We start from the raw sequence: 72,089 nt of genomic DNA, 5'->3' as shown, positions 1-72,089 counted from the left end.
CTTCTGCATAAGCCGATGAGGCTAACATAAAAGACAGAGTCACAAAATCGTACGCACCTACCTGAACAGATGTAACCCGTAACCCACATATATATCTACAGGCCTCTAACAGACATACAGAGTCATATGACGGGACAGGGCCCCGCCGTACCCGGAGTTACCATACATACAGAATATACAGATGTTAGAAGATATATACCAAAAGTATTCGCTCTGGATCAAAGGAGCTATTCAAAATAGCAGAATCTGAGTCCTAGACTGGCGGTGTATCTCCAGGTGCGTCTGTACCTGCGGGCATGTAACGCAGCCCCCGAAGAACCGGGGGTCAGTACGAAAAATTTACCGAGTATGTAAAGCGGAAATGTATCGAACATAATCATAATCTGGACCAGAAACACAGAAATATAATAGACAGAATCATAAGCCGAACAGACAGACGGAAGTATACCGGACAGAATTATACATGCAGAGTCATACAGAATCATACAGAGTCATGTGCTTATATAAATGCTGATAGCACATACATACATACATACAGATCCCGGCCCTGTCATGGGGGCGCGGTAAACAGAACCCGGCCCTCTTAGTACGGGACGCGGTGGACAGACAGAATCAGATAATGTGCCATCCTGGCCGCCATCCCCATACACAGATCATAATATCATACCGATATAAACAGATCCCGTCCCGCACACCGAGGGACGCGGTGAACAATGCAGAGGAATATGCATGGTAACAGAACCTGGCCCGGGACGCAGTGAAGGAAGCATTGATACATCCACGAACAGATTAATGAGAAACCACACACATACAGACTAAATCAAACTGAAGTATGCCAAGCGGCGAGTCAAATCAGAGTATTCAGATGGTATTCATAATACGCGCCTATATCCTACTTGGGAAGGCACGACAGATTATTACCAGAATCAGATTTCCAGATGTCAAAACCATTTTGTAAGATTTATATAAAAAGTAGTCATATCGTGATCATAATAATAGTCCAGATGTTACTTGTGAAAATCGGACAGAAATGAGACAATTTAGATCATACGATAGGTATCGGGTCTCCGTGGGCCCACCTCGAACCAACTCGAGGCGACATACGTAAATTACTGATAATAGACCTTATGAGGTCATCCATAATCATATGGAAGTATTCCGACTCCGTTTAGGAAAGTTTTATACAAGAGTTCACTTTAGGGACAAGTTATAAGAAAAATGATTCAATCTTACTGAAGGAATTGGAAAGGATTTCCATCTCGAATTCCGAGGAACGGAGTCGTACTTAAGGCTCGCGGCTGAGCCTATGACATTCAGAACATGCCTAAGAATGAAGGGGTAGGATTTACATACCTCGATTGTGTCTTACGCTCGCTTGGCTTCGATTCAAATTTCGTTCAGAATCTACAAATGGTCAAGTTTACCAATTGTTAAATTCAAACCTTAAGACTCCAAGTTTATTATATATTTGCCTACCGAAATTTTGGCAGCACTTCCCCTATATCTATAACATCCCCGAGACTTAGCTCGGCTTAATATATCAACACAGCAACCCAACAATTCAACAACAACATCGATAACAACATCAAATATCACAAAACACATAATATGGCATAACTAGCCATCTTTCCGACTTAACATAACATCTTTCATTCCGACCTTACACTTCCAAACCAATCTTACCATTTTCATATTCATCACTTATCAAGATCACTACAACATAATTCGGAGGCATATCATATCGTTTTCACCAAATATACATAAAGTATACACAATATACAAGTCTCCTTCCAAAGACATAATTCACCCACAACTTACAATCTTTTAGCAAACATGTTCATGACATATTCATATCTTCCAACTTCATCAATGACAATCCTAATTTGCCTCTTACTACTTTCATTTCCATATTTACATAAGTTACAATAAATTTGCATAATTTCTTATAACAACATAGCAACCATTTTTCCATGACAACAAGAACTATTATCTTTTCATTTACTTCACCATAACACACTTAACATACTAACAAAACTTAATTCACTTCCATTTCACTCCTTACATCTCACGGCCACATACTATTTTTTCCAACTTTCACTAATTCATTCAACTTTCACTTCCAATACACTTTCTACTATAACTACAACAAGATTCCAACATGAATTCAAGTCATCATAGGCATGCAATATATATGCATACTCACGGCCAACATGCATACAATCCCAACACACAAAATTTTCATGCTTTTCATTCATTCCCACACACTACAACATATATACATATATTCCATGGTATAAAAATAGTAAAATTCTTACCTTTTCTCAACTCCTTCACTTGTCACCCAAGCCACTTTCTTGCCAAAATAGTTATGCCACCTTGAAGAGGACCTTGCACCTAGTAAGAATCCCACAAGAAATGGATTTTTGAACCCAAGATTAGGCTCCAAGAATTTTTCTTTCTTTTCTTTCTCTCTTTCTCCTCTAGCCGAATTGCCCTCTTCTTTTTCCTCTTGTTTGTTCTTTGTTTTTCTTGAATGTTCTTAGGATAAAGATGAATATATATATCACATGGAAATTAATTCCATGGACTTGGTCCATACAATGGCCGGTTGGGCCTTCCCTTTGTTGGGCCTTATTCTCTTATTATTTTTTTGAGCCCAATTGGCTAAATTTTGTAATTCATGAAGCAAGTTTCCAAAATTCCAATTTTGTCCTCGGCCTCCTTTCGTAATTCCACACCAATGCATTCACAGCTGACACATTCATACCAAGTAAGGTCCAAATATGGCCTTAATTATTACAAGTCAATTTATCTCAAAATTTTCGAATACGCAAAAATACCGGATGTAACATCCTCTCCCCCTTTAAAACATTCATCCTCGAATGTTAAATTGACCTCATGGGGCGTCATACTACTTCGGGGGTTCTTTTTATATTTGTCCTTTGTTGATTTTCCGATATGGATTCTTTACCCATATGATGGAGTAATTTTTCACATTGCTGACTCATATGTTTTCATAACGCATTTTCTCATACCCCACACAGCCGCGGGGCCATGAACTATATTTTAGTAACAGATAAATGCTTTTCGCTCTTTCACGGACATAGTGTCCCTTCTTCCTTTCCTTCAAAGCTTTTCAGACATCATAATCAATATCATTTCTTGTTGTACTCCTCGGTTCCTTACCATATTATCGTGATTCCACGTCATACCAAACAGATTCAGAACTGGGATCGGACTCACAGGAGCATATCGGACTGATTCGTAATCGGAGGCAAACGTACTAAACTATGGCGGACGGATTCATAGTCAAAGTCAGATGTATGGGAGGGTATCAGACAGATCCGAGATCAGAGTCAGACGTACAGAGATGTATCAGAAGGGTTCGTAATCAGAATCAGACATACAGAGATGTATCGAACAGATTCGTAATCAGAGTCAGACATACAGAGTTATATCAGACATATTCATGTCCAGAGTCAATCGGACAGAGGTGTATCAGACAGAAACGTAATCGGATTCAGAAGTACAGAGGCGTGATAGACAGAGCCTTATCAGAATTAGAGGTGCAGAAGTACAACAAACAGAGTTTTGATTAGAATCAGACCACTCCTATTAAGGCTCCAGTGATTTATGAAAATTTCCCTTTGTCGGCATCTCGTTATTCACTCCGACCATTGTGTCACAGATTATCTCATCGGAACCTGTTCACTCATTCATAAACTTGTTCGTCAAATTGTCATACAAATCTTCTTACGCGTCGCTTGTCAACTCTTTCAAGGATTCTGTTTATTCACATTTCTTATTCTTCATCTTTCCTACTATCCATACTCATTTTCTTTTTCGGATATCGTCGTACTAGACTAAGTGGTAACGTAACCGGAGTTTATCTATTATATATATTTTTGACAACATTCGTATCCTCGTCTTTGCTTCGTTTCATGTATTCGGTTTAGTAAAACCTTTCGTCTATCACAACATTAGTTGCCGGGACTCGGCTCTTGATCCACATGGTGTTATATCCCACGTTTTTGCGCATTTGAGAAAGCTGGGATAATCCTTCCTTGTAGGAAATAAGGCTATGTTTCTACTTTATTTACCATAAGTGTGATATTCCTGAAGAATATTGTTGCGGAAATGCGAAAGAAGGCCAAGGGAAAAAATTGGAATTTCGAAAATTAGTTTCGGAAATTACAAAACGGGATTCATAACCAATTGGGCTCAAAGAAAATGGATGAAAAACTAAGGCCCAATTCAAGGGCTTGACCGGCCATGGTCCAAAAGTGAATGGACCAAGCCCATGATTTTATTTAATTAAAGGCTAGCAAATAAATATAAGGGACCATTTATCACTTCTTCAAGAAGTTTCAAGAACACCAAGTGAGAGAAAAAAAAAAGAGGGGTTTCGGCTAGGAGAGGAGAGGAGAAGATCAATAAATCTTGTTCAAAAAAATTTTGTTCTTTATGTATTTCTACCAATTCAAGTGTTCTCTTCAACATGGTATAATTATTGAGGTATGAAAACCGTTCATTCTTGCAAACTCACAATTGTAGTCAAGTGGAAAAGTTTGAAGAAAAATTAAGAATTTCTCTTCCTTTATATGCTATGAATGGTTTAGTATGTTGTAGTATGTGGGAAAGAATGAAATTCAAAAGAAAGTTGGGTGTGTGTTGTAGCCGTGCATGGTGTGTGCATGTGTGGCCGTGTATGTGTTGTAGAATGTAAGGGGTGATGGATTAATTTTGTGTAGTAGGTTGCTTGCTATTGTAATGCATGGAAAATGGAAGAAAATATATGAAACTATGGATGTAGTGTTGTGGCCGTAGGGCATGGTAAATTGGAGAGGAGTTGAATACATTTTTAGTTAGCACGTTAATTGTGTTCTTGTGATGCTTGCTATGTGAATATAGATAAAATGAAGCAAGTTTGTATTGGAATGGAGTGTAGGAGTTTATGCCGTTTTAGTACGATTTTATGTAAATATGGAAATGGAAGTCGTTAAGGTGTAAATGATTATGATTGTTAATGAAGTTGGAAGGTAGAAACATGTTATGAATATGTATGTTAAAGATTAGAAGTTTTGGATGATTTATGATTTTGGTGGAAAGATGGTATATTTTGTATATCTTAGGAATATATTGTATAAATGATAAGAAATGCTTCCAAATTTCATTGTAATGATCTTGATTGATGATGAGCATGAAAACGTTGATATTGATTGGGAATATAAAGTCGGAATGAAGGTTAAGACATTAGGTTGGAAAAAAGGGTTAGTGTGCCATGTTGTGTGTTTTGTAGCGATTGATGTTGATGTTGTTGTTGGGTTGTGTTGATTGTTTTGACCATGTTGAACTTTTGGGGATGTCATATGTATAAAGGAAATGCTGCCGAAATTTCGGTAAGCAATATGTGTTTAAGTTTGGAGTCTTAAGGTTTGAAATTAACAATTGGTAAACTTGACCATTTCTAGATTTTGGACGAAATTGGGATTGAAGCCAAGCGAGCGTAAGGCGCAATCGAGGTATGTAAAGCCTTCCCCTTTATTCTTAGGCATGTTCTGGAGGCGATAGGCTCGGCCGCGAGCCTTAAGTACGACTCCGTCCCTCGGAATTCGAGATGGAAATCCGCTCCAATTCCTTCAGTACAATTGAAACCCTTTTCTTATAAAATGCCTTCAAAGTGAACTTTTGCACGAAACCTTCCCAAACGGAGTCGGAACACTTCCAAATGGGTATGGATGACCTCATAAGGTCTATTATCGATAATTTACGTATGTCGCCTCGAGTTGGTCCGAGGCGGGCCCACAAGGCCCGATACCTTCTGTATGATCTTAATTACTTTAGTTCTGTCCGATTTTCTCAGAAAACATCTGGACTACTATTCTGATTATGATATGACTGTTTTTATACAAATCTTACAAAATAACTTTTGATATCTGGAAATCTGGTTCTGGTTATAATCTGTCGTGCCTCCCCAAGTGACGTGTAGGCGCGTAGTTTGAAAACTATCCGAATACTTTGGTTCGATCGGCCAGTTGGCCTACTTCTGTTCTGTTGAGTCTGTATGGCGATCTGTAAGTATGTGGTTTCTCATTAATCAGTTCGTGCACATGCTATGATTCCTTTCACCGGATCCCGGGCCGGTACGTATATCGTGCGGTGGGCCGCCGAGCCCCATATGTGAATTCCGAAGTATGATGTGTCCGATTCTAGGGTACTGTGTTATATGTCCGTCCCCGGTTACCGAGGATATATTACGAAGTATGATGTGTCCGGGTTCGGGGTGCTGTGTTATCTGTCCGCCCCCGGGTACCGTGGTTATGTTATGATGTGTGACGGAGATCGGAGAAGAATTTCTGATATCTGACGTGTTGTGGTGCCAATGGCAGGAGTGGCGACCACGTTCCTGTACCCTATGTGTGATTCTGTCTGTTTGTATGACTTATGCTTTTGTCTGTCCGTCTGGATTATCTGACCGACGGGTTACGCTTCTGTCTATCCGTCTAGATTATCTGTCCGACTGGTTACGATTCTGCATGTCCGTCCGGATTATCTGTCCGACTGGTTATGGTTCTGTCTATCCGTCTGGATTATCTGGCCGACGGGTTCTGATTCTGTATGTCCGTAGGGATTCCGATTCTGTATGTCCGTATGGATTCTGATTCTGTCTGTCTGAACCATGATTATGTCCGTCTGTCGGGACTATGTCTCTGTCTGTCCAGCCTATGAGCCTGTCTATTATATCTCCGTGCTTCCGGTCCAGATCATGATTATGTTTGTTATGTTTCTGCTTTACATACTCGGTACATTTTTCGTACTGACCCCCGGTTCTTCGGGGGCTGCGCTACATGCCCGCAGGTACAGACGCACCAGGTGATACGCCGCCAGCGTAGGGTTCTGATTCTGCTGTTCTGAAGAGCTCCTTTGATCCGGAGCGTACACTTTTGGTATATATCTTCTGTTTTCCGTATATTTTGTATGTATGGAAATTCTGGGTACGGCGGGGCCCTGTCCCGTCATATGATTCTGTATGTCTGTAGAGGCCTGTAGATATGTATGTGGGTTACGGGTTTCATCTGTTCGGTAAGTGTGAACGATTTTGTGTCTCCGTATGTATGTTAGCCTCATCGGCTTACCTGTAGATTTCTGTATGTTCAGTTATGTATATGTTCGCGCGCATGCCGTATCTGTATCGGCCTAATTCTGTAAACATCTGCTTAAGAGAAAAATAAATCTGTATGATACGTATTTCTGTCAGGTAGGTATGTACGGGTACCCAGTTAGGGTACTAGTCGCGGCCCACGGGGTTGGGTCGTGACACATGGGCACCAGACGAAGGTCATACATATACAAATACACACATACATATACTTTTACTAATATCTTACTTGTGAACGTCTCCGACCGTTATTCAAATTCGCTCAATTTCTCGAGCGGTATTGCGCTCCTTCTTTTCGCCCATTTAGTCCGCACCGGTCTGCGCGACTCCTGTAAGGGCACTAGTTACTCCACACATTCACTCTTTCTTTAGGTTACCCCAAATTTCCATTTATATCTATCATACTTAGACTTGTGAAAAATTTTGCATTACTTCCCAGGGGGGTCACGCATCCCAGAATTGCTCTGGCCTTAGCACGCTTAACCTCAAAACTTTTATGCATTTTGGCGCGTTACGGCTAATATAATTTCATCGATTGCCCCGCACGACCTTTGTCACGTAATCTAGGGCAGATCGGGGTCTTAATAAATTTTCGGGAAATTCTAATAGTGGGTCCCACCCCGGGCTAAACCATACAATTTCCATATCGCCCTTCCGAATTCTCAATGTCTATCAGGTTAACAATTACCTTGCTCTTATTAATACCCAGAAGAAGACAATCACATAATATGATAAAGTATAGACCCATTCATACACATATCCCTCAAGAAAAGATCACTAACATACCTGGGTGTGCGCTTGAAGACGCTCCTGGGTCCTGCCGGCCGGTCAAAGCAAATACGCGGTTCGAAGGACCGCTGTAACCAGAAGCTGCACCACGACCTCTGCCACGACTCGCTGGCGCTGGTGCTGGTGCTGGTGCTCCTCGCCCCGTGGGGCGTATGGCTGCCGAAGGAGAAGATGAGCCAGCAACTGACCCAGTAGGCTGGACTGAACCTGAACCACCCTTATGCGGGCACTCTCTGACACGATGATCTGGGCTGCCACAAAAATAACAAGCGCCTGTAGCGCGATAACACTCCCCCGGGTGGGGTCTCCCACAGTAAGAACAAGGGGGCATAGGTGGCCTCGACTGACCGGGAACTCTGCTCACCTGTGAGCCTGGAACTCTGGAGCTCTGTCCCGAGAACTGTGAGGGCGTACTGTGTGCTGGCTGGGACGAATACCTGTTACCCTGCCGCTGAGAAAACTCACTCTGAAATCCCCCTGAATACCCGGCCGATCTGGCCCTCTTAGGCCGGCTCCTGTCGTGACCCCTATCAGACCGACGTTCCCTACGTCGGTCCTCCATGCCCTGGGCGTGCGCCTGCACCCGGGCAATATGCATCCCTGGCTGAGAAGCCACCGCCAGGCAGCTATCGATCAGATAGTCATCCAGCCCCATCACATATCGGTGCACCCTATCGGCCATATCCGCTACTATAGCGGGTGCATACCTAGCCAGTGAGTCAAACTCTAGGCTATACTCTCGAACACTCCTACCGTTCTGTCTCAGGTGCAAGAATCGATCAACCCTAGCTCTCCGTAGCTCTGGAGGTAGAAAATGATCCAGAAAGGCCTTAGTAAACTTGGCCCATACTGCTGGGGCAGCACCGTCACCCCTGGATAACTGCCAGGGCTCATACCAATTCGCCGCTACCTCATATAACCGATACGAGGCCAACTCAACGGAATCAGTCGGCGAAGCCTTAATCAACCGTATCGTGCTCTCCATCTTTCTAATAAACTCCTGGGGGTCCTCTTCGGGTTTTGTCCCGGAGAATTCTGGAGGATTACACGTCAAAAACTCACGAGCCCTGGAGCTTTCATATCTGTCCGCACGACCACCCCCAAATCCTTGCCTGCGAACCTGCTCCGCCATCAATGTGGTCAATAACTGAACCGCATCTCGCATAGCCCTGTCCTCCGCCCCTGGCTGTGGAGCTGGAGGCTCCGGTACTGGAACCCTGGGAGCTCGCGGTGGAGCCGCCCTCTGATCAGCAGCTGCTGCTGTTCCAATCTCCTCTGATAAGGGCGGTGTAACAGAGCCGGCTGACAGGGGCTCATCCTCAATCGCTAACCGCGCACTGGCCCTGGTAACTCTCTGGGCCCTGTGGGTTTCTCCTACCTCCACCCCCGCTTTGCCCTTCTGGGCAGCTGTTGCCTTCTTCGGAGGCATCGCTGAAAACATAACAAATCGTCAGGAGGGGATCATCCTACTAATACAGTTCTATCGCACGATCTAAGATTCAAAGAAGGGTAACATCCTAGATGCCCTGTAGCCTCCTGTTTATAGATGTGGTGCACAACACACCGATAAACAAGACTCTACTAGACACGGCCTGTAGACATACCGAGGACTAACCGCTCTGATACCACTTCTGTCACGACCCAACCCCGTGGGCCGCGACTGGTATCCTAACTGGATACCCATACGTACCTACCTGACAGAATCGGCGTACCAGACAGAATATTTCAAATAGGAGTTTACAGATTCAATCCAATACAGATACGGCGTGCGCGAAAATATATATATATATATATATATATACATACTGAAACTTTTGCATAAGCCGATGAGGCTAACATAAAAGACAGAGTCACAAAATCGTACGCACCTACCTGAATAGATGTAACCCGTAACCCACATACATATCTACAGGCCTCTAACAGACATACAGAGTCATATGACGGGATAGGGCCCGCCGTACCCGGAGTTACCATACATACAGAATATACAGATGTCAGAAGATATATACCAAAAGTATTCGCTTCGGATCAAAGGAGCTCTTCAAAATAGCAGAATCTGAGTCCTAGACTAGCGGTGTATCTCCAGGTGCGTCTGTACCTGCGGGCATGTAACGCAGCCCCCGAAGAACCGGGGGTCAGTACGAAAAATGTACCGAGTATGTAAAGCGGAAATGTATCGAACATAATCATAATCTGGACCAGAAACACAGAAATATAATAGACAGAATCATAAGCCGAACAGACAGACGAAAGTATACCGGACAGAATTATACATGCAGAGTCATACAGAATCATACAGAGTCATGTGCTTATATAAATGCTGATAGCACATACATACATACATACAGATCCCGGCCCTGTCATGGGGGCGCGGTAAACAGAACCCGGCCCTCTTAGTACGGGACGCGGTGGACAGACAGAATCAGATAATGTGCCATCCTAGCCGCCATCCCCATACACAGATCATAATATCATACTGATATAAACAGATCCCGACCCGCACACCGAGGGACGCGGTGAACAATGCAGAGGAATATGCACGATAATAGAACTTGGCCCGGGACGCAATGAAGGAAGCATTGAGACATCCACGAACAGATTAATGAGAAACCACACACAAACAGACTCAATCAAACTGAAGTATGCCAAGCGGCAAGTCAAATCAGAGTATTCAGATGGTATTCATAATACGCGCCTATATCCTACTTGGGAAGGCACGACAGATTATTACCAGAATCAGATTTCCAGATGTCAAAACCATTTTGTAAGATTTATATAAAAAGTAGTCATATCGTGATCAGAATAATAGTCCAGATGTTACTTGTGAAAATCGGACAGAAATGAGACAATTTAGATCATACGATAGGTATCGGGTCTCCGTGGGCCCACCTCGGACCAACTCGAGGCGACATACGTAAATTACTGATAATAGACCTTATGAGGTCATCCATAATCATATGGAAGTATTCCGACTCCATTTAGGAAAGTTTTATACAAGAGTTCACTTTAGGGACAAGTTATGAGAAAAATGATTCAATCTTACTGAAGGAATTGGAGAGGATTTCCATCTCGAATTCCGAGGAACGGAGTCGTACTTAAGGCTCGCGGCTGAGTCTATGACATTCAGAACATGCCTAAGAATGAAGGGGTAGGCTTTACATACCTCGACTGTGTCTTACGCTCGCTTGGCTTCGATTCAAATTTCGTCCAGAATCTACAAATGGTCAAGTTTACCAATTGTTAAATTCAAACCTTAAGACTCCAAGTTTATTATATATTTGCCTACCGAAATTTCGGCAGCACTTCCCCTATATCTATAACATCCCCGAGACTTAGCTCGGCTTAATATATCAACACACCAACCCAACAATTCAACAACAACATCGATAACAACATCAAATATCACAAAACACATAATATGGCATAACTAGCCATCTTTCCGACTTAACATAACATCTTTCATTCCGACCTTACACTTCCAAACCAATCTTACCATTTTCATATTCATCACTTATCAAGATCACTACAACATAATTCGGAGGCATATCATATCGTTTTCACCAAATATACATAAAGTATACACAATATACAAGTCTCCTTCCAAAGACATAATTCACCCACAACTTACAATCTTTTAGCAAACATGTTCATGACATATTCATATCTTCCAACTTCATCAATGACAATCCTAATTTGCCTCTTACTACTTTCATTTCCATATTTACATAAGTTACAATAAATTTGCATAATTTCTTATAACAACATAGCAACCATTTTTCCATGACAACAAGAACTATTATCTTTTCATTTACTTCACCATAACACACTTAACATACTAACAAAACTTAATTCACTTCCATTTCACTCCTTACATCTCACGGCCACATACTATTTTTTCCAACTTTCACTAATTCATTCAACTTTCACTTCCAATACACTTTCTACTATAACTACAACAAGATTCCAACATGAATTCAAGTCATCATAGGCATGCAATATATATGCATACTCACGGCCAACATGCATACAATCCCAACACACAAAATTTTCATGCTTTTCATTCATTCCCACACACTACAACATATATACATATATTCCATGGTATAAAAATGGTAAAATTCTTACCTTTTCTCAACGCCTTCACTTGTCACCCAAACCACTTTCTTGCCAAAATAGTTTTGCCACCTTGAAGAGGACCTTGCACCTAGTAAGAATCCCACAAGAAATGGATTTTTGAACCTAAGATTAGGCTCCAAGAATTTTTCTTTCTTTTCTTTCTCTCTTTCTCCACTAGCCGAATTGCCCTCTTCTTTTTCCTCTTGTTTGTTCTTTGTTTTTCTTGAATGTTCTTAGGATAAAGATGAATATATATATCACATGGAAATTAATTCCATGGACTTGGTCCATGCAATGTCCGGTTGGGCCTTCCCTTTGTTGGGCCTTATTCTCTTATTAATATTTTGAGCCCAATTGGCTAAATTTTGTAATTCATGAAGCAAGTTTCCAAAATTCCAATTTTGTCCTCGGCCTCCTTTCGTAATTCCACACCAATGCATTCACAGCCGACACATTCATACCAATTAAGGTCCAAATATGGCCTTAATTATTACAAGTCAATTTATCTCAAAATTTTCGAATACGCAAAAATGCCGAATGTAACAGTAAATACTTACAGATACTCGTTCATACAAATGCATGCAGAGTTGCATAGATGATCAGATATTTAGTAATACATATGTAGTCAGATAGTCATTTCAGCTTATGAGTTTCAGATTTCATTATGATTCTTATACTTATGCTACACTTATGCCTGACATACTCAGTACATTATCCGTACTGACTCCCCTATTGCTCGGGGGGCTGCGTTCATGCCCGCAGGTTCAGGTAGACAGACTGGTGGTCCATCTTAGTAGGACCTCTATCCAGCGATGGTCAGTGCGCTCCATTTGATTCGGAGCTGCAGTCTATTTTGGGTATGCTATTCTTTTGGGAGATGTCTATGTATTTGGGTATGATGAGGACTTGTCCCATCCTTTCTACAACTTTTATTCCAGTAGAGGTCTGTACACAGTTGTATGTATATGTCAGATGATGTAGCCTTGTCGGCTTCCATTCTTTTGTGTATAGTATATGTAGTAGCCTAGTTGGCTTGCACTGTTATTTCAGTATATATCATCTCTTAGAGAATGCGAGAGTTAGAAGCTAAGTGAACCAAGAAAGAATATGCTACATTTCTCATTTGGTTATATCGAATTATATGGGACATTGGTTGTCTTGGTATTCGAGGTTATGAGATATTGGACATGTTATCCCTTGTTTATGAAGGTTCAAGTTCATACTAACAATTATCAAAGGGCTTGGAGGTTAAACAAATCAAGGGAATTTAGTTTGTCGAGACCTTGGGAGAACCTGACAGATCTTCGGACGGGATTTTTGAGTCAACTTGAGTGGGGTATATCTCCTAGAATACGAGGAGTTAAGGAATCTATAACCTATGTAAATTCAAGTTCAGAGAGTTTTTCTTCCAATGCAACTGACAGTTTGCAAATCCGAGAAGTACGGTGCCGTTTACGGCACGTACAAAAATGTACGATCTGTAGAAGTTGGACGTGAAACCCATGGTGGTGGCTGACCTTCTTGTATTTTAAATACTTTTTAAAGGCCATTTTAAGTCATTTTTACTTGAAACTTAGTACATAAGCTCCTAAGACCCTCCCAAGAAAGTTCATAAAGACCCTAAGTCAAACCTAAGTGATTTCACCTAAGTTCTACACCAAAAGTTCAAGGAGGAAAAGGAAATACACTTGCATGGTGTTGTTGATGGATGAAAGCTTGGGGTGAGCTAGGAGAAGTTAGGGTTTCGACTTGAAGTTGCTGTTTGAGGTAAGTGCTTCACCTTCTTGGTTATGTTTAAGATTATTTTGGTATTGGTTGTGTGAATTAAGTCAACAAAGGTAAGGCAAACTTGAAAGAAAGATAAGATGTTCCTCTTGTGTTGTTGGATTGTTTTGAATGGTATGTACTTGTTGTTGTGGCTAGAATTAGTGGTAAGTAATATGAATATGATGTACTTGCTGCTTTGATTCATTCTTATATGTTTATATGAGGATTTACTGAAAAGATTGGAAGTAAACTTGAAATAGAACATGAAGAAACAAGATGTTGTGCATATGGGCTGTTTTGGAAGAATCTATGAGATGGCTTTTGATTTAATTATATGCATTATGATTGATGTGGTGTTGTTGTATTAGAGTGAGTTGAGTTGGTTGGAAGTGAATGTTACAGGGGAGATGTCGTCCAAATTCTCGTAGACAAGATACTAGTCTAATATGAGAGTTAAACTTACTTAGCCTTGATTAGAAGCCTCTTTATGTTGTGTAGATTGGATTGAATGGTTTGATAGATTGCACGAGAAGTATTAAGGACGCAGAAAGGTTAAGGTATGTTAAGGCTATCCCTTCTTTCTCTTGGCATGACCCATATGAGAAAAAATGATATGTAATTGAACGTTACTCGATAACGACTCTACTCTTAGAGCATTAGAGTTGTCTATTTTTTATCATTCATATAGTTGGGCTTTAAAGTATGTTGTTCCTTGAGTTCCTAAGTCCTGAAGGGACATACTGTCACGACCCAACCCCGTGGGCCGTGACTGGTGCCCGAGCTGGGCACCCGTACTTACCTGTTTACCAATCAACATAGTCATATCTCATTCTTATTTAACCTATAACAATTAACACAGATTTTTTTTTCTTTTTCCGGAACAGTCGCATATATCATACACATCAGACCAAAGCATAAATACATACAAGCCGTTGAGGCTGTCGGAGCAAACCGCATACGTAACCGGACAACAGCGACCCACGACCCACATATATGTCTACAGGCCTCTAACAGACATAACATAATCATATGACGGGACAGGGCCCCGCCGTACCCCTGAATATACACATACATGTACATGGCAGAAAGGTATGTACCAAAGATGGGCTCCGGGACAAGGGAGCACTCCGGAATAGCAGAACAGGTAACCTAGACCGCCGGATCTCTTACACGAGCGTCTGTACCTGCGGGTATGAAATGCAGCCCCCGAAGAGAGGGGGTCAGTACGGAATATGTACTGAGTATGTAAGGCATAAAATACGGAAAATAGAAACGTAACCGGAACAACGGTGCAAGAGAGTAAGTGCAATAGTCAGAATACCAGGATGCTTATCTTCCGAACGTACATCATACTTACCGGTGCCATATGTTGGAAAAGTACCAAAAATGAATAAATCATCTAGAATACCGAAATGATTACTTCCCAAACACAAACCTTACGTGCTGGCGTCCTATGTCTCCATATACATATTCATACAACCAATCCATATATATATATACATATTATATACTGCCGTGGAACGTACGGCCCGATCCATAAATACATACCATATTGCCGTGGAACGTACGGCCTGATCCATAATATAGAATACTCTGTCGAGAAACGTTCGGCCCGATCCATAATATAACATTTACTGTCGTGGAACGTACGGCCCGATCAATAATACCACGTACACTGCCGAGGAACGTTCGACCCGATCCATAAGTAAAATAACGTATTGCTGCGGAACGTGCAGCCTGATCCATACATATTATATACATACCGTCATATCATCTCATATCATATCTTATCATATCATATCATATCTTCAAACGTGCTATCATACTTACAGACTCCTTTTAGAACATTTTCCATGAAGGTTAAGGACATTAAGACTTACCAAATTCTTTTAGAAACACAATTTTCTTACTCGTCTCGTTACTTAATCATGAAACGTTTACAAGGTTCGATGAAATGATCGGACATACTATTACCTGAAAAGCAAGACATCGAAGAGTTCAAAGGATACTCCTAACGGATTATCTGTATCTGGATGTTCAACTCAGAATATTCGTATCAGAGTTTCTAGATACTTATTTCAGAGGATATATATATGCGAATCACAACAACTAGGAATAGTAACCAAACGTTTTCCTTAATTATTGTATGGAAATGAGTCAACTAGAACAACACAAATAAGTCTCGAGGATTGTGGGCCCACCTCGGGTCAAGTCGAGGTGGCGTACACAAATCACGTACATTAAGCTTTATGGAGTCACTTATGGAAGTCTTAGTGTCATTTGGTTCCATTTGGGCAAGTTATAGAGGTTTACACACTTGTTTCAACAAGGCATACAAAACTTAATTCAATTCTATTGAATAAAGAGGGGTCGAATTCAAACTCGGATTTCTAGGAATAGAATCGCCCCCGAGGCCCGTATCCAAGCCTAATAGGTCTAAGACATGCCAAAAGAAGGAGAAGTAAAGCCTTACATACCTTTTCCGCTTCTTACGCTACTCCAAATTCAAATCCCAAACTCTCCAAAATCTACAAATGGTCACAATTACCAAGTATTAATTATAAGCCCTTAGGAATTGAATCTTAAGTTAACACCTTTCTACAGAAATTTGGGCAGCATCTCCCCTGTTTATATGCCTAGCCCGAACTTTTAATTCAGCAGCCAACAACACAACAACACTACTAACATCAATAATATCCTTTTCCATATCAACATATTCCATAAAACAGCCCACACACTGTTTTCCAACTTTTATAAGTAATTAACTCAGTATACAATTATTTAATCGCGCCTTCTTCGTAAATAAACTAGTATTAACACAAATAGGAAGAGATTCATACCTTTCTCCTTATAATATTGTTGTATTTTCCCTTTTTCACCTTAGTTTTATGCCACAACGCACTGCCATACGATTCTGCAGTGAAAACTATACGCTATCCGGACTGAAATTGGGAAATTATACCTGGTTTCGGCTAAAATTTGGTGGTGGAAAGTTGGGAAATTTTCTGGGATTTTTGGGGTGTTTTTCGTGGGTTTTGGCTGAAAATGAGGGGGTCTCCCCCTCTTTATAATTGTTTTGGAAGCTGCCAGAAGCAGCTGGAAAAGTGTTCAGCGCGTTCGCGCTGGCACTGTTTTTCTGCCTGGACCTTCGTTCGGTAAAACGGTCATAACTCTTAATCCCGATATCATATGAGGGCCCACGACCTATGGTTGGAAAGCTAATTCAATTATCTACATCTTGTATTTCTGGGGGTTTACCCAAATGCAAAACGTATAATGCCGGTTTTGCCCCTAGAAGTCAGATCATCCGAAAATGTTTCCTTAAATTGTCCTTTTGGATGGCTTATGCCGATTTTTGGCTTATGGGTCCTTTTTATGACTTGCTCAACTTTTCATATGCTACGCGTATGTATCTTCATATGTCCTTTTTTTTAAAACTCCGACATGTGAGCCCCACTTAGCTTGCAGCCACGAGGTCTTTTCGTCAATTAACATATGAACTAATTTACACCATATGGTCTCCAAATGTCATATATATGCTATTATTACCTTCTTATAACACAACCTTCATTCCGAACTTGATTTTCAATTTTTTGTTCAGCACGGTCGCGCCACGTGGGCGCGCGTTCGCGCTGTATTGGCCCTTTGGCCTTCTGCGTGTTCGCGCCACTTGTTGGCGCGTTCGCGCAGACCATTTTCCTGGCTCGCCCATCCAACTTGTAATGTCCATATCTCCTTACCCCGATGTCCGATTGAGGAGCGGTTTGTTGCGTTGGAAACTAGACTTCCCGAAATTCACTTTAAAATTTTGTTTTACTTCAAAATTATTAATATACTAGAACATATCATTTCTTCCAGTTAGACCAGAATATTTGTATCAGACTTTGCCTAACTTTCTTCCAAAGCCTCGGAAGCTTAACCTCATTGATCCTGGCGTAACTTTACTCTTCATTTGGCCCATACTAGGCCATCTACATCTTTGGTAACGCAAAATTTTCCGGGGTGTAACACATACATAAAGTTATTATCTTTTAGATACACTTTCATGATTAGTTTTAACGTCCCGAAGGGGGCACCTGTTAATAATAGTGATGCTCATAATGTAACTCGAAGGAGTTCAGCTTGAATGTTCCTCCGAAGGGAGTTCCAGGTCTTGTAAGTTCTGTCATGCATTGCATACATCATATATATATATATATGTGTGTGTGTGTGTGTGTGTGTGTGTGTGTGTGTACATACTTATATATCATGATTTTATGGGGAAGGGGAAGGGTTACAGCGTTATATATGCAAACCACCGGATCAGCTGGTATATGAGGATGATGCCCGAAGGGGCTGATAGGACATGATGCCCGACGGGGCGAAGCTTGATGGAGCATATGGTTAAAGGTGTATCAAGCATATTCATGGCCCCTGGTGGCAGTCACAGGTACAGGTTGATTTTGACGCCCTTTCTTGTCATTGAGGTCTTACTATGTTGTTTCATTTCTGCCTTAGATACTCGGTACATTATTCGTACTGACGTCCCTTTGCCTTGGGGCGATGTGTTTCATGCCACGCAGGTGTAGACAGATGAGTAGAGGGCCCTTGCTGTAGGATGTCCCCGAGCTATCAACGGGATTAGTGAGCTCCATTTCTATTCAGAGCATTGCCGAGTCAGAGTACATATGTGCATACATGTGTCATATGCATTATGGGTATGCCGGAGCTCTGTCCCGACTTATGTTATGGTAGCTTGGTTCATGTTAGAGACTTTGCAGATAGTGTCTTATGTATAGTTGTTGAAACCTAATTTTCACCTCATAAGACGAGTATTTTAATTTTCAAAATTCCCGAGTCAAAGATGAACCAAGGATGCACCCTCAATAAATTAAAATTTCAAAAATCCCGAGAAAATTACAAAAATTAACATTTAATTATTAATTGACAATTGCAAGAAAGTTACGAGTCATTTACTTTGATAAATATAATTAAAAAATAAAAAATGTATCCCGCTCCGTCTAACTCAGGTAAATTGTTAATTAAGACGATGTATGAATTACAACTCATTTTGACTACATTTTTCACATTTTTAAATATTGCTCGGAACTATGTCAATATTGGGCTTATATTAAAGCTCGTATTTTGAAATGACGTATTATGAAGTTTGTTTTCATAAAAGATAATTTTACGAGAGGGTTTAAGGAAAGTACGACTTTTTATGAAATTGAGTACAAAGTTTTAAAAGTTTGTATTTTTAAAAGTTGGGGTCATTTTTAAAGTACATAAAAATGTTGGGGGGGGGGGGGGTATTATGTTTTAAAGAGGGGTTGAAGTTTAACAAATAAACTTCACCCCCCCCCCCCTCTTGATTGTTATCATTTCCAACCCCGACGTTATGTTTTCTCCGTCTCAGGCGATATAGAGGCGATTAGGGTTCCGTCAATGACCAGCCATTTCACGACGATTCAGGGCCAACTTCCACCAAATTTTTGAGAGATTTTCCTCTCTGACCTATGTTCTCACTGTTCCCAGGTTTAATTTTGTGTTTTTCATGTTATTTGGGGTCGAATTTATCGTTAAATTGGGATGTTGCTCAGATTCTCTGAGTACATGGTTGTCATGGGCGGAACAAAGAGTTCCAAGACAACTTGTGCACCACGTACTAAAAACAGGGGACCTAGGGTAATTTCCCAAAAACCTTGTACAATTCGAGTACTATTTTGGGGATTTCTATCTTATTTGTAAATGATATACGTTGGATGTACTGGTTTTTTGTCCTATTGATAACTAGGTGTACTATCCTAGTATTTTTTTGATTTGTTAGATTTTTATTCGTATTTTTATGATACAAATTCGTTATATTGCGTGATATGTGTGATTTCCTGATTGGTAGTTGTACAATCAGTGGGAATTTGTTGAGAAATTTGTTGTTTGTACTGAAAATTTGAATATTTTGAATTAAGGTTTCAAATTTAGGGAGAAAATCTGTTATGGACTTGTTCCCTTTCCATTTTTGTCCCTAAGGCCTACTTTTACACCTATAAATAGAGTGAAAATGGTCATTAGGAAGGGGGCTGGATCTCTCTCTCTCTCTCTCACTCTCTTTTTGTCCAGAAAAAATTATACATATAAGAAAGCTTTACTAAGTTCTTACAGTCATATATACCACTATATAGTACAATATACAACCAATATACACAAAATATAGTACTATACTACTATAAATACTACAAAATATAACATACTAGTCTAAAGTATACTTATGCTATATAAGTTTAAGAAAACAAGAGGCTATTTTAAAGGATTTTGAGGTGTTGGTGTTGAAATTGTGGTCCTAATCCCTCCTTTTGATTTATTGGTTGCCCCTAAAAAAGGGAATACCCCTATTTCCATCCACCTATTTACTTCATTTTTAGTTCTTTTAATATATTTTAGTCTGTGTATTATACTCTGAGCTATGTTTGAGGTTTCGTCAGTGTTATTTACTGTTAAATAACTTATTTTTGTGTTGAATTGATGATATTATTGTAGTTTAGTGGTTGTTAAGTTAATAATGATTTTTAAAAATGGTTGAAAATGAGAAGAAAAGCATGTCATATCTTGTAGTTACTGTTACATTGGATTATTTGTTAATTTTAAGATGTTTAGGTTGATTCTAAGTCTTAAATTATGTGTTGGCTGTATCTGGATGTTTTTCCTGAAGTATGGTGTCTTGAAATGGTTTAAAATGAAAGAGAAAGTCTTGCTTGTTTAATGTTAAGTTATAATGATAGTGCAATAGGTTTTAGTGTCAAAAATTGAATGATAAAGCTAAAAAAATGAGGTTTAAAAGAGATAGAATGGTTATTTGTTGCATTTCTTTGCTGTTTCATGCAATCTTTTTCAAAATATTGTTTTGATATGGTAATGAAGTGTAATGAGGCCTGAAAGAGTTTTTAGGGGGTTCATTAGCAGAGTTTGGAATAAGGTTAGGTGTTAGTCAATCCTACTGCTTCTTTTGCTTGTTTTAAAGGAGGTTGAGCTAATATTTGGTAATCTTATGACTATTTGACTACTGGTTCTGAGTTTTTTATGCATTTGTGTTCCTATATGATGACATTAAGTCTATATTTATGCTTGTTTGGTTAGTTTGAGTAGACTTTGGTTCATTTTGGTTTAATTTATAGTAGTTGTCTTTGATTATTACTCTAAAACTGTGTATAAGTTTAGACAAATGAACCTGCAATCCCTATGTCTACTGGAAAACGGATATACCTAGTCTAAATGATCCTCGTAATGTTGTAGAATCTGTTTGAAATTATCTTTGGTGATCTTTGACCGAAAACTGGCTCCCCTCCCCTCTGAGAATGAGTCTAAGCCTTTACTATTGTTTAAAATGATCTTGCTTGAGCATACTCTTGATATTCTGAGGTTTGCTGCACATTTGTTACCTTGTATGAGCCTTAAGCTAAGTCTGGACCTTGCAAACCCTTTGAAAACTTTGATGTGTACTGATTTGTCTTGTATGGTTGGCATATACTTGAATTAAGAGAATTGGAATTCCTTGCTTGCTTAACTGGGTTTAAACTAGACCCCTCTTCTCTTAAAGTCCGAACCCTGTTAGTATGATTGTGAAAGATAAGCTTGTAACTACCTTTTCTTGTAAAACAAATGACTAATTGAAACTGTGTATGAACCTCTATGTGCATTTGACTGTTCCGTGTTGACTTACCTGCATTGATCAACTTTGTATTATGTCAAGTATTTGAAGAAGTAAAATATGACATTGTCTACTTGATTATGAGCTCTGAAACTATTAGTGAGGATTAGAGGCTTTGAAGTAAAAGATAAGGCTAAAAATGGAACTCTGATGGATCTGCACTTACCTAGTTGACTCATTAGAATGGCTTAAGCCTTAAATGACCCTGATCATGTCTAAAACTTGCATAAAACTGAATTTGTGATTCGATCTTCTTGTCTGAGACTAATTATGAGAAATCTGGATATAAATGAACTTAGTATCATGCTATATTGAAGCTAAATGATTTTTCACACCTATGTCTATCCTGAGGCCTGTTGTTTGTAAGCTTTGGAGTTCCTATGCATAATCTCTTGCCATTACTTGTTGTGTAAGTGAAAGTATGTCTAATGTCTTCCTTGTTTGGCTCATAATGAGTGACATGAATTCTTTAGGACTTACATTGGGACCCCTTTACTGTATTGTAACATTGCTATAACTTGTCTTCATATATGCTAATTAGCATGTACTATGCATTAGAGCTTTTTTTTTACTTGCTGTGCCAAGGGACCTTTCTATCTTGCTGTGTCATTCTCATTGTTGAATTTCGAGATGTGTTTATCTGTCTATGTGATTTACCGAATTTAAGAGTTAAAATTTAGGGTATAATTGCATGATATAATGTGAGTTTAGGGGGATATAAGAGGGTATGCCCCTCTTGGAGGTTTTGCCCTCTATATGCCTAAGTATATGTGTGGTATATCTCTTATATTGAGTTTCCTATAATTAACAAATTCCTAAAAAAGCATTGTATATGTCACGACCCAACCGGAGGGCCGCGACGAGCACCAGGTGCTAGCCCACCCGGGCACCTCTTAACATACCTTTACATTTATATCTAGGTGAGCCACATATTAAATCATACATTTCTATTCATCCATCATGCTGGTCCCATTGGACAACAATACCTTTATATCATCATTGACATCTATTCCCATATCAATGTACATAAGCCGACGAGGCTAACAAAATGAAATTCAAAAATATAGGCCGACAAAGCCAAACACATCTAACCATATACGCATGTCTACGAGCCTCTAAGGAGAGTATGTCATATAATATAGGCGGGACAGGACCCTGCTATGCCCATAATTATGTACACAAAAGAATCAATACCAAAAGCTATAGCTCCGAATGAAATGGAGCTCTGCTATGTAGTCCCTGAGAATGTAGCTATGGATCAAGTCTGTCTCCTTGGGCACCTGCGGGCATGACGCAACGTCCACAAACAAAAGGACGTCAGTACGAAGAATGTACTGAGTATGTAAAGCATGATCAATATCAGTATAGAAACGTAATAAGCAACATAAGAAATAACATAAGATGAGAGATAGTCATATCATCGTCATAAGCACTTACTTTCCTTTCATAGGGACGTTCCATTTCTAATGCGTAACTGTGTACATACATCCGTTTTCATATCCGTACTCATTTACGTTTCGTATCCATACTCGTATCCATATACATATCCTCGTTCACATTGATATCATATACATATTCTTATTCGTATTCGTATCATATTCGTATTCATACTCATATCTATATCATAAACATATTTATATCATATACATACCTGGCCAACCAAGGCTTCAGGGTTGCACATACCTGGCCCTACCAAGGCTTCAGGGTTACATATACCTGGCCCTACCAAGGCTTCAGGGTTATCCGTACCAACTACAGAGTGTGCGCGCGTTACATAAATATATATATATTCTACCCAGCCTTATAAGCTCGGGGTTCCATAATAGTCATACATAGATACGTATACATAATAGCTCATAAGCATCTTTACTATTATCATCACTATCATTATCGTCATCGTTATCGTCATCGCTATTATCGTCGTTATCGTTATCGTTATCACTATCATCGTCGTTCATTTCATCTATCCTTATAGGATTACTCGTCATATGAGGAACTTAGTACAATCGTATCATATCGAGAATCATAAGCTTAGTAGCTTTTGAAGATAGAGTCATTTGGAGGACATCATAGATTTATAGAAGATTTAGATGATTGGCCAAAGAACCATGCCTTATGAAAGAAGGGTTAGCCTTACATACCTTTCCGTTCAACTATTCTATCACTTGCACGTTCTCCTTCAATGCCCACGTTTCTACCTTCATTAAAGTTATACTATCATTAGAAATCGATAGCTAGCATACATGAATAAGGCTAGAGAAAATCGGACAGCATCTCCTTTGTTTATATGACATTTCTCCATATCGTATATCAACTCCCAAATGTCAACAATACATTCACAATATCATAACAATAGTCCTTATTCATTCTACATTATCTATATTTTCGAATTCACTTCAAGTCATCCATATCCATGGTCATAACACACAATCACATTCATTCATATTCAATGTCTATCCCATGTTCTTAACATCATTCATAATGTATCCATATCACAACACATCAAGGCTCATGACACAATTCAAATTACTACTCACAAACATCACTACTCTCACATTCAAGACCCATTTTCTATATCCTTCTACAATCCAAGTGTTTCAACTTTCAAACACCTTAAACAACATGGAAAAATCATAAAACTTACCTTAGATGGTGAGGGAATGAATCTTGAGTGGATATACTTCACTTGAACCAAACCCTAGTTCTCCCCCAATGGAATTTCTTGTGGTCCTCTAACCCTTGGAAGCTTTCTAACACATAAACATTTGATTCTAGTCTTTGACCTTTATGTTCTGTTGGAATTGATTAGAATATGTTTAGAGAAGGGTTTTTGAGCTCTCAACACTTGTGGAATATGAAAAATGAAGTAAAAGAACCCACAGCATCTATTTATACAAACATTGGAAATCAGCCCGTCGGGACTTCCACGGACACTTGTACTCTTACACCTCGGAAAATTTCCCATCAGTGTACAGTGAATAGGCCAACGAAGGGTATGACGTATACGATTTTTTGACAAGGAATAGCATTTGTCCACCCAAATCGAGATTTGAATGACATTTAAGGTAAGGGAAGAAAGTTGTTAAGGAAAGCAGGTTATATGTTGTGCGTCGGACAAGAATTTCGAGTATCGAATTAATGAAAGTTTAAAGACGTTTTGGAGAAGAGTTATAACGACCCTTAGATTGTTAATGAAGTGCTAAACAAGTGTTAAGAAGGTTCCATAAGGATCGGAGATCAAACAAAGTGGCGAAAATAAGATTCAGTGAACTGATGGGTTATATGGTCGATTATACGGTCCGTATAATGTTATACGGTCCGTATAATAGACCGCAGAACCATCACAGTGAAGGTCCCTCACTGGTGGGATTATACGGTCACTTATACGGACCGTATAAATTTATACGGACCGTATAATGTGTCGTATAATGGTCACAGAGAAGAGAAACTGAAGGGTCCATTTCACGGTCACTTATACGGACCGTATAAGTTTATACGAACCGTATAAGTGTCCGTATAATTGTCCGACAGGATCAGATTTTAAGTTATTAAAAGGAGACCCAATTTTATTTTATTTCATTTCTCTCCTACACAAGTCATGAACTCTCTTGAATATTCTCCACTCTTCATCCACAAGAAACCAAAGGAAATTGATGATCAACCTCATCAAACCAACAAAAATCAAGAGTGTGAAGCACATTAAAGTCATCTAAGCCAAGAAATTTCAAGAGAAGTGAACTAGGGTTTTGGTGCAAGAAGAGTAATACCACTCAAGGCTTGTTCCTACAATATATAAGGTAAGTTTTACGATATTTTCATGATGTTTAAGATATTGAGAAGTCGAAACACCTGGGTTGTAGAAGAATTTAGAGAATGGGTCATAAATGTGGGAATAGTGCTATTGTTGAGTAGTAGTTTGGAATTAATCATGAATATGTATATGCTGTGATTGTAAGTAGGTTATGAATGACATTTAGAACATGGAATGAGTATGATATGTGAAAGAACGTAATAGTGAATTATGACCATGATTATGGGGAAATTGAAGTGAAATTGTGAAATGTGGATAATGCAGATAGATGATGATTTTTATTTATGATATTATGAATGATGTTACGGATGTTTGGGAGTTGATAGGGAATATGGAGGAAGTCATATAAACAAAGGAAATGCTGCCCAATTTTCTCTAGCTTTAGTAAGCACGTTCTTATAATCGCTTAGCTAATGTTAATGCGAATTCTTTTGAAGGTAAAGACGTGAACATTAAAGGAGAATGAGCAAGCAATAGAGTAGCTAAACGACAAAGGTATGTGAGGCTAGTCCTTTCTTTCTATGGCATGAATTTTATGGTATGAATTTCCTTCTACTTCATGAATTTCCTATCTTCAAGAAAACTAATCGCCTATGTTCATGAATAGCTATATGAGATGAGAGATACATTATGAGTCCAATAATGATGATGATGAGTTAAGTATAAAGATTATAGAGTTCATGATATGATGTTCCTATAAAGTTAATGATGTTGTTTGTTGTACACACTCACCTTATGTACTATTTCCTTCAAGGTGAGGCAGAATACCATTGAGTTAATGACCTCATTATTGTATACACTCACCTTATACACATGTTCCCTTCAAGGTGAGGCAGACTACTATTAAGTTAACAATGTCAATTATTGTATACACTCACCGTATATACTATTTCTTTCAAGGTGGGGCAGAATACTTATAGATGTCCATAATGGAATCGGGGGTTCACGACCTTATGTCACCTCGATAAAGTATAGCTATCTTTGAGTTATTATACATGCATTATGATGAGTTTATGTTGATGATATTACACTGCACCTATATGGACGGGCAGACACACACCACTATAGTGGGCAGCTTATACCCCGGATGCGGGAGGCCTGGACGCAGTTTAATTATTATCACACCGTACCTATATGGACGGGCAGCTTATACATTATCACACCGTACCTATATGGACGGGCAGCTTATACATTATTGCATACATGATATGATGATGATTATGAGTAAGTCAGCATGTATTATTTCTTTTATAAGTGATAGTCATATACAGTTGCTCTTTATTGATGCTTTCTTTATCTCATCGACGTATTTTCATTACTTATGCCTCTCATACTCAGTACAATGTTCGTACTAACGTCTGTTTTCTTTGGACACTGTGTTCATGCCCACAAGTAGACAGGGAGGTGATCTTGATCCAGACTCGTAGGAGCTAGTAGCTAATTTGACAGCACTCCATTGTTCCGGAGGTGCCTGTGATTATTCTTTTGTGTATGTATGCATATTTTGGGAACGATGGGGTCCTATTCCGTCCTTATGTCTAGCACTCCAGTAGAGGCTCGTAGATACGCTGTGTGGGTTACATGGTCTCATAAGGTCACTACTGTATATATGTATATATGTGTATAATTTGATCTTGATGACCGAAAGACTTATGTATATAAAACTATTGATGTTCTCAAAAGAAAATAATTTTTCTTTTTATTTGAATATGAATTTGATAAAAGAAGGCCTATTGAGTATAATGAGTAGCAGAAAGAGTGGTGTTCGGTGGTTAAACCCGGGTACCCGTCACGACCCCAAAACGGGTCGTGACAAAAGTGGTATAAGAGCAGTTCAGTCCTAGGAAGTTTCTACGAGCCGTGTCTAGTAGAGTCTTGTTTATGGTTTATTGCGCGCCACACTAATAAACAGGAGGCTACAGGGCATTTAGGAAAAATGACCATCATTCATCTTAAGAAATCGTGCGATAGAGCTGTGTTATAAGATTTTCCCCTCTTAATAGTGTGCTATGATTTCAGAATGCCGCCAAAGGGAAAGGCTAAAGCCACCCATAAGGGCAAGATTACGATGAAAAGGCGGGTAGAAAGAGAGCCGCCAATGAATGTAGATGAGGGTGAATCACATAATGAAGCTCCATCTAATGCTTCTTCTACTCCACCTATTACCGAAGAAAAAGAAGGGGCTTCCGCTCCAGCTCCTATTCCTCCAGTTCCTCCACCGGCTACTTCGGGTCAACAAATAACCGAAGTTATTCACTTAATGACACAGTTGGTTGCCGCCCAGGCACAACGGCAGAATACGGGCCCAAGTGATCAGTCAGCTAGTACTCGATGAGTTTGAACCCTCCAGAGTTTTTTGGGTCAAAGTCGATTGAAGACCCACAAGGTTTCATTGATCAGATGTTGAGGACATTGAAGATTATTCATGCCTCCGAGACTGAATCTGTGGAGTTGGCATCGTATAGACTCCGGGATATGGCGGTCTTGTGGTACAATAATTGGCTAGCATCAAGACAAGAAAATGTGCCTCCTCCCGTGTGGCAAGAATTTGTAGATGCTTTCATCCGTCACTATTTGCCACCCGAGGTCCGCCGAGCTAGAATGGATAGATTTCTAAATTTGAAGCAAGGAAATATGAGTGCCCGGGAGTATAGCCTTCAATTTAATTCTTTGGCTAGATATGCCCCGACTATGGTGGCCGACATGGGAGATCGGGTACATAGATTTGTGAGTGGCTTAGGGCCACATTTATTCAAAGATTGTTTGACGGCTTCGTTGCAAGATGGGATGGATATTTCCCGCATCCAAACCCATGGCCAGAATCTAGAAGGACAACAACATCCACAAAGGGGTGATCGTGATGAGGGGCAGATCCATGGACGCAGGTAGAGACTACAGAGGGGGATCAAGGCAGCCACATTCTAGACACTCAGGCCAGGCGGTGACTAGTGCACCTCCCCGATTTGCAGGTAGGAGATTTGATCACTCCTTCCGCTCAGGATAGGGTCAGAGTTCGAGGGCCTCAGGTTCACATTTTGGGGGAGATTGTAGCCAGAGAAGACCTCCAGCACCGCGATGCAGTCAGTGCGGTAAATTACATTCCGGATAGTGTCGTCAGGGTTCAGATGCTTGCTATGCATGTGGCCAGGTTGGTCACATGATGAGAGATTGCTTGTCGATGAGTGGTAGAGTTGGGATTCAGCCCACAAGATCAGCGGTCGGTTCTTCTTCAGTGCGCCCGGTAGGGCAGACTTCTTAGATTCTAGCAGGCCGAGGTAGAGGACGAGGGGGAACATCTACTTCAGGTGTCACTCAGCCCCGCATTTATGCTTTAGCCGGACGACAGGATCTTGAGTCCTCCTCAGATGTGGTTACAGGTACATTGTCCGTGTTTTCTCATGATGTGTATGCATTAATAGATCCAGTTTCTACCCTATCTTATATTACTCCATATGTTGCTGGTCATATTGGGGTGAAACCCGAGCCAATTAAACCTTTTGAGGTATCTAGTCCGGTTGGTGATCCCGTGATAGCAAGACAAGTGTACAAATATTGTGTAATTGTGATATGTGACCGCCAACTAAAGATGATTTAGTTGAGCTGGAAATGTTAGATTTCGATGTAATTATGGGTATGGATTGGTTGGCCTCGTGCTATGCCAATGTTGATTGCCGATTGAAAGTCATTCGATTTCATTTTCCGGGAGAGCCCGTGCTTGAATGGAAAGGTAATACGGCAACTCCAAGAGGTAGGTTTATTTCCTACCTTAAGGCAAGAAAGATGATAGCTAAGGGCTATATTTATCACCTAGTCCGAGTTCATTATACCGAAGCAAAGTCGCCAACTTTCCAGTCTGTTCCAGTAGTAAATGAATTTCCAGATAAACATCCAGGCCTTCCTCTAGAGAGAGAAATTGATTTCGCCATTGATGTGATGCCGGATACCAAGCCTATTTCTATCCCTCCTTATCGAATGGCTCCGACAAAATTGAAGGAGTTAAAGGCACAACTGAAAGATTTGCTTGAGAAGGGGTTTATTAGACCCAGTTCGTCACCGTGAGGAGCACCTGTCTTATTTGTAAGAAAGAAAGACGGATCCTTACGAATGTGCATCGATTATAGACAGTTGAATAAGGTGACGATAAAGAACAAATATCCTCTCCCAAGGATTGATGATTTGTTTGATCAATTGCAAGGTGCCAAGTGGTTCTCAAAAATAGACTTGAGGTCGGGTTACCATCAAGTGAGAGTTAGAGAAGCAGATATTCCCAAAACAGCCTTCAGAATGAGATATGGCCATTATGAATTCCGGGTGATGTCGCTTGGGTTGACTAATGCCCCGGCAGTGTTTGTGGATTTGATGAATAATGTATTCAGGCCACTTTTGGATTTATTTATGATAGTATTTATTGATGATATTCTGGTGTACTCTCGCACAGAATCAAAACATGCAGATCATTTACGAATCGTTCTTGGAATTCTTCGAACCCGAGAATTATATGCAAAATTTTCAAAGTGCGAGTTTTGGCTGAATTCTTTAACATTTCTGGGCCATGTTATTTCGGATGATGGCATTCGAGTCGACACTCAGAAAATTGAAGCTGTTAAGACTTGGCCAAGGCCTACGACGCCTACAGAAGTTCGTAGTTTTCTGGGATTGGCAGGTTATTATAGAAGATTAGAGGGCTTCTCATCTATTTCCTCCCCATTGACGAAGCTAACCCAGAAGTCAGCTAAATTTCAGTGGAATGATGCTTGTGAGCGTAGTTTCCAGGAGTTGAAGTGTTATATCCCGTATTTTCCACCTTCAGATATTTTGAGATAATTGCGACAAGTTAAAGACAAGGCTATATTTGGATCTTTTTTAGTGTATAATTTGCTTATGAAAATTTTTGATGTGGAAATATTAGGAAAGGCTAGGGGTAAAAAGGGAAATTCGCAAAATGGCTCATAGAAATATGGAGGAAGGCTAAGGGCAAATTTGGAATTAGGAAAATAATTTTCATGAATTATAAGAAAAAAAAGAGATTGGTCTTGAAATAAAATGGGCTTGAAACCAAAAAGGGCCAAGTGTGGCCGTCCAAAGGGCAATGGGCCAAGGCCCATATGGAGACTTAAAATAAGTAGTAAAAGGGTGACCCATTGGATCATTTTTCATCTTATCATTTAGAACTTAGAAAAAACTTGGAGAAAGAAGAACAACAAAGGGGCCATTCGGCCAAGAAGAAAAAAAATTGAAGCCTCCAATGTTGATCCAAAAAAATATTTTCTTCTAGTATTCCTACAAATTTGAAGGTCCTCTTTAACGTGGGATAATTGTTGGAGCAAGTAAACTACTCTTTGTTTCAAGACCATAATTCTAGCCAAGTGGGAAATTAAAGGAAAAGGTAAGGATTAATCCTCTTCTTATATGTTATGGGTGATTATGTACGTTGTAGTAGGTAAAAGTGGATGAAATTCATGAAAATATGAATATATGTTGTGGCCGTGTGGTTGTTGTATGGTATGGAAGAGAATGAATCAATTTTTCTTAAGTATTTGGTTGTTGTTGTAATGGAATCTATGATGGAAATGAAAGTTTAATGATTCTAGTTGAAGTTGTAAGTGTTGGAGAGTTGTTTAGAAGCTAATGTGATGTTAAAAGCCATTTCTTGTATTTATGGAAAACAATGTTGTTAGTGTAGTTCATGAATTTGAAGGAAGGAAATGTGTTGTTATTGTTCTTGTTGCATTTGGAAGGTTTCGGATGAAGTAGAGTATTGGTTGAATTGTTTTGAATATTGTACGGATTGTTTGAAGTATTCTTGAATATTGTTTGAATGGTTGCGGATTAGTACTTGAATATGTAAGCAATTATGAATTGAACGTAAATGAAACGCCGTCGAAGTTTGTAGAAAGAAGTTGCTAACGTTAGTATGCTTTTTGAATTGATTGTGGATATTGTTAGAATAATTGTTGGTATTGTTGTTGATAATTTGGCCGAGTTAAATTCTCGGATTTGTTGTTGATGATCTAGCCGATTTGGATTCTCGGGGATGGTTGTATTTACAGGGGAAATGCTGCCGAAATTTCTGTAAATAAAGTGTTGGTTTAGAATTGGACTCTTAAGTGTTTATGGCTAATGTTTGGTATGTATGAATATTGTTGTAGATCTTGCGAAGCCAAATACTTAAGTTCAGATTATCTTAGGAAGCGGGCAAGGTATGTAAGGCTTACCCTTTCTTTCTTTTGGCATGATCCTTATGAAACAAGCAGATGACGTATATGTATGACTTCAAAGAAACTCTTATTCTTAGAGCCACTAGGATGGCTAACATTCTTGATTTCCATAAGCTGTTTCATATGGTTTTGATGCCGATCTATGATGTCCAAAGTTTGGTTGATATGTTTCCGAATGGCATTCGAGAGATAAATGATATGACTAATGTCTTGGCTTTCAAATGATAGCACATTTGATTATTCCATCGAGTCTTTGATACATTTTGATACGTACATATGGTTCCAAAAGCTCTATCTGATTTGATCCATAACGATATTTGAAAGGTACCTAACATGATTGTTGCTTTGATTTTCCAAAAATGGCTTCTGGAACGTTCGTAGAAGGTTCTGTACTTCAAACACTCATAACTTTCTTATACTAAATCGGATTCACCCGAAACTTGTTCTGAGCCTTCAGGTGTCGGTAAGTATGCTTGTCTATCGAGTCGTAGAATTGATTTATGTGTCTATGGTTTTTCACTACTCTGCTCGTGCGTACTACTATTATATCGTTCGCCGAGTCCGGGGTTGGCTATGTCATTGTGCGCACTTTGTTATGCTCTGCATTATGTTGATATATGGATCGGGCTGCACGTTCCGCAGCAATATATTTATGGATCGGGCTGCACGTTCCGCAGCAATATATTTATGGATCGGGCCGTACGTTCCTCGGCACTAATATATTATATTTATGGATCGGGTCGAACGTTCCTCGGCACTAACATGTTATGTTATATATGGATCGGGTCGTACCTTCCTCGGCACTAGTATATTACATATGGATCGGTTATGTTATAATCTATGCTTATATGGATCGGGCCGTACGTTCCTCGGCACTATTATATTACATATGGATCAGTTATGTTATAATCTATGCTTATATGGATCGGGCCGTACGTTCCTCGGCACTATTATATTACATATGGATCGGTTATGTTATAATCTATGCTTATCATACGCCGTAGAGTCAGTTTCTGTTATATAGAGTTATGTAGATATTCTCAGACGATAGTCACAGATGCATTATATCATTGAGACTGGTTTTCATGATTCATCTATACTTGATGTTCTTATGCCTTACATACTCGGTACATATTCCGTACTGACCCCCTCTTCTTCGGGGGCTGCGTTTCATGCCCGCAGGTACAGACGTTCACGTGAGTGACCCGACAGCTTAGGCCATCTATTCTGTTGCTTTGGAGGGCTCCCTTGTTCTGGAGCTTACATTTCGGTACAGACTCTTCCGTTGTCTATATGTATGTATATATTCAGGGGTACGGCGGGGCCCTGTCTCGTCATATGATTCTGTTGTCTTTGTTAGAGGCCTGTAGACATGTATGTGGATCATGGGTCGTTATGGTTCAGTTATGTCTGTGTGGCTTGCGTCTAAGCGGCTCCAGTTGCTATGAAAGCCTTAACGGCTTGCGCGTATGTATATTTATGTATATGTTTTTGGGCGATATGTTTTACGACAGCCTTGGTGGCTTCTGTATGATATGTTTGTTATATGCGACCGCTTAAGACGACATCTGCTCTTAGTATCTGTATAAATTAATGTATGCTGAATATGGATAAGTCGATAGTATGCCGATTTGGTAACTAAGTGTGTATGGGTGTCCAGCTCGGGCACTAGTCACGGCCTACGGGGTTGGGTCGTGACAAAAGTGGTATCAGAGCGGTTTGTCCTCGGAATGTCTACGGCCGTGTCTAGTAGAGTCTTGTTTATCGGTGTGTTGTGCACCATATCTATAAACAGGAGACTACAGGACATTTAGGATGTTACCCTTCCTTCATATCGTAGATCGTGCGATAAAGCTGTATTATTAGGATGATTCCTTCCTAACGAAATGTTATGTTTTCAGCGGTGCCTCCGAGAAAAGCGACAGCTGCCCAGAAGGGCAAGTCAGCAGCAGCTGGAGAGACTAGCCAGGCCCAGAGAGTTACCAGGGCCCGTGCCCAGACTATGCCCGAGGTTATGCCCCAGTCAGCGGGCTCTGCTATGCCACCATTATCAAAGGTGCCTAGAGCAGCAGCCGCTGCCACTATGGATCAGGAGGCGGCTCCATCATTAGCTCTAGAGGCTCCAGCGCCCGAGCCACCAGCTCCTCAGCCAGGGGCGGAGGATAGGACGATGAGAGATGTCGTACAGTTGCTGAAGATATTAGTAGCAGGGCAGGCTCGCAGACGCGGTCTAGGGGGTGATGATGTGAATAGATATGACAGCTTGAGAGTTCGTGACTTCTTGACTTGTAATCCCCCAGAGTTCTACGGGTCAAAGCCCGAGGAGGATCCCCAGGATTTTATTCGACAGATGCAGCGTACGCTGAGATTAGTCAGAGCTTCTGAGACTGAGTCTATCGAGCTGGCTTCATATCGATTGCGTGATGTAGCGGTTAATTGGTATGAGTCCTGGGAGCTGTCTAGGGGTGAGGATGCTCCCCCAGCCATGTGGGCCGATTTTACAGAGGCCTTTCTTGGCCACTTTCTACCTCCCGAGGCGCGGCGAGCTAGGGTTGACAGATTTCTACAGTTGAGACAGAGGGGCAGAAGCGTTTGGGAGTACAGTTTAGAGTTGACTCGTTGGCCAGATATGCACCCACTATTGTAGCCGATATGACTGACAGGATGCACCGATATGTGATGGGTTTGGATGATTACTTGATTGATAGTTGTATGGCGATGGCATCTCAGTCCGGGATGGATATTGCTCGGGTGCAGGCATATGCGCAAGGAATGGAGGATCGCCACAGAGGGCGCCAGCCCGACAGAGATCGTGATAGAGGTCAGCCCAAGAGGGCTAGATTAACGGGATACTTTGGGGAGTCTCGAGGCGGCCATCCTCAGCAGCAGTATAGCAGACATCCTTCCCAGTCAGCACGGAGTACACCCCCACAGTCTACGGGCAGGAGACCAGATAGTGCAGGGTATTTAGGAGCAGGTCAGAGCTCCAGGGCTTCGGGCTCGCAGGTGGTCAGAGGTTCCGGTACCACGGGTTCTTGTTTTACTTGTGGCCGTCAGGGCCATTTTATGAGAGATTGTCCGCTTAGGAGGGGTTCAGGTAGTGCAACTCAGCCTACTGGATCAGTTGCTGGTTCATCTTCTTCTGTAGCTATGCGCCCTTCGGGGCAGGGTATGCCGGCACCAGCAGGCCGCGGTAGAGGCCGCGGCGGAGTTTCCAGTTCTAGCGGTCCTTCGAACCGCATCTATGCCTTGGCTAGTCGACAGGACCAGGAGGCGTCGCCAAACGTGGTTACAGGTATATTGTCATTCTACTCTCGAGATGTATATGCTTTGATAAATCCAGGTTCTATTTTATTAGATATATATTCCCCCCCCCCCCCCCCAGTTGTTAGTAAAATTTGGGGTAAAATCCGAATCGATAGTACCGTTCGAGGTAGCCATACCTATAAATGAAAAGTGCATATTGAGGATTTAAAAAGGGCTAACACGGTAATTGTATAGTCAGAAAAGTAAAAGATCCTCTCTAGATCGGAGTGAGACACGTTACGAGAACCTTTTGGTAGTTGTTAAGACCCTGACTTGCCCTAGATTATGTGATAAAGGTCGTACGGGGAAGTGGATGCAATTGTACCAGCATTAACTCATCGAAATGCATTAAAGATTCGAGGTTAAGCGTGCTAGGGTGAGAAACATTTTGGGATGGGTGACCCCCTGGGAAGTGTACTAAATTTCCACAAATGTAGATATAAAAGACAGATGTGAAAGTTGGGTAACCTAAAGGAAATTAGAATATGCGGAGTGGTTAGAAACCTTAAAGAGGTCGCGTAGGCTAAGGCAGACTAGATCGGTGAAGAGAAAGAAAGCGCAACGCAGCTCGAGAACCAGAGTAAGTTTGAAGGGCGTTTGAAAATATTCTGTAAGCGAAATGGTAATAAATATATGTGTATGCATATGCCGCCCCATTTATGACTGTATCGACCGATGGGTGAAACCTAGTAACCAGCGTTACGATGTAGGGAAGACATTAACTGAACGGAATTCAAGAGACAAAGCGAAAGATATAGTACAGATGTTACAAGGTAAAATGAAACTGAATTTACCACTAGTTAAGGCTGGAAAGTCCTAATGTAACGATATTCAGGAATAGAAAGAAAGCCAGTACGTGAAGGGCGAGGAGATTCGAAGTATCAGAAGTGTCGAAAGAAAGGAATGTGGGGAAATAAAGCCTCAGGAGAGCCGACGGGCAAAGCATGAAACTATTTGAGTAGAAATTTGAAGGACAGGTCTGTAAAAGAACTAGAATGTGATAGTATAGGACAAAAAGAGAAACAAACTTGAGGAAGGGTAACGGTGAAAATAGGCCAAGCATATGGGAGGTTCGGAGGATACTTTAATAAGTTGGGATAGCAAACCGATCACTTGCTAAGGAAAGGACAAGGATAGTGAGTTGGTTCGATTGATAAGAAAACCTATGACATGGAATGAGGATTCATGTGAAGACCGAGGAATTCAAGTATCGAGAAAATAGAGTGAAAGATAAAGAACGGGCATGAAAGAAAGGGAAACTTGGCCGAATCCTCTATTATAGAAGGGTATAATTACAAGAGGATAAATGCGTAGCCATATCGATATGGTTGCTTTGAACATAGAAAAGCTTTCCTGGAGGGTGACTTAAGAATGGAACCGGTTCGCGTATATAAAAAGAATATCTTACGAACTTCAGAGCCGATGCCACAAACAACAAGAGACATTTAAGGTAAGCAGGTTATATGTTGTGCGTCGGGCAAGAATTTCGAGTATCGAAATAATGAGAGTTTAAGGACGTTTTGGAGAAGAGTTATAACGACCCTTAGATTTTTAATGAAGTGCTAAACAAGTGTTAAGAAGGTTCCATCAGGATCGGAGATCAAACGAAGTGGTGAAAATAAGATTCAGTGAACTGATGGGTTATACGGTCGATTATACGGTCCGTATAATGTTATACGGTCTGTATAATAGACCGTAGAACTATCACAGTGAAGGTCCCTCACTGGTGGGATTATACGGTCACTTATACGGACCGTATAATGTGCCGTATAATGGTCACAGAGAAGAGAAACTAAAGGGTCCATTTCACGGTCACTTATACGGACCGTATAAGTTTATACGAACCGTATAAGTGTCCGTATAATTGTCCGACAGGATCAGATTTTAAGTTATTAAAAGGAGACCCAATTTTATTTTATTTCATTTCTCTCCTACACAAGTCATGAACTCTCTTGAATATTCTCCACTCTTCATCCACAAGAAACCAAAGGAAATTGATGATCAACCTCATCAAACCAACAAAAATCAAGAGTGTGAAGCACATTAAAGTTATCTAAGCCAAGAAATTTCAAGAGAAGTGAACTAGGGTTTTGGTGCAAGAAGAGTAATACCACTCAAGGCTTGTTCCTACAATATATAAGGTAAGTTTTACGATATTTTCATGATGTTTAAGATATTGAGAAGTCGAAACACCTGGGTTGTAGAAGAATTTAGAGAATGGGTCATAAATGTGGGAATAGTGCTATTGTTGAGTAGTAGTTTGGAATTAATCATGAATATGTATATGTTGTGATTGTAAGTAGGTTATGAATGACATTTAGAACATGGAATGAGTATGATATGTGAAAGAACGTAATAGTGAATTATGACCATGATTATGGGGAAATTGAAGTGAAATTGTGAAATGTGGATAATGCAGATAGATGATGATTGTTATTTATGATATTATGAATGATGTTACGGATGTTTGGGAGTTGATATGGAATATGGAGGAAGTCATATAAACAAAGGAAATGCTGCCCAATTTTCTCTAGCTTTAGTAAGCACGTTCTTATAATCGCTTAGCTAATGTTAATGCGAATTCTTTTGAAGGTAAAGACGTGAACATTAAAGGAGAATGAGCAAGCAATAGAGTAGCTAAACGACAAAGGTATGTGAGGCTAGTCCTTTCTTTCTATGGCATGAATTTTATGGTATGAATTTCCTTCTACTTCATGAATTTCCTATCTTCAAGAAAACTAATCGCCTATGTTCATGAATAGCTATATGAGATGAGAGATACATTATGAGTCCAATAATGATGATGATGAGTTAAGTATAAAGATTATAGAGTTCATGATATGATGTTCCTATAAAGTTAATGATGTTGTTTGTTGTACACACTCACCTTATGTACTATTTCCTTCAAGGTGAGGCAGAATACCATTGAGTTAATGACCTCATTATTGTATACACTCACCTTATACACATGTTCCCTTCAAGGTGAGGCAGACTACTATTAAGTTAACAATGTCAATTATTGTATACACTCACCTTATATACTATTTCTTTCAAGGTGGGGCAGAATACTTATAGATGTCCATAATGGAATCGGGGGTTCACGACCTTATGTCACCTCGATAAAGTATAGCTATCTTTGAGTTATTATACATGCATTATGATGAGTTTATGTTGATGATATTACACTGCACCTATATGGACGGGCAGACACACACCACTATAGTGGGCAGCTTATACCCCGGATGCGGGAGGCCTGGACGCAGGTTAATTATTATCACACCGTACCTATATGGACGGGCAGCTTATACATTATCACACCGTACCTATATGGACGGGCAGCTTATACATTATTGCATACATGATATGATGATGATTATGAGTAAGTCAGCATGTATTATTCTTTTATAAGTGATAGTCATATACAGTTGCTCTTTATTGATGCTTTCTTTATCTCATCGACGTATTTTCATTACTTATGCCTCTCATACTCAGTACAATGTTCGTACTAACGTCTGTTTTCTTTGGACACTGTGTTCATGCCCACAAGTAGACAGGGAGGTGATCTTGATCCAGACTCGTAGGAGCTAGTAGCTAATTTGACAGCACTCCATTGTTCCGGAGGTGCCTGTGATTATTCTTTTGTGTATGTATGCATATTTTGGGAACGATGGGGTCCTATTCCGTCCTTATGTCTAGCACTCCAGTAGAGGCTCGTAGATACGCTGTGTGGGTTACATGGTCTCATAAGGTCACTACTGTATATATGTATATATGTGTATAATTTGATCTTGATGACCGAAAGACTTATGTATATAAAACTATTGATGTTCTCAAAAGAAAATAATTTTTCTTTTTATTTGAATATGAATTTGATAAAAGAAGGCCTATTGAGTATAATGAGTAGCAGAAAGAGTGGTGTTCGGTGGTTAAACCCGGGTACCCGTCACGACCCCAAAACGGGTCGTGACAAAAGTGGTATAAGAGCAGTTCAGTCCTAGGAAGTTTCTACGAGCCGTGTCTAGTAGAGTCTTGTTTATGGTTTATTGCGCGCCACACTAATAAACAGGAGGCTACAGGGCATTTAGGAAAAATGACCATCTTTCATCTTAAGAAATCGTGCGATAGAGCTGTGTTATAAGATTTTCCCCTCTTAATAGTGTGCTATGATTTCAGAATGCCGCCAAAGGGAAAGGCTAAAGCCACCCATAAGGGCAAGATTACGATGAAAAGGCGGGCAGAAAGAGAGCCGCCAATGAATGTAGATGAGGGTGAATCACATAATGAAGCTCCATCTAATGCTTCTTCTACTCCACCTATTACCGAAGAAAAAGAAGGGGCTTCCGCTCCAGCTCCTATTCCTCCAGTTCCTCCACCGGCTACTTCGGGTCAACAAATAACCGAAGTTATTCACTTAATGACACAGTTGGTTGCCGCCCAGGCACAACGGCAGAATACGGGCCCAAGTGATCAGTCAGCTAGTACTCGATGAGTTTGAACCCTCCAGAGTTTTTTGGGTCAAAGTCGATTGAAGACCCACAAGGTTTCATTGATCAGATGTTGAGGACATTGAAGATTATTCATGCCTCCGAGACTGAATCTGTGGAGTTGGCATCGTATAGACTCCGGGATATGGCGGTCTTGTGGTACAATAATTGGCTAGCATCAAGACAAGAAAATGTGCCTCCTCCCGTGTGGCAAGAATTTGTAGATGCTTTCATCCGTCACTATTTGCCACCCGAGGTCCGCCGAACTAGAATGGATAGATTTCTAAATTTGAAGCAAGGAAATATGAGTGCCCGGGAGTATAGCCTGCAATTTAATTCTTTGGCTAGATATGCCCCGACTATGGTGGCCGACATGGGAGATCGGGTACATAGATTTGTGAGTGGCTTAGGGCCACATTTATTCAAAGATTGTTTGACGGCTTCGTTGCAAGATGGGATGGATATTTCCCGCATCCAAGCCCATGGCCAGAATCTAGAAGGACAACAACATCCACAAAGGGGTGATCGTGATGAGGGGCAGATCCATGGACGCAGGTAGAGACTACAGAGGGGGATCAAGACAGCCATATTCTAGACACTCAGGCCAGTCGGTGACTAGTGCACCTCCCCGATTTGCAGGTAGGAGATTTGATCACTCCTTCCCCTCAGGATAGGGTCAGAGTTCGAGGGCCTCAGGTTCACATTTTGGGGGAGATTGTAGCCAGAGAAGACCTCCAGCACCGCGATGCAGTCAGTGCGGTAGATTACATTCCGGATAGTGTCGTCAGGGTTCAGATGCTTGCTATGCATGTGGCCAGGTTGGGCACATGATGAGAGATTGCTTGTCGATGAGTGGTAGAGTTGGGATTCAGCCCACAAGATCAGCGGTCGGTTCTTCTTCAGTGCGCCCGGTAGGGCAGACTTCTTAGATTCTAGCAGGCCGAGGTAGAGGACGAGGGGGAACATCTACTTCAGGTGTCACTCAGCCCCGCATTTATGCTTTAGCCGGACGACAGGATCTTGAGTCCTCCTCAGATGTGGTTACAGGTACATTGTCCGTGTTTTCTCATGATGTGTATGCATTAATAGATCCAGTTTCTACCCTATCTTATATTACTCCATATGTTGCTGGTCATATTGGGGTGAAACCCGAGCCAATTAAACCTTTTGAGGTATCTAGTCCGGTTGGTGATCCCGTGATAGCAAGAAAAGTGTACAAATATTGTGTAATTGTGATATGTGACCGCCAACTAAAGATGATTTAGTTGAGCTGGAAATGTTAGATTTCGATGTAATTATGGGTATGGATTGGTTGGCCTCGTGCTATGCCAATGTTGATTGCCGATTGAAAGTCGTTCGATTTCACTTTCCGGGAGAGCCCGTGCTTGAATGGAAAGGTAATACGGCAACTCCAAGAGGTAGGTTTATTTCCTACCTTAAGGCAAGAAAGATGATAGCTAAGGGCTATATTTATCACCTAGTCCGAGTTCATGATACCGAAGCAAAGTCGCCAACTTTCCAGTCTGTTCCAGTAGTAAATGAATTTCCAGATAAACATCCAGGCCTTCCTCTAGAGAGAGAAATTTATTTCGCCATTGATGTGATGCCGGATACCAAGCCTATTTTTATCCCTCCTTATCGAATGGCTCCGACAAAATTGAAGGAGTTAAAGGCACAACTGAAAGATTTGCTTGAGAAGGGGTTTATTAGACCCAGTTCGTCACCGTGAGGAGCACCTGTCTTATTTGTAAGAAAGAAAGACGGATCCTTACGAATGTGCATCGATTATTGAAACATATTTTCCTTTATATACATAAGCCTTTCGGCTATCAAAATAATATATATACAGTGAGGAAACTGTGAAACCATACTACCCACACATACGTATCTATGAGCCTCTACTAGAGCACTATACATATGGACGGGACAGGACCCGATCGGGCCCAAAACGTATATACACAAAATAATAATCAATGGCACCTCCGGAACAATGGAGTGCTTTCAAAGTTTGCTGATAGCTCCTACGAATCTGGATCACCTCCCTGTCTACCTGTGGGAATGAACACAGCGTCCAAAGAAAAGGACGTCAGTACGAACATTGTATTGAGTATGTAAGGCATAGACAACAATAATACATCAATGAAATAAGGAGACATCAAGTAAGGAGCAACCTGTAACTGACTGTCAACTATGATAGAAATAATGCATGCTGACTTACTTCATAATCATCATCATACCATGTATGCATATATATATATATAAGTTGCTCGACCATATAGGTACGGTGTGATAATCATTAGCCCGCGTTCGGGGTACCATCTCATGCCGCCCACTAGTGGTGTCTGCCCATGCCATCTAGACATGGTGTATACGCTGCCCGTCGTAGCGGTGTCAGCCCGGCCATGTAGGCACGGTGTAATATCATCATCATATACATATCATGGATTGTACATAGAACTCAAGACAAACTTCACATCTATCGGGGTGACATAAGGTCGTGAACCCCCGATTCCATTATGGAGTCTCATAAGCTTTCTGCCTCCCCTTGAAGGAATCATCATATAAGGTGAGTGTAGCACAATGAACAACATTAAAGAATTATAATTAGGATTATTAGTTTTATGGAAACATCATATCATGGGCTTTAGAATCGTTAGGCTTAGACTCATCGTCATCATTGTCATGCTCGTAACATATCTCTTATCTTATCTCCTATGAGGCTCTTTATCAATAATGACTCATAGTCTTCGGGATGTGAGAAAGTCATGAAGAAATAGGGAGAATCATGTCATATGAATCATGCCTTAGAAAGAAGGGGCTAGCCTCACATACCTTTTCGTTTAGCTATTCTATCGCTTGATCGTTCTCCTTCAGCGCTCGCGTTTCTACCTTCAAGATAATTCGTTTTAACATTAGCTAATCGATTATATGAACATGCTTACTAAAGCTAGAGAAAATTGGGCAGCATTTCCTTTGTTTATACAACTTTCCTTATATCATATATCAACTCTCAAATGTCTATAATAACGTTCACAACATTATAACCAACAATCCTCATTTATCTATATTATCCACATTTCACAATTTCAGTTCAATTCATCCATAATCATGGTCGTAGTACACTTGTACGTTTTCTCACATAATGCTTATCCCATGTTCTTAATGTCATTTATAACATATTTACAATCACAACATATCAAGAATCATGACTCATCCCAAGCTACTACTCAAAATCTCATTATTCTCATCTTTGGGACCCATTTTATATCACTTTTCATAATCTAAGTCTTTCAACCTCTCAATACCTTAAACAACACGGAATGATCATAAAACATACCTTAGATAGTGTAGGAATGAACCTTGAGTGGAAATACTTCACTTGAGCCAAAACCCTAGTTCACTTCCAATGGAATTTCTTGACTTGGATGAACTCTAATGAGCCACTTGGTTTTATTGGTTTGATGAAGTTGAGCATAAATTTCTCTTGAGTTCTTGTGGAAGAAATGTGGAGAGCTTTCTAGAGAGTTCTTGAAGTGTTGGGTGAAAAATGAAATAAAATGGAATGAGGTTGGTCCCTTATATTAATTTTAGAAGCTGGCCCGACTCAAATCTACGGACCATCATACAGTCCGTATCTTTTATACTGGCCATATGTCTGGCCGTAGATTTGGTCCAATGGAAGTCCCATTCTGGGCAGAACATACGGCCAGTATTTTTTATACGGCCATTATGTTGGGCCGTATAATGCCCAGCTTTTCCGAACTCTTTCTCGTCGACTCGTTTGACCTCCAATCCGTATGGAACCTTCTTAACACTTGTTTAACACCTCATTAACAATCTAAGGTACATTGTAACGCTTCTCCAAGACATGATAAGTCACCATTAACTTGTCACTCGTAAATCCTTTCCGATACAAAACGTATACCTTGCCTTTCTTGGCAAACTTTCTTCTCTTGCCTCGAATGTCTTTGAAATCTCAATTAGGATCATCAAATGCCATTTCTTACTTATTGAAACATCGTATACTTCGTGCCCTTTGTTATTCTATTCACTGTGCATGAACGAAAATTTTTTCGAGGTGTAAGATTCTCCCCCCCCCCCCCCCCTTTTAGAACATTCGTCCTCGAATGTTAAGCACTCGGGAATTGTATGAAAATTTCGCCAGAGTTTCCCCTGTAATATGGCGCTAGCACCTTGTCACAACAGCCCATAATCACAATGCCTCACAGGGCATAACATAATAGCAAAAAAGTTTGGCCACACACGACCCATATGCATAAAAAGAGAACATACATACCTCATAATCTTGACATTGCATCTTGGATCTCTTCCGGAAGTTGAAATAAGTGCGGGTACTTGGATTTCATATTTTCTTCCGCTTCCCAAGTCATTTCTTCTCGGTTGTTATTTCTCCATAAGACCTTAACTGAGGCTACTTCTTTATTTCTAAGTCTCCGTACTTGCCTATCTAGTATGGCAATGGGTACTTCTTCGTAGGCCAACCTCTCTGTCACTTGAACATCATCTCCTGGACCAATTCTCGTAGAATCTCCAACACACTTGCGGGGCATCGAGACATGGAAAACCGGATGGACTGATTCCAGTTCTGAGGGTAAGTCTAATTCATAAGCTACTTGACCCATCTTGCGAATAATCTGGTAGGGTCCAATATACCGAGGACTCAATTTCCCTTTCTTACCAAATCTCATCATGCCTTTCATCAGCGACACCTTTAAGAATACCCAATTATCAACTTGAAATTCTAAGTGTCGTCGACGATTGTCCACATAAGATTTCTGGCGACTTTGGGCTGTCAATAATCGATCTCGGATGACCTTGACCTTTTCCACTGCTTGTTGAATCAACTCAGGGCCTATTAGTTGTACCTCTCCTTCTTCGAACCACCCAATTCGGGATCTACACTTCCTTCCATATAAAGCTTCATACAGAGCCATTTGAATACTGGAATGGTAGTTGTTGTTGTGTGCAAACTCAATAAGGGGTAAGTGGTCATCCCAACTACCACCAAAATCTAGAACACATACTCTTAGCATATCCTCCAAGGTCTGAATGGTACGTTCGGCTTGCCCATCCGTTTGTGGATGAAATGCCGTGCTAAGCTTTACTTGAGTACCCAAACCTTCTTGGAAAGATTTCCAGAACTTAGCTGTAAATTGTGCTCCTCTATCTGTGATAATAGACATCGGGATACTGTGGAGTCGCACAATCTGTTTTAGATACAACCTTGCATAGTCTTCTACTGAATATGTGGTTCTGACAGGAAAAAAATGAGCTGCATTCGTGAGTCTGTCCACGATCACCCATATGGAGTCATATCTACTTCGGGAACGAGGTAATCCCACAACAAAATCCATGTTGATCATTTCTCATTTCCAAGTAGGGATTTTCATTGCTTGCAATAATCCTCCTGGCTTTTGATGCTCGATTTTCAGTTGTTGACAGTTTGGACATTGAGCTACAAATTCTGCTATGTCTTTCTTCATGCCATCCCACCAATATATTAACTTGAGATCATGATACATCTTTGTTGCACCTGGGTGAATCGAATACCGAGAATAATGAGCTTCTTCTAGAATTCGATGACGTAATTCTGCAACATTTGGAACGCACAACCTGCTTCGATATCTAAGAACTCCATCTATAGAAGTTTCAAATGGAGACTTCTCTTTTTCGTGAAATGTGTCTCTATAGTGGCTCAACTGAGGATCTTCATATTGACGCTCTTTTACCTCTATGTCCAAGGATGAAACAGTTGGATTATTGAGATCAATTCCTGTACTGCCTGAATCAATTAGACGAATTCCAAGATTAGCTAGTTGGTGGAGCTCATGAATTAATTCCTTCTTCTCTGGAGGAGCTTCACATAGGCTACCTATTGATCTGCGGCTAAGCGCATCAGCTACTACATTTGCCTTCCCGGGGTGGTATAAAATACTTACATCATAATCTTTCAGTAGCTCTAACCACCGCCTCTGCCGTAGATTTAACTCCTTCTGCTTGAAAATATATTGAAGACTCTTGTGATCTGTATAGATATCAACATGAACACCATACAAGTAATGTCTCCACATTTTCAGTGCATGAATAACTGCAGCCAATTCAATGTCATAAGTTGGGTAGTTCTTTTCATGTTTCCGCAACTGTCTCGAAGCATAAGCAATGACTTTACTGTACTGCATCATTACACAACATAGCCCAACACCAGAAGCATCACAATATACAACATAACCATCTAGCCCTTCTGGGAGTGTCAAGACTGGGGCTGGAGCTAGCCTAGCTTTCAATTCCTGAAAACTGCGTTCACAAGCATCATTCCACTGAAATTTAGCTGACTTCTGGGTTAGCTTCATCAATGGGGCTGAAATAGATGAAAACCCTTCCACGAATCTTCTATAGTAACCTGCCAATCCCAGAAAACTACGGACTTCTGTGGGCGTTGTACGCCTTGGCCAAGTCTTCACAGCTTCAATTTTCCGAGTATCAACTCGAATGCCATCATCTGAAATAACATGACCCAGAAAAGTCACAGAATTCAACCAAAACTCGAACTTAGAAAATTTTGCATACAATTCATGAGTACGAAGAATTCCAAGAACAATGCGTAGATGGTCTGCATGCTCGAGTTCTGTCCGAGAATATACCAGAATATCGTCAATAAACACGATCACGAATAGATCTAAGAGTGGCTTGAATACATTATTCATCAAATTCATAAACACTGCCGGAGCGTTAGTTAACCCAAATGACATCACTCGAAATTCATAATGGCCATATCTCGTTCTGAAAGTTGTTTTGGGAATATCTTGTTCTTTAACTCTCACTTGATGATAACCTGACCTTAGATCTATTTTGGAAAACCACTTGGCACCCTGTAATTGATCAAACAAATCATCGATCCTCAGGAGAGGATATTTATTCTTAATCGTCACCTTATTCAATTTCCTAGAATCGATGTACATCCGTAGGGAACCATCTTTCTTTCTCATAAATATAATGTGCTCCCCATGGTGATGAACTGGGTCTAATAAACCCCTTCTCAAGCAAATCCTTCAATTGTGCCTTTAGCTCTTTCAATTCTGCAGAGGCCTTTCGGTAAGGAGGAATAGAAATAGGCTTGGTGTCTGGCAACACATCAATGGCAAAATCAATCTCTCTTTCCGAATGAAGGCCTGGGAGTTCACCTGGAAATACGTCTGGAAATTCATTTTCTACCGGGACGGATTGAAAAGTCGGTGACTTTGCTTCGGTATCATGAACTCAGACTAGGTGATAAATATAACCTTTAGCTATCATCTTTCTTGCCTTAAGGTAGGAAATAAACCTACCCCTTGGAGATGCTGTATTACATTTCCATTCAAGCGCGGGTTCTCCCGGAAATTGAAATCGAACTACTTTCATTCGGCAATCAACATTAGCATAACATGAGGCCAACAATTCCATACCCATAATTACATCGAAATCTAGCATTTCGAGCTCAACTAAATTAACTTTAGTCTGGCGGTCACATATCACAACTACACAATTTTTGTACACTGTCTAGCTATCACGGGATCACTAACCGGAGTAGATACCTCAAAATTTTTAATTGGCTCGGGTTTCACCTCAACACGACCAGCAATAGATGGAGTCATATAAGATAGCGTAGAACCCGGATCTATCAATGGATAAACATTATGAGAGAATATAGTCAATATACCTGTGACCACATCTGGGGAGGACTCAAGATCCTGATGCCCACCTAGAGCATAGATACGGGGCTGAGTGCCACCTGAACTAGATGCTCCCCCTCTGCCTCGACCTGCTGGAATCTGGGGAGTCTGCCCGATCGGGCGCACAGAAAAAGAACCAGCCGCTGATCCTATGGGCTGAACCTCAACTCTATCACTCATCGACGGGCAATCTCGCATCATGTCCCCAACCTGATCACAGGCATAGCAGACATCTAAACCTCGGCAACACTGGCCAGAATGTAACTTACCGCACTAGCTACATCGCGGTACTAGGGGTCTCCTCTGGCTAAAATTGCCCCCAAACTGGGAACCTGAGGCTCTTGAGCTCTGACCCTGCCCTGAATGAATAGGGCAGTCACATCTCCTACCTACAAATCGTGGAGGTGCACTAGTCACCGACTGGCCTGAATGTCTAGAATTTGACTGTCTTGATCCCCCTCTATAATTGCTACCAGCACCCATAGATCTGGCCATCTTACTTTGCCCTCGATCAATATCACGTTCACCCCTTTGCGGTTGCTGCTGCCCTTCTATGTTCTGGGCATGGGCCTGAATGCGGGAAATATCCATCCCATCTTGCAATGAAGCCGTTAAACAATCCTTGAACAAATGTGGCACCAGGCCACTCACAAATCTATGCACTCTATCTCCCATTTCGGCCACCATAGTCGGAGCATATCTAGCCAATGAATTAAACCGAAGGCTATACTCCCAGGCACTCATATTTCCTTGCTTCAAATTTAAGAATCTATCCGCTCTAGCTCGATGGACCTCGGGTAGCAAGTAGTGACGGATGAAGGCATCTACAAATTCTTGCCAAACTGGGGGAGGCGCATTCTCTTTTCTTGAAGATATCCAATTATTATACCATAAGACCGCCACATCTCGGAGTCTATAAGATGCTAGCTCCACAGATTCAGTTTCGGAAGCATGAATAATCTTCAATGTTCTCAATATTTCATCAATAAAACCTTGCGGGTCTTCATCCAGCTTTGACCCGAAAAACTCCGGAGGATTCAAACTCATAAAATCACGGGCTCTAGTACTAACTGCCCTATCACCTGAACCTGCACTTTGACGCTGTGCTTGAGTGACCACTAACTGCGTCAATAACTAGATAGCTTTGGTCATTTGCTGACCCGAAGTAGTCGGTGGAGGAACTGGAGGCATAGGAGCTGGAACTGAAGCCCTCTCTTGTTCTTCTATAATAGGCGGAGTATGAGAGGTATTGGATGGAGCCTCATTATGCGATTCACCCTCTTCTATATTAGTGGGTGGCTCCCTTTCTACCCGCCTTTCTGTCGTAGTCTTTCCCTTCTGGGCGGCGGTAGCTTTTCTCTTTACCGGCATAGCTGAAATCACAACACACCATTAGGGAGGAGTATATCTTATAACATGGCTCTATCGCACGATCTCATAAGAAGAAGAATGACCATTTTTCCTAAATGCCCTGTAGCCTCCTGTTTATAAGTGTAGCGCACAACACACCATAAACAAGACTCTACTAGACACAGCTCGTAGACACTTCCTAGGACTGAACTGCTCTAATACCACTTTTGTCACGACCCGACTAGGGGCCATGACGGGGACCCGGGGCTGATTACCGAGCGCTACTCATACTGCTAGTCATCATACTTATTCTGCATTTATCTATATCCTCACAATATTAGTCATAAGGAAAACCATTTCATTTTGAAACATATTTACCTTTATATATATAAGCCCTTCAGCTATCAAAATAATATATATACAGTGAGGAAACCGTGAAACCATACTACCCACACATATGTATCTACGAGCCTCTACTAGAACACTATACATATGGACGGGACAGGACCCCGTCGGGCCCAAAACGTATATACACAAAAGAATAATTAATGGCACCTCCGAAACAATGGAGTGCTTTCAAAGTCTACTGATAGCTTCTACGAATCTGGATCACCTCCCTGTCTACTTGTGGGAATGAACACAGCGTCCAAAGAAAAGGACATCAGTACGGACATTGTACTGAGTATGTAAGGCATAGACAATAATAATACATCAATTAAATAAGGAGACATCAAGTAAGGAGCAATCTGTAACTGACTGTCAACTATGATAGAAATAATGCATGCTGACTTACTTCATAATCATCATCATATCATGTATGCATATATATATATATATATATATATATATATATATATATATATATATATATAATCTGCTCTAGAATCGTTAGGCTTAGTGTCACGACCCAGCCCCGTGGGCCGCGACTGGTGCCCTTCTGGGACACCCCAAACGAACTCACACCTAGATCATCGTAATCAGACTCGCCCAAACTCACGTACGGTATTCGAACTCAACATCGTAATCAGACAACTACCGAATACTTATCCTAAGCAGTCGCCCGTACAGATCAAACAAATCACAAATCAGAAAGGAGGCGTAATATACATCGCCAAATTTCACACACACACATCAGAAGGGTGGCGGAATGCACATCGCCCCCAAGTATATACACATACATACAAACTCAGAGGCCGACTTGGCCATAGCAGCGTACGGGCCGCTTAAGATCGCAAAACAGACTCACATGCAAACACACCGGACCCACGACCCACAAATCTGACTACAGGCCTCTAGACAAAACAGAACATAAGAACATAGGACGGGACAGGGCCCCGCCGTACCCACTCATCCAAATATACAGAATACAGACACAACAAAAGATATGTACCAAAAGTAGGCTCCGGATCAAAGGGGAGCTCTCCAACACAGCAGAATGAGTAGCCTAAACTGGAGGACCACCCAAACGAGCTTCTGTACCTGCGGGCATGAAACACAGCCCCCGAAGAAACGGGGGTCAGTACGGGAGAAGTACTGAGTATGTAAAGCAGAAGGTACAGAAATCACAAACACAGCTGGAGTCAGAAAGAACAAACGCACCGACATCGCAAACAAGCAAACCTGTGCGGGAGGCGAACGTACAAATGCAAATCAAATCATGTATAGGGTTTAGGAACGTGGTCACCCCCCGACGCTGGTGCCACAACACATCATAACTCCAGAAGTTTTCAAATCTCCGTACAGTCTCCAGACACATCATATCACCAGAACATATCAAATGCCATATCACATCATAACTCCATAAACGGTAACCGGCCCTATGGCGAGGCCTCGGAAATCGTAACACATCATAACTCCCGAATATAATATAGCGCGCACGATCACAAAGCAGGCCCCGGTACCGACGAACGAAGTCCTAGCAGACAGCACGAACAGAGTAGTGCAGAAACCATATGCATATCGAAAATAATTTGTCGGACTCGACATATAGTTTACGTATAGGCATATACTGACACCCGAAGGCTCGGAGTAGGAATCAGATTGATCAAAGTTTGCGTATAAAAGTTACGAAGTGCCAAACGGCCAAATTCTCAAGAAAAAACTGTTCATACGTCTTTTTTTGAAAATCTCCCATCGTTCAAAGTACAGAACGTACATTAATGGCATAGGAAGTTTCAAACACATCCTTGGGTCATAATAAGACAGTCGCAGATTATAACGGACACAAACGGACCAAACAAACCGAATAAGGGGAGCCTCGGGGCTCGCGGGCCCACCTCGGGTCAAACTGAGGCGGCGGACGCAAGTCACAGACTTTCGGCTCCATAGAGCCATCTACGAAAGTTTCGGAGAGTTTCGGACACAACAACACAAGTTATGGAGGTACGAACATTCTTTTAACCAAATGCGACAAAAAGGGTTCAATCGCGCTGAATGAATAGTGCTCGAACTTGAACTTCGATTTCTAAGAGTAGGATTATTCCCGAGGGGCCAATCTTAACCTAGTATGTCTAGGACATGCCAAAAGAATGATAGGTAGGCTTTACATACCTGGTTGGCGCCTTACGCTTCTCAAATCGCAATTCCCGTTTCGTCCAGAAACTGCAAATGGTCACTTTTACCAGTTACTATTCATGAGAATTAACATTTTAGTCTTTGGGCTATATTTGGCTACCGAAATTTCGGCAGCACTTCCCCTATAAATCTAACACCCCCGAGACTTAGCTCGGCTCAAAATACAACGACAACAACAGCCCAAACATCATTAAACCATACAAACCACAATCATACTACGTTAACTTCAAAATTCCACTTTAATACATAAGTTGGCAAATTCTTGATTCAACTTCAAAATTCCAAATCTATTTCCACATTAGTCCATTCATTCACTCATTCCCAATTATTCAAACACACTACATACAAGTTCCAAATCACATACAAACATCCCCAAAGTTCACTACCTTCCAATTTTCATTCAAAACACCAAAAGTTACGACGAACGTTCTAACTTGCGTCGTTTCATTCCAAATTCGTTATCATCAACCATAAATCTTATTTAAGGTCTTTAGTGTCATAAATATACTATGATATACACAAATATACCAAATGTATACGCTTTCCGATAACGTCCGAAATTATTTTCTAGCACCAACTCAATTCTTTAATCGATCCTTTACGACATAAAGATCACAACAACACATTATTCAAACTAAACAAGATAAAATTCTTATGGCTTGCACCACATGGAACTCACGGCCAAACACACCCTTTTTACACACACGCACCATGCACAAACACAACCTCATCCCACAATCTTCACACTAATCCAATCACTAACACATATATATATCCATTTCATAACATTAAAACATAAAAATCTTACCTTTTTCTTGAATTTCCGACTTGTCGCAAACGTCGCTCTTCCTCCAAACTACTTGTATCACGTCGGAGAGCGTCTTGAGCACTTTACAACTATGTAAAAGTCAAGATTTTTGGAGCAAGCACAAGGCTTGGGAATTATTTTTTTTTCCTTTTTCTCTACACGGCCGAGAGGGGTTTTGGTTGGAGTCAAGTTGAATTGTGATTTTTCTTGCTAAGTCCAAGGGGAGAATTGATATATATCCATATGTAGAGGTCATGTGCATAGCACATGACCTTTAAAATTGGGTTTGGGCCTCCCTAGGGGCCGGCCACCCCCAAAGACTTGGGCCTAATTCCTTGTTGTCCAAACTTGGCCCAATTCGTGAAATGTCCCGTTTTGTAATTCCCGGAACTAATTTCTAAAATTCCAAATTTACCCTCGGCCTTCCCCGAGGTCTTGACATCAATGATTTCATAATCAACATGAGCATAGCAACTTGAATCAAATTATTTCCTCAACACACACAAGTCTTATTTATTTCTTGATTTCCCGTTATACGAAAATACGGGACATAACATTCTCCTCCCCTTAAGAACATTCGTCCTCGAATGTTGAATCGAACTCATGGGTGTCGTACTACTCCGGGAGGGTTCTCTTGATAGTTGTCCTTTATTGATTTCTCCGACATGGCTTCTTTACCAATACTAGGGTAGATTTTTCACATCACTGACTCAAATACCTTCATGATACATTTTCTCGTACTCTACGTAATCACCGAACCATACGCTATATTCTTGTAACAGACGAACGCTTTCCAATCGTCATAGTCAATATCATTTTCTTGTCACACTCTTGAGTCCCCTTACCACATCGTCGTAATCTTTCTTTCCTTCATATCAGACACTTCATGCCAAACAGATTCAGAACTAAAACCGGACGCGCCTAAGTATATCGGACGGGTTCATAATCGGAGGCAGACATACACAACTATGGCGGACGGATTCGTAGTCAACATCAAAGGTACGGAAGCATATCAGACGGATTTATATCCAGAGTCAGACATACAGAGGTGGGCCAGACAGAAACGGATTCGGAATCAAACGCACAAAAGGTTCATCGGACGGGAACATAGTCGAACTCAGAATTACAGAGGCGTACTAGGTAGAGCCTCATCGGAATTGGAAGTGCAGAAGCACCACAGATAGATTGTCAATTTAGGATCACATCATTCACATTAAGGCTCCAATAATTCATGAGAATTTCCTTTTTATTTGCAAACTCACTCATCAGTCGTCACACAATTTACCTTGCGTCTTACGTATCGACTCCTTCAAAAATTCCAATTACTCACACTGCTTATCCTTTGTTTATCACAACATTAGTTTTCGGGGCTCGGCTCTTAGCCCTCATAGGCAGCAAATGAGAATCATACACACACATACACATACATATACACATACACACGTTTACTCACACCTTACTGGCGAACATCTCTGACTATTATTCAAATTCGTTCAATTTCCCAAGAGGTGTTGTACCCTTTCCTTTTTGCCCATTTAGTCCGCCTCGTTCCGCGTGACTCTCGAAAGGACACTAACTACTTCACACACATCCTATTTGCCTTTGGTTACCCCAAGTTTTCATTTACCTTAATCATACTTACACTTGTGCAAAATTTTGCATTACTTCCCAGGGGGTCACCCGTCCCAGAATTGCTCTGGCTTGAGCACGCTTAACCCTGAAACTTTTACACATTTTGACGCGTTAGGGCTGACATAATTTCGCCAATTGCCTCGCAGGACCTTTGTCACGTAATTTTAGGCCAAACGGGGTCTTAGCAAATTTTTCGGAAATTTTCTGTAGCGGGTCCCACTCCGACCCAAAGAGGTCGTTTGCTTTTCTGGCTGTGAGGTCTATCGTTCTAGTCTTCCAAATCCCATATATTTTCCTCCCACATGTACAGATAACTGCCTCGGATATTTTCATTAATTCGGATTCTTACCTTACCTTTACTGACACACACAAAAAGTATATCTCATAATACTGAGGTACAAACCTACCATTGCACTTATTCATTAAACAAAAAGGTTAGTAATATACCTGGGTCTGCGTCTGGGGGTGCCTCTGGGTCCCGACGACCAGTCAGAGCATAGATGCGGTTCGAGGGACCGCTAGAATCTGAAGCCCCACCACGGCCTCTACCGCGGCCCGCTGGTGCTGGCATACCTCGCCCCGTAGAGCGCGTGGCCGAAGGGGTAGATGACGAACCAGCAACGGACCTCATCGGCGGTGCTGCGCTGCCGGAACCGCCTGCCCACTGACAATCCCGCATGATATGGCCCTGGCGGCCGCAAGCAAAACAGGCCCCCGTGGCCCTGAAGCACTCCCCTGGGTGCGATCTTCCGCAATACGAACACTGGGGTATGGGTGGCCTAGACTGACTGGGACCACTGCTCGACTGAGGACCTGGGGCTCTGGAACTCTGGTCTGCCCTGGACGGTCCTGCTCCATCAAACCTCTTACCAATAGACTGTGTGTCCCGGCCTGACGGCGGAAAGTGCCCGCTGGACTGATACTGAGGCTGCCCGCCCCGGGAATCTCCAGAATACCCCGCTGATCTGGCCCTCTTGGGCCGTCTCCCATCATACTCTCGGCTGGGCCGATCTGCTCGGTGCCGGTTCTCCATCCCCTGGGCGTAGGCCTGTAGACGGGCAATGTCCATATCTGTCTGCAATGACACCGCCATACACCCGTCAATCAAGTAACGATCCAGCCCCATAACATATCTATGCATCCGATCTGTCATATCTGCCACCACGGCAGGGGCATACCGGGCCAGGGAATCAAACTCCAAATTATATTCACGGACGCTCCGACCCCTCTGCTGCAGATGCAAAAACCGATCAGCTCGCTGCCGTCGTAACTCTGGCGGCAGAAAGTGGCGGGTGAAAGCAGTCACAAACTTATCCCACATAGCTGGAGGAGCACCCTCACCCCGGGATAGCTCCCAAGTCTCATACGAATGCGCGGCAACATCCCGAAGTCTATGCGAAGCTAGTTCAACAGACTCGGTCTCTGACGCCCTGACCAAGTCTAATGCACGCCGCATCCCCCGAATGAAGTCATGGGGGTCCTCGTCGGGCTTAGACCCGAAAAACTCTGGAGGTCCGCATAACAAGAACTCCCGAACTCTCAGGCTTTCCCGCCTGTCCTCATCATCATTGTCCCTCCGCCCGCGCCTGCGAGCCTGTCCGGCTACAATCGTGGTCAACAACTGTACAACGTCCCTCAGGGTCCTATCCTCCGCTCCTGGCTGAGGAGCTGGAGTCTCAGGAGCGGGTACACGGACCTCTGGAGCTGCTGCAGGTCCCGCTCCAGGCTGTACTAATGGGGGTGTAGCAGACCCCTCAGAATGAGGTGTAACCTCAGGCAAATCATAAACACGAGCCCGAGTAGCCCGTTGTGCCTGACTGGTCTCTCCCACCTTCGCCTTGCCCTTCTGGGCCGCCGTTGCCTTCTTCGGAGGCATCACTGCAAACACAACAACGGGTCAGATCAGAATGACCCTAATAACACAGCTCTATCGCACGATCTAAGATTCCAAAGAAAGAGCAACACAACATCCTAGATGTCCTGTAGCTCCCTGTTTATAGATGTGGTGCACAACACATCGATAAACAAGACTCTACTAGACACGGCCTGTAGACATTCCGAGGACAAACCGCTCTGATACCACTTTTGTCACGACCCAGCCCCGTGGGCCGCGACTGGTGCCCTTCTGGGACACCCCAAACGAACTCACACCCAGATCATCGTAATCAGACTCGCCCAAACTCACGTACGGTATTCGAACTCAACATCGTAATCAGACAACTACCGAATACTTATCCTAAGCAGTCGCCCGTACAGATCAGACAAATCACAAATCAGAAAGGAGGCGGAATATACATCGCCAAATTTCACACACACACATCAGAAGGGTAGCGGAATGCACATCGCCCCCAAGTATATACACATACATACAAACTCAGAGGCCGACTTGGCCATAGCAGCGTACGGGCCGCTTAAGATCGCAAAACAGACTCACATGCAAACACACCGGACCCACGACCCACAAATCTGACTACAGGCCTCTAGAAAAAACAGAACATAAGAACATAGGACGGGACAGGGCCCCGCCGTACCCACTCATCCAAATATACAGAATACAGACACAACAAAAGATATGTACCAAAAGTAGGCTCCGGATCAAAGGGGAGCTCTCCAACACAGCAGAATGAGTAGCCTAAACTGGAGGACCACCCAAACGAGCTTCTGTACCTGCGGGCATGAAACACATCCCCCGAAGAAACGGGGGTCAGTATGGGAGAAGTACTGAGTATGTAAAGCAGAAGGTACAGAAATCACAAACACAGCTGGAGTCAGAAAGAACAAACGCACCGACATCGCAAACAAGCAAACCTGTGCGGGAGGCGAACGTAAAAATGCAAATCAAATCATGTATAGGGTTTAGGAACGTGGTCACCCCCCGACGCTGGTGCCACAACACATCATAACTCCAGAAGTTTTCAAATCTCCGTACAGTCTCCAGACACATCATATCACCAGAACATATCAAATGCCATATCACATCATAACTCCATAAACTGTAACCGGCCCTATGGCGAGGCCTCGGAAACCGTAACACATCATAACTCCCGAATATAATATAGCGCGCACGATCACAAAGCCGGCCCGGGTACCGACGAACGAAGTCCTAGCAGACAGCACGAACAGAGTAGTGCAGAAACCATATGCATATCGAAAATAATTTGTCGGACTCGACATATAGTTTACGTATAGGCATATACTGACACCCGAAGGCTCGGAGTAGGAATCAGATTGATCAAAGTTTGCGTATAAAAGTTACGAAGTGCCAAACGGCCAAATTCTCAAGAAAAAACTGTTCATACGTCTTTTTTTGAAAATCTCCCATCGTTCAAAGTACAGAACGTACATTAATGGCATAGGAAGTTTCAAACACATCCTTGGGTCATAAACAGACAGTCGCAGATTATAACGGACACAAACGGACCAAACAAACCGAATAAGGGGAGCCTCGGGGCTCGCGGGCCCACCTCGGGTCAAACTGAGGCGGCGGACGCAAGTCACAGACTTTCGGCTCCATAGAGCCATCTACGAAAGTTTCGGAGAGTTTCGGACACAACAACACAAGTTATGGAGGTACGAACATTCTTTTAACCAAATGCGACAAAAAGGGTTCAATCGCGCTGAATGAATAGTGCTCGAACTTGAACTTCGATTTCCAAGAGTAGGATTATTCCCGAGGGGCCAATCTTAACCTAGTATGTCTAGGACATGCCAAAAGAATGATAGGTAGGCTTTACATACCTGGTTGGCGCCTTACGCTTCTCAAATCGCAATTCCCGTTTCGTCCAGAAACTGCAAATGGTCACTTTTACCAGTTACTATTCATGAGAATTAACATTTTAGTCTTTGGGCTATATTTGGCTACCGAAATTTCGGCAGCACTTCCCCTATAAATCTAACACCCCCGAGACTTAGCTCGGCTCAAAATACAACGACAACAACAGCCCAAACATCATTAAACCATACAAACCACAATCATACTACGTTAACTTCAAAATTCCACTTTAATACATAAGTTGGCAAATTCTTGATTCAACTTCAAAATTCCAAATCTATTTCCACATTAGTCCATTCATTCACTCATTCCCAATTATTCAAACACACTACATACAAGTTCCAAATCACATACAAACATCCCCAAAGTTCACTACCTTCCAATTTTCATTCAAAACACCAAAAGTTACGACGAACGTTCTAACTTGCGTCGTTTCATTCCAAATTCGTTATCATCAACCATAAATCTTATTTAAGGTCTTTAGTGTCATAAATATACTATGATATACACAAATATACCAAATGTATACGCTTTCCGATAACGTCCGAAATTATTTTCTAGCACCAACTCAATTCTTTAATCGATCCTTTACGACATAAAGATCACAACAACACATTATTCAAACTAAACAAGATAAAATTCTTATGGCTTGCACCACATGGAACTCACGGCCAAACACACCCTTTTTACACACACGCACCATGCACAAACACAACCTCATCCCACAATCTTCACACTAATCCAATCACTAACACATATATATATCCATTTCATAACATTAAAACATAAAAATCTTACCTTTTTCTTGAATTTCCGACTTGTCGCAAACGTCGCTCTTCCTCCAAACTACTTGTATCACGTCGGAGAGCGTCTTGAGCACTTTACAACTATGTAAAAGTCAAGATTTTTGGAGCAAGCACAAGGCTTGGGAATTATTTTTTTTTCCTTTTTCTCTACACGGCCGAGAGGGGTTTTGGTTGGAGTCAAGTTGAATTGTGATTTTTCTTGCTAAGTCCAAAGGGAGAATTGATATATATCCATATGTAGAGGTCATGTGCATAGCACATGACCTTTAAAATTGGGTTTGGGCCTCCCTAGGGGCCGGCCACCCCCAAAGACTTGGGCCTAATTCCTTGTTGTCCAAACTTGGCCCAATTCGTGAAATGTCCCGTTTTGTAATTCCCGGAACTAATTTCTAAAATTCCAAATTTACCCTCGGCCTTCCCCGAGGTCTTGACATCAATGATTTCATAATCAACATGAGCATAGAAACTTGAATCAAATTATTTCCTCAACACACACAAGTCTTATTTATTTCTTGATTTCCCGTTATACGAAAATACGGGACATAACACTTAGACTCATCATCATCATTGTCATGTTCGTAACATATCTCTTATCTTATCTCATATGAGGCTCTTTATCTATAATACTCATAGTCTTCGGGATGTGAGAAAGTCATGAAGAAATAGGGAGAATCATGTCATAAGAATCATTCCTTAGAAAGAAGGGGCTAGCCTCACATACCTTTTCGTTTAGCTATTCTATCGCTTGATCGTTATTCTTCAACGCTCGTGTTTCTACCTTCAACAAAGTTCGTTTTAACCTTAGCTAATCGATTATATGAACGTGCTTACTAAAGCTAGAGAAAATGGGGCAGCATTTCCTTTGTTTATACAACTTTCCTCATATCATATATCAACTCCCAAACGTCTATAATAACATTCACAACATTATAACCAACAATCTTCATTCATCTACATTATCCACATTTCACAATTTCACTTCAATTCATCCATAATCATGGTAGCAGTACACTAGTATGTTTTCTCACATATAATGATTATCCCATGTTCTTAATGTCATTTATGACATATTTACAATCACAACATATCAAGAATCATGACTCATCCCAAGCTACTATTCAAAATCTCATTATTCTCATCTTTGTGACCCATTTTCTATCTCTTTTCATAATCTAAGGCTTTCAACCTCTCAATACCTTAAACAACATGGAATCATCATTAAACTTACCTTGTATAGTGCAGGAATGAACCTTGAGTGAAAATACTTCACTTGAGCCAAAACCCTTGTTCACTTCCAATGGAATTTCTTGACTTGGATGAACTCTAATGAGTTTCTTACACTTGGTTTTCATGGTTTGATGAAGTTGAGCATACATTTCTCTTGAGTTCTTGTGGAAGAAGTGTGGAGAGCTTTTAGAGAGTTCTTGAAGTGTTGGGTGAAAAATGAAATAAAATGGAATGAGGTTGGTCCCTTATATTAATTTTAGAAGCTGGCCCGACTTAAATCTACGGACCAACATACGGTGCGTATCTTTTATACTGGCCGTATGTCTGGCCATAGATTTGGTCCAGTGGAAGTCCCATTTTGGGCAGAACATACGGCCTAACATACATCCAGTATGTTTTATACGGCCAGTATGTTGGGCCGTATAATGCCCAGCTTTTCCGAACTCTTTCTCGTCGACTTGTTTGACCTTCAATCCTTATGGAACCTTCTTAACACCTGTTTAACACCTCATTAACAATCTAAGGGACATTATAACTCTTCTCCAAGACATCATTAAGTCACCATTAACTTGTTTCTCGTAAATCCTTTCCGATACATAACGTATACCTTGCCTTTCTTGGTAAACTTTCTTCTCTTGCCTCGAATGTCTTTGAAATCTCAATTAGGATCATCAAATGTCATTTCTTACTTATCGAGACATCGTATACTTCGTGTCCTTCGTTATTTTATTCACTGTGCATGAATGAAAATTTTTTCGAGGTGTAACAGACACCTTACTCTATTCTGATGGTGTAAAAGCATGAAGACACTACATCCCAATATTTGCTTTTTGGAAGAATTATTGTGCCATGTGTGAAATAAATTACTATTCCTGGGGGCGGGAGACTAACAGTATTTTGTCTTGCAGATGTCTCCTAATGTGCAGTTTGATATGATTGTGGGTCCACCACCAGGTTTATTGATATGATGGGAAGATTTGAATAATGATCAGAAGAAAGAGGTAAAGGGTTGCATAGGGCATCTGCCTTCGTTGATGAGTATGACTGGGGATCCGGGTCTGCTAGAGATTATTAATGGTTATTGGGACTGTTACACCTCGAAAAATTTTCTATTCATGCACAGTGAATAGACTGACGAAGGTTACGACGTATGCGATGTTTTGATAAGTAAGAAAGAACATTTGATGATTCTAAATGAGATTTCAAAGACATTCGAAGTAAGAGAAGAAACTTGCCAAGAGGAGGCAATACATACGAGATGTATCGGAAAGGATTTAAGAATAACGAATTAACGATGACTTAATAATGCTTTGGAGAAGAGTTATAACGTCCCCTATATTGTTAATGAAGTGATAAACAAGTGTCAAGAAGGTTTTATAAGGATCGGAGATCAAACGAGTCGACGAAAATGATTTTCGGAAAACTGTGGATTGTACGGTCCATTATACGGACCGTACAAAAGATACGGACCGTAGTTATGGTCGTATATTTAGCCAAGACGGGCAGTGTCCGCTGGAACTATTATACGGTCACACATACGGACCGTATAAATTGTACGGACCGTATGTGTGTCCGTATAAATGGGTCGGGACAGAATTGTGTGTATTTAATAAGGGACCAAGTTCATTTCATTTCATTTCCCTTCACACCCCTTCTCTCTAAAACATCTCTCTACACTTATCCAACAAGAATTCAAGGGGTATTTATGATCAATTACATCAAACCAAGTGAATCAAATGTAAGAAACTCATTAAAGTTCATGTAAGACAAGGAATCCATGTGAAGGTGAAACTAGGGTTTGGCTCAAGTGAGGTGTTTTCATGCAAGGTCCATTCCCACACCATCTAAGGTACGTTTTATGGTATTTACATGTTATTTATGGTATTTGAAAGTTGAAACACTTGGGTTGTGAAAGGATATAGAAAATGGGTCATGAAAGTGTGAATAGAGTCATTTTGAGTGATAATTTGAATTGAGTTATGATTATTGATGTTTTGTGATATGGTTATTTTATAAATGATATTGAGAACACGGGATAAGAATTATATGCAAGAAAACGTGCTAGTATACTATGACCATGATTATCGATGAATTGAAGTGAAATGAGGGTAATGTAGATAAATGACGATTGATGGTTATGACATTGTGAACGTTATTATGAATGTTTGGGAGTTGATATACAATATGGGAAAGGTTGTATAAACAAAGGAAATTCTGGCCAATTTTCTCCAGCTTTAGTAAGCACGTTCGTGTAATCGATTAGCTAATGTGAATGCGAATTCTCTTGAAGGTAGAAACATGAGCATTGAAGGAGAACAACCAAGCGATGGAAATTGTTAAACGAAAGAGGTATGTAAGGCTAGTCCTTTCTTTCTAAGGCATGAATCATATGATATGAATCCTCCTATCTCTCCATGATTTTCCTACATATTGGGAACTATGAATCTACGAGTATAAAGAACTTCATATGAGACAAAGAAAAGAGATACATTACGAATACGACGATACCGATGATGAATCTAAGTCTAGAAGTCATAAAGCTCATGATATGATATTCCTACGAAGCTAATGATCCTTATATGATTCCTATGATAGTATTTCCCTTACCTCTCCATGACTTTCCTACCTTCTGGAAAACTAAGAGCCTATGTTTATGAATAGCCATATGGGATAAGATAAGAGGTATGTTACGAATGCGGTAATGATGATGATGAGTCTAAGTCTAAGGATTCTAAGGCCTACAATATTATGGTTCTACAAGGCTAATAATCCATATTACGATCCATTGATGTTGTTCATTGACTACACTCACCTTATATGCTAATTCCTTCAAGGTGAGGCATAATGCTTATGAATGCTCCATCATGGAATCGGGGGCTCTCGACCTTATGTCACCCCGACATTGTTATATATTGACTATAAGCTCTAATACTTGTCCTATGACCAATGTTTCGAAAAGTTACGAGCCTATGTTCATAAGGGGTTCCATATGTGATTAAGATAGGAGAATGCCATAGATACGATGACAGTAATGATGAGCCTAAGTTAGAGATGATAAAGACTATTATGCGATATTATTACAAAGTTCATGCTACGAATACGATGCGATTTTCATAGATTGTCTTTAAATCAAAATGTATGCTCTATGAAAAGTTATGAGATATATGTGATGATGATAATGACGATGTTGATAGTGATGATGATAATGATGACGCTAAAGATATTTATGGGATTTTATGTATATATGTGCCTATGTATGGCTATTATGAAACTTCGAGCTTATAAGGCCGGGTAGAATATGTATATATTTATGTAACGTGCGCGCACCACTGCAGTTGAGTAGATGTAACCCGGAAGCCTTGGTAGGGCCAGGTATGTATAACCCTGAAGCCTTGGTAGGGCCAGGTATGTATAACCCTGAAGCCTTGGTTTGCCAGGTATGTATAACCTTGAAGCCTTGGTTGGCCGGGTATGTGTAACCCTGAAGCCTTGGTTGGCCAGGTATGTGTAACCCTGAATCCTTGGTTGGCCTGGCATGTTTATGATGTATATGATATATGATATGAATACGTATATGATATGAATATGTACAGGATATAGGCATGAATATGATATATGTAGGAAAAGCCCGGAGGATATGTATGTGATATTGTCAAGCCACTACGTGGCCGTATACGGATAACGTAATGTTATATCCTGCATTTTCGAACGTCGAATTATTTGTAAGCTGAGGTGGGGCCCACACATCAATTTTTTTTTTGGGACATGTGACAAATTATATGAATCACATATGTGAAGTTAAACACAACTCAAGAAGGACCCTTAGGCCAAATCAAAGTGGAAGCCCTCCAAAAGGACAATTTAAGGAAGCATTTTCGGATGATCTAACTTCTAGGGGCAAACACGGTATTATAAGTTTGGAATTTGGGAAAACGCCCAGAAATAAAAGTTGTAGATAATTGAATTATCTTTCCATCCATAGGTCGTGGGCCCTCATACGATATCGGTATCAAAAGTTATGACCGTTTTACTGAACGAACATCCAGTCAGAAATTTTAACCCTGCGCGAACGCGCCCAGAGGGGGCGCGAACGCGCAGAAGGAAATCATTTAACTCTACGCGATCGCGCCAGAAGGCAGCGCGATCGCGATGAGCACTTTTCCAGCTGCTTCTGGCAGCTTCCAAAACAATTATAAAGAGGGGGAGACCCCCTCATTTTCAGTCCAAAAACCACAAAGACCACCCCAAAAATCCCAGAAAATTTCCCAACTTTCCACCACCAAATTTTAGCCCAAACCAGGTATAATTTCCCAATTTCAGTCCGGATAGCGTATAGTTTTCACTGCAGAATCGTATGGCAGTGCGTTGTGGCATAAAACTAAGGTGAAAAAGGGAAGATACAACAATATTAAAAGGAGAAAGGTATGAATCTCTTCCTATTTGTGTTAATACTAGTTTATTTAAGAAGAAGACGCGATTAAATAATTGTATACTGAGTTAATTACTTATAAAAGTTGGAAAACAGCGTGTGGGTTGTTTTATGGAATATGTTGATATGAAAAAGGATATTATTGATGTTGGTATTGTTGTTGTGTTGTTGACTGCTGAATTAAAAATTCGGGCTAGGCATATAAGCAGGGGAGATGCTGCCCAAATTTCTGTAGACAAATAGTGAACTAAAGAATGCTAAAAGTCTTACTATTGACAATTGGTAAATGTGACCATTTGTAGATTTTGAGCGAAACGGGAATTGAATTTGGACAAGCGTAAGACGCAGCTAAGGTATGTAAAGTCTTTCCCTCCATTCTTAGGCATGTTCTGAACATAATAGGCTCGGCCGCGAGCCTTAAATACGACTCCGTTCCTCGGAATTCGATATGGACTGAAATTCCAAGCGCTCCTAGCTCAGAAACCACACACAGACAAACACATGGAGTCTGCTCCAATTCCTTCAGTAAGATTGAAACCATGTCCTTATAAAATATCTTTAAAGTGTGCTTTTGTACGAAACCTTCCTAAACGGAGTCGGAATACTTCCGAATGATTATGGATGACCTCATAAGGTCTTTTATCAGTAATTTATGTATCTTGCCTCGAGTTGGTCCGAGGTGGACCCACGGAGCCCCGATACCCCGTGAATGATCTAAATTGCCTCATTTCCGTCCGTTTTTCACAGGCAACATCTGAACTATCATTTGGAACATAATATGACTGTTTTTATATAAATCTCACAATATGGTTTTGATATCTGAAAATCTAGTTCGGGTTATGATCTGTCGTGCCTCCCCAGGTGACGTGTAGGTGCGTAGTTTGAATACTATCTGAATACTTTGATTCGATCTGCCAGTTGGCCTATTTCTGTTCTGTTGAATCTGTACGACGATCTGTACGTATGTGATTTTTCATTAATCAGTTCGTTCATGTGCTATGATTCCTTTCACCGGATTCCGGGCCGGTACGTATATCGTGCGGTGGGCCGCTGAGCCCCATATGTGAATTCTGAAGTATGATGTGTCCGGTTTCGGGGTACTGTGTTATATGTCCGTCCCCGGTTACCGAGGATATATTACGAAGTATGATGAGTCCGGGCTCGGGGTGCTGTGTTATCTGTCCGCCCCCGGGTACCGTGGTTATGTTATGATGTGTGACGGAGATCGGAGAAGAATTTCTGATATCTGACGTGTTGTGGTGCCAATGGCAAGAGTGGCGACCACGTTCCTGCACCCTATGTGTGATTCTTTCTGTCTGTATGACTTATGCTTCTGTATGTCCGTCTGGATTATCTGACCGACGGGTTATGCTTCTGTATGTCCGTCTGGATTATCTGTCCGACTGGTTATGATTCTGTATGTCCATCTGGATTATCTGTCCGACTGGTTATGATTCTGTATGTCCGTCCGGATTATCTGTCCGACTGGTTATGCTTCTGTATGTCCGTCCGGATTATCTGTCCAACCGGTTACGATTCCGTCTGTCCGTCTGGATTATCTGGCCGACGGGTTCCGATTCTGTACGTCCGTATGAATTCTGATTCTGTCTGTTGGACTATGACTCTGTCCGTCCGGCTTATGAGCATGTCTATTATATTTCTGTGCTTCCGGTCCAGATCATGATTATGTTTGATATATTTCTGCTTTACATACTCGGTATATTTTTCGTACTGACCCCCGGTTCTTCGGGGGCTGCGTTACATGCCCGCAGGTACAGGCGCACTTGGTGATACGCCGCCGGTCTAGGGATCGGATTCTGCTATTCTGAAGAGCTCCTTCGATCCGGAGCAAATACTTTTGGTATATATCTTCTGTTATCTGTAGACTCTGTATGTATGGTATTTTGGGGTACGGCGGGGCCCTGTCCCGTCATCTGATTCTGTATGTCTGTAGAGGCCTGTAGATAGATGTGTGGGTTACGGGTTTCGTCTGTATGTTAGCCTTATCGGCTTATCTGTAAATGTCTGCATGTTCAGGTATATATATATGTTTTCGCGCGTGCCGTATCTGTATCGGCCTACTTCTGTAACATCTGTTTTTAAAAAAAAAATATTTGTATGATACGAAATTCGGTCAGGTAGGTATGTACGGGTACCCAGTTAGGGTACCAGTCGCGGCCCACGGGGTTGGGTCGTGACACGTTTAATATGTATGAGCAGATGCGGTGTTATGATATATATATATATATGTATGATACGACGATGTATGAGCTATGATGATACATGTACCGTGATAATATATGATATAGGCACGAAAGGTATCCTCCCTTAAAAGTTACGCAGGTTAGGTCTTATGATTCTCTATATGTTTATTTCATTCATGCCTTACATACTCAGTACAATATACGTACTGAAGTCTTTTTTGTTTTGATGTTGTGTTCATGCCCACAGGTAGACAGGGAGGCGACCCAGATTTGTAGAAGTCGATAAGCAGAGTGTTGAAAGCACTCCATTATTCCGGAGGTGCCATTTAGTTACTATTGTATGTACATGTATGTTTTGGGCACGACGGGATCCTGTCCTGTCCATACGTCTAGTACTCTAGTAGAGGCTCGTAAATACGTATGTGTGGGTAGTATTGTCTCACAATTTTGATAAGCGTATATATGTATATATGTATGCGTGTATTATTTTAATAGCCGAAGGGCTTATGTATAAAGGTAATTATGTTTCCAAATGAAAATGATTTTCCTATGATTTTAGTATAAATTTGATGAATGAACGTTTAACGAGTATGATAAGTAGCAGAATGAGCGGTGCTCGGTGAATATCCCCGGGTATCCCTCATGGCGCCTAGTCGGGTCGTGACAAATGTGGTATCAGAGCAGTTCAGTCGTAGGAAGTGTCTACGAGCCGTGTCTAGTAGAGTCTTGTTTATGGTGTGTTGCGCTCCACATCTATAAACAGGAGGCTACAGGGCATTTAGGAGGGTTACTATTCTTTCATCTCTAAGATCGTGCAATTGAGCTACGCCATAGGAAATGAGATTCCTTATAGTAACCCTTGATTGCAGCAGAAGAATGGTATTGATAGAAGAAAGTGATAGATGATATTGAAAGCTACGGAGGTAAGCCCCTTCGTTGAGGCTACGTTATCGAAATATGTAATTACATGATGATAAATTGATTGTCGTGAAAGTAAGTCAGTGCTCATTTGACAGAGAAATTGATTAAATGTGTCTCTTGATGATAAGTTCAGCTATAAGTTGAGAACTAAGAAAATTGAATGAATCAGAACAAAGGTAAGCAGCGGTACGAAAGATGTGTGTCGAATAAAGTAAGAACATTGAGATATGATCGAAGTGTGAAGCCGAAGAATGAAAGAGAAAGTAAATAGGAAGAAGTAACAGGGCAGATCGCTAAAGGATCAGGTACATCTCGAAGCGTGCTATATGAGGTTGTTTTGATATCTTTGTGCTTTTACTTGAAAGTGGGAGCCCTGTGTGGCTAAGATATGTCGTGTATGTATATATATATATATATATTGGCCCTGTGAGGCATTGTTGGTATTTGTTGCATGCAGGTTTTGAGATAGTAAGAAATGTAGAGGAAACTCTGCCAAAATTTTCCTAGAATCTAAAGGAGATAAGATATAAGCTTGCAATATGTCCTAACGGGAAAATATGTTGTGCAAAAAGTAAGGGCTGGACGAGATTAAGTTAAGAGTATCATTGACGATTATAAGAGATGAGCTAAATGTTGTTGAATTGATAGTAATGGCAGTTATAAGAGCGACATTAATACGGTAAAGAGAAATGCAGAAATACTAGAGTAAATTTAGGAGATTGGTAGCACTAAAGCATGACATAGAAGAGAAAGGGTAACTCCAATAGAGTGTGATACTGAAGTATTGATTGGAGGGATAAGCATGAGAAGGATACAATAAGTTTATTAGCAAAATAAAGCAGTAGCGTCACGGAGACGGAGGTACGAATATGAAGGGTTATAATGAATGTGAATACATTGGTGAGATGACTTATGTGGTAAGTGAAATAGGAATAATCAGAAAGAGTAACAGGTTGAGTATGCTTACTTCATGAGGTTTATTCTATGTCATAAGCGGAATTGTGAATGAGATCAAGAAGTGTCACCCTACAGAATTGGTTATGATCAAGGTATAATGAGAAAGTAACAAGAATTGCAATACAAAGTGTAGCGAGGAAACGCCTAAAGATGTGACATGTTCTATATGAATAGAGAGTGTATGCAAGTGTGAAACCAACAAGCGATCCATGAGGCAATAGATGAGAAAGCTTATAAGACCTTGTTAAGGGGAAGTCCAGCATAGAGGTTCCTCAATGATAGAAATGATAGCAAGCAATGACAAAGGGGGAAGTCAACTTGAAAGGAAATTAGGGAAATGTGATATGGTAAAGTACTAGTAGTTTGTGATTTGTATAATCAAGGGTATAAGTGATATCTTTAGCTGGATGTAAAAGACCAAGACTACAGAAAGATGAATATAGAAATAGGACGATTGTTAGAAAAGGATCAACACAATAAGGATGAGAGGGGATGATCAGAATGAACAGGATAAGTTTTGATGCGAAGAATGTATTGTACAGAGGTAGTATATTCTAAAGGACAAAGCGGTGCTAAGTTGAGAATAGGGTTCCTCATTTGAAGAATCAAGGATTGATTATAAAACGGAAGGACATAAGATAAATTGAGAAGGAAGGAATGTAAAAGAACAAGAATGGGATTAGAAAGAGAAGGAAATGCGCCGCCAAGTACGCGCGCTTAAGAAGTAGTCGTGTTATGATTAAAGGAAGATGCATCTCCTACGACTATCCTATACCAAGTTAGAGCAAGTAGAGTATATGAAGTAATAAGTTGAAAAGGAAAGATGATCATGAGTTATGAAGTTTACCGTACGACGATAAAACGATAGAATAAAGCTATCACCAACGACAAACGCAATATGATCATGATTGGTTTTGAAACTAATGTTGAGTGCAAAACAAGAGTAAAAGAGTATGAGGCATAAGGAGTATTAGTTGCGCATGAGACTTAGGTTCTGGAAAACAAAGATGACGTTACAAGTGAATTTTGAGCACCGAAGAAGAGGGCAAGTGACATTATATGGAGGGTGTGGATAACTATACCTACTACTCTTGTGGGCATCCCTATGAGGTAAAAAGTTGTGAATTGGAGCGGATTTACACATTGACTTATAACTACCAAATGAGCTAAGTAAAATACATTCTTGTTCGGATTGCTATGCCGGTTGTATTACTTGATTACAAAACTACAAGATGAGTATGTTAAGACCTCCCACGCGAATTATCGTAGTTATAAATGATGCGAAACAACATAAATGAGATGTAGTATAGTAAGGGATATATGAATTCACGATTTGAAGATGAGGCAATAGATTTGAGAATGGTACAAGTAAAACCCTTAAAGGGGGGAAGAGAGTAAAGAGAATACGAGTGTAGAGATTGAAATGATGGACTCTAAGATGCGACAGATATAGACTATAAAACAAAGAGTGAGAAATGAGTCTAATGACTAGTAAATGAATGAACACGAATTGAGCAAGCATCTGAGACTGTACGGGAGATCATTCATGAAGACTTTAAACCACGTGACATTGAGAGCAAATAACTCAAGGGTTATTGCAAAGGATGGAGATGTGATACTAGAATGGAGGCAAAGGCACTAACGATAGAGTCGTTGTTAATGATATTGCTATTTATAAGTGACAATGAAGGAAGAGACTTAAAGTTTCTATAGTAGAACATAAGATATGATAATCAAGGGAAAAATAAAGGAAGAAAGAGAGTATGACGAGATAAGTTACTACGGATAGACAAAAGAGTTTTAGTATATGTAATCATCGAGCCTAGCCATGGTTGGGCACGCGAAACACCGAACCTTCGTGATCGGGCATGCTATGTAAATGATATGCATAAGAATATGACTATGGATACGATAAGTAAATGAGTACGATTATGAATACAGATACGGATGTGGATACTTGTATATGTATAGAAATGTATGTACACGAATCACGCAAGCGATTGTATAGCTAGCAAGTATTCATGTGTCGCCAATGAGACCAAGTGGGTTCTTAAAAGAGGAGTAAGATCTAAGCAAGAATAGTGTGATCATTATACTCTGGGTCAGTTGAAGGAAAACATATGGCGAAATTTTCGTAGAATCCCGGATAGCTTAACATTCGAGGACGAATATTCCCAAAGGGGGAAGAATGTTACACCTCGAAAAATTTTCCATTCATACACAGTGAATAGAATGACAAAGTTTACGACGTATGCGATGTTTTGATAAGTAAGAAAGAACATTTGATGATTCTAAATGAGATTTCAAAGATATTCGAAGTAAGAGAAAAAAATTGCCAAGAGGAGGCAAGACATTCGAGATGTATCGGAAAGGATTTACGTATAACGAATTAACAATGACTTAATGATGCTTTGGAGAAGAGTTATAACGTCCCCTAGATTGTTAATGAAGTGATAAACAAGTTTCAAGAAGGTTTTATAAGGATCGGAGATCAAACGAGTCGACGAAAATGATTTTCGAAAAACTGTGACTTGTACGGTCCATTATATGGACCGTAAAAATGATACGGACCGTAGGTATGGACGTATATTTAGCCAAGATAGGCAGTGTTCACTAGAACCATTATACGGTCACACATACGGACTGTTATACCCCGTATTTTTCACATTCGGATATTTCAAGATAATTGCGACAAGTTAAGGACAAGGCTATAATTTTTATCTTGTTTAATATATAAGTTGATGAAAATTTTGATGTGGAAATATTAAGAAAGGCTAAGGGCAAATTTGGAAATTGGAAAATAATTGTTCATGCAACAAAAGAAGGGGAGATTGGTCTTGAAGAAATGGGCTTGGAAAAACAAAAAAAAAAAAAAAAAGCCCAAGTGTGGCCGGCCAAGGGATGACTACTCACATTTGTCATCTTATTTCAAGAACATTTAAGAACAAAAAAAAACCCTTGAGAGCAACAAAGGCCATTCGGCCAAGAGAAAGATTTTTTTTTTTTTTGAAGCTTTCAACTTTGATCCAAAAAAAAATTATTTCTTCTAGTATTCCTACTAATTCAAAGGTCCTCTTTAACGTGGTATAATTTTTGGAGCAAGAAAGCTACTCTTTGTTGCAAGACCAAAATTCTAGTCAAGTGGGAAATTAAGGAAAAAGGTAAGAATTGATCTTCTTTTATATGTTATGGAAGGTTTATGTATGTTGTAGTATGTAGAAATGAATGAAAATCATGGAAATAATGTGTGTTGCGTGTGGCCGTGTGGGTGTGTGTGTAGCATTGCGGCCGTGTGGGTGTTGTATGGCGGAGAAGAGATGAATTAATTTTACTTAGTATGTTAGTTGTGTGTTGTGGACTCTATGATGCAAATGAAAGTTTAATGGTTCAAGTTGGCATTGAAATTGGTTGTGGGTTGTTGTAGGAATTAATGTGATTTTAATATGTTTTTATGTAATTGTGCGAATGAAGTTGCTAATGTGTGAATTGTTGTTGTAGTTAAGAATTTGAAAGAAGGAAATGTGTTGTTGTGGCTTTTGTTGCATTTGTATAGTTTCGTGTGGAAAGGAGTTGGGTTGGATTGTTTTGAATGTTGTGCGGGTTACTAATGTTAGAATATGTTTCAAATTGATTGCTGGAATTGTTGAAATAATTGTTGGTATGGTTGTTGATAAATTTGGCCGAGTTAAATTCTCGGGGTTGTTGTATTTACAGGGGAGATGCTGCCGAAATTTTTGTAGACAAGTGCTAGTTAGGATTGAATATCTAAGTACTTGTAGCTAACGTATGGTATTTAAAAACGTTATTGTAGATCTTGGGGAGCCCGTGACTTGAGTTGGGAGTAGCTTAGGAGGCGGACGAGGTATGTAAAGCCTAACCTTTCTTTCTTTTGGCATGGTCCTTATGAAACGAGCATTCGACATATATGTATGATTTCACGAAAATCCTATTCTTAGAGCTACTAGGATGGCTAATATTCTTGACTTCCATAAGCTATTCCATATGGTTGATGCGTATCTATGACATTCGAAGTTCCATTTGATATGTTTCCGAATGGTGTTCGAAAGATGATTGATATGACTAATGTCTTGATTTTCAAATGCTAGCACATTCGATTATTCCATTGAGTCTTTGATATATTTTGATACGTACATATGGTTCCAAAAGCTCTATTTGATTTGATCCATAACGATATTGGAAAGGTACCTATATGATTGTTACTTGATTTCCCAAAAATGGCTTTTGAAGCGCTTTTAGAAGGTCCTGTACTTCAAAAGCTCATAACTTTCGTATACCAAATCGGATTGACCCGAAATTTGTTTCTGAGCCTTCGGGTGTCGGTAAATAT

The sequence above is a fragment of the Lycium barbarum genome, chromosome 12 (assembly GCF_019175385.1).
Source record: "Lycium barbarum isolate Lr01 chromosome 12, ASM1917538v2, whole genome shotgun sequence".
Lineage (NCBI taxonomy): Eukaryota > Viridiplantae > Streptophyta > Magnoliopsida > Solanales > Solanaceae > Lycium > Lycium barbarum.
This window is presented reverse-complemented; position numbering follows the sequence as displayed.